Source organism: Episyrphus balteatus, chromosome 4 (assembly GCF_945859705.1).
Source record: "Episyrphus balteatus chromosome 4, idEpiBalt1.1, whole genome shotgun sequence".
NCBI lineage: Eukaryota > Metazoa > Arthropoda > Insecta > Diptera > Syrphidae > Episyrphus > Episyrphus balteatus.
The window spans coordinates 71,209,958-71,282,046 of NC_079137.1; the positions used below are offsets into that span (position 1 = coordinate 71,209,958).

Below are 72,089 nucleotides of genomic sequence, written 5' to 3' on the forward strand. Positions count from 1 at the left end.
CATAGAATCCCGCATGATTATCTAATTTCTTCAACTGTTTCTGTAGTTTAAAGATAGCTCAAAGTAAATTATGTTATCCAAAAAAACTTCTTATTTTCGTATTATTTAATCTTGTGCTATATATTTCTTGGCACCAAAAAAATAACACACGCGTCCTCTTTTAATTTAATTTCTTAAAAGACGCTCGAGCAAAAAAGAAAGATAAGACCAATTCCAAAAATACAATATATTCATATATCCACTATCAAACATGGGGTCCATTTCAATGTCATGGTAAGTGCGTCAGTTGGCTGTCCTCCGTCGTTGTTATCGTTACTTAAGCAATTTTTTTTATATCATTGCTCTCTGTCATTACCATAACATTTGCAAAATCGTATTCTTGACCTAAATTATTATTTCGCATTAATTTATGAAGCATTTTCTATATCAAGTCTACAGGAAATCGCATAATGTGGTTTTCTTGATAGTGAGACGGAGATCGCATGTTTTATTTTTTTTTTTCTCAGAAAAATTAAGAGAATTTTTAAGAGCTGAAATTGAGATTTTATACAGTGAGTCAGTACAAATTCTTAAAGTTTTTCAGTTTAATTATTATCAGATTGCAGTTGAGAGAAGTTGTTTTTATATGGCCTTTACTGTAGAACTCTGATAAATCTTTTACTTCAGAATTCAAACTGAGAATTTTCGTGTATTTCAAGCTTCTTTTTGAGATGATATTATATTAACTTGGTAAATTCTTTATCAGTTATTTAAGAAAGCATATTTTAGAATCGTTAGGTGGGGATAGAAAGATTTTTCTTATAAAAGGAGGTTAACAGAGCTGCGCAAATTTAGTTGCTGCCGACATCCTGAACATTTAAAGTTCCTTTTAAATCGTGTTTCGGGTTGTCAAATGTACTAAAAAAATACAGTTAAAAATCGTGTACTTAAAATCTGGTGTTAAAAAAAACTAAAAAAAAAGCCAATTATGGGCTTAAGTGGAATTATAGTGTTGTTAGCGATATCCTTGCATTTAGTGTTGGGAGGTGGTGAAACATTTTCAAGCAAGGAAGATAAAATGTAAGTTTTCATCATTTTATGGAATACTTTCGATTCTTTTTGGATGAAGGAAAAAATCCTTTTTTTTTTAATAATCCTCAGAAAATAAAAAAAATTGTTTTTTTGTTTGTTGATTTTCATTTCATTATTTATTTCACTTTTTTTAAATACAATGATCAGATAGTAAATCAAACTCAGCAGGATATACGCAATGTCTGATGCATATCGTTGATTTAATTTTAATGCTTTCATTGAAAAAAAAAATATATTTTTAAATGATTTTCAATTTAAAATGTAGGTATGTATAAGAGGCAGGATGTGAATATATTGCGGTGTATTGGTTTGCGTGTGAGTTAATCAAGTGGAGATATATATCTTTTAATCAATGCTTAATAATGTTTAAAATATACTTAAAATATGTGCGTATTTACATATAACAGAAAATGATTAAATTATAAAGCAATTGTGAGAGTTAAGTAAATATTAAATGAAGAATATTTTTTTTTCTGAAGGATTTATACATATTTCTTGGATAATTTATTATTATTTGTTGAGTAAATTTGAGCATAGTATTTTAACTTTTAAATTTTATTGGGTCATATTTTCGGATTTATCTTAGACCGTTGGCATCAAACAAAAAATTTAATAAAGATTGAAATATGATGTTTAAATTCGTTTATACTTTTACATCAATCTATATTTTGAAAAAAAAAAAAAAAAAAAAACTTCTATTATATCGATATGTTTTAGTATGCTATATCCGAAGTATGGATATGTATATTTTTTTTAAGTCACATATTTTCGAAAATGAAATACTACATACCTAAAAAAATGCCAAGGAAAAATTATTCTAAGAAAAAATCGATTTTTTGATAAATTTTAAGTAATATAATAAATAAAAAAATAAATCTTGACATTAAGAACGCCAATGAAGAATGTTTACTGAAATTAGATGACAATAATTATGATTAAATTCTACTGAATTTTTTCTCGATCGTTAAAACATTAAATTTATTACGTAATTATTAATTACGTATTTAGGAATAATACAATAAACACGCGTAAATTCAAATGTATTTCTGAGATTAGAATATTAATAAAGGACTTTCTGTGATACCTACATATATTTTATTTTTATGTATATGAATTTGTGTTTTTTTTTTTATTTCTTGTGTGATTTTGTACTACAGTATTAAAGGGAAAGCTTAAAAAGACGAGATAACTATTACCTAATATTGGGTTATATGCATAAAAAATAGTAGGTAAATGCTGTTACTTAAAAAATTGTAAAGTAGGTATGAACTTTTTTATACCTACACATTTTGTGCATATAAAACCTAGTTTATACTTATTAGTATTCAGTTGCTAGTATTTATTATTTTTTATGCATTGAGAAAAATATTCAAGAAAAAAAATTATACATGTATTAGGTAGGTACATACCTATTTAAAAATATTTTTTTTCTTAATTTTGTTTTTTTTGTTGATCAATATTTTGAAGAAGGAAATATTGGATATTTTGAGTGATACAATTTTTACAATTCAAAAGCGTTTAAAAATAAAAAAAAAGCTTGCTCGTGTACGAGGTCCAAATGTCGTATGTTAAAGGAGGATGTATATTTTTTTTGTTTCTCTTTAAATTAAATTTGTTTTAAATAGTTTTACAAAGTTTTTGCAAGAATAGCTTTTACGTTTATGTATTTCAACTTTTACTATTAGAGAAAGTGTGAGATCCAATATTGCGTAGGTACCTACCTACCATTTCATTATTTGAATTGTAATTTTTATAATTCATTGATTCAGTTGTAAAGACAAAATAATAAATCAAATTCCTTGGTTGACATCACGGTTACATTTTTTGATGTAATGAAAATACAAAATTTGAATACCTTAAAAACTAATTTTCTTGAAGAGTTTTTTGTTTTCTTATGTTAGTTTAAATTGGTTTTAAATGAACTTTCATTTTTGATAAACCTATAATGGAAAAACTTATTTTGTTTATTAGTTACTTCTTTTTAAAATCTATGACATTGGGTTTGGGGCAGTTTCCATATAAAGTACAGTTCAAGCGGTGGCGGCACTAGCAGCAATTCTGGGGGATGAATCATAGCGACTTTGGTATAAATAATTGTGATTGTAAAATTAATGGGTTGGGTTCAGTGGCGGATCCAGGATTTTTTTCTGGGGGGGGCACAAGGGACGGATTGGCAAAATCAGCCAATCGCCTTGTCGCCATGTCGCCATGTCGCCTTCTCGCCATGTCGCCATGTCGCCTTGTCGCCTTGTCGCAATGTCGCCTTGTCGCCATGTCGCCTTGTCGCCATGTCGCCTTGTCGCCTTGTCGCCATGTCGCCTTGTCGCCATGTCGCCTTGTCGCCATGTCGCCTTGTTGCCATGTCGCCTTGTCGCCATGTCGCCTTGTCGCCATGTCGCCTTATCGCCATGTCGCCTTGTCGCCATGTCGCCATGTCGCCTTGTCGCCATGTCGCCATGTCGCCTTGTCGCCATGTCGCCTTGTCGCCATGTCGCCTTGTCGCCATGTCGCCTTGTCGCCATGTCGCCATGTCACCATGTCGCCTTGTCGCCATATCGCCTTGTCGCCATGTCGCCTTGTCGCCATGTCACCTTGTCGCCATGTCACCTTGTCGCCATGTCACCTTGTCGCCATGTCGCCTTGTCGCCATGTCGCCTTGTCGCCATGTCCCCTTGTCGCCATGTCGTATTCAAATCGCAATGCATACTTGTCATAAGAAAACTATTGATACGAATATCTTTTTAACGGTTAAAGCAATTAATTTGCTGCCAGGGAACTTTTTATAGAACGTTTAAGTCCCTACAAGAAAACATCTTGCTAATTTGAAAATATTGAATTGTCAGTGAATTAGAAAATTTTGAAATTGAAAATTGATTTTTTAATTTTTTTCTCGATTTAAATCGTGAATAACTTCTTTAGAACTCAATTTAGGGAAAATTACTATGAGACCTTTTTTGTAGAGAATTAAATTTCCTGTAAGAATCTGTCGTGGTTTTATTTTTCTTTTCACTTATTTGCTCATCACAAAATTCCAAAGTGAAACAGTCAAATTGAAAAAAACACTTCGATTTAAAAAGCTTAATTACTCGAATACGGCTCGTCTGACGAAAATTTTCAATCAGATCTTTTTTGTAGGAAATTTAATTGGTGCCGTGAAATAACGCCGAGCGAAATAACGCCGAATTCCAAAATTCGGCGTTATTTCACTTTACAAAAGCGAAATAACGCCGAATTTCAACATTCGGCCTTATTGCACTTTGTCAAAGTGAAATAACGCCGAGTCCCAACTGAGAAATAAGGCCGAATGTTAGAAAAGTCAGCATAAGAGCAGACGCAAGGTAACCGGTATGTTACCCTTTTTCTTATTTTCAAAGGCATATAAGTCCCAAATTTATTTGGGCACAATGGCTCCCATACCAATTTGGGACTTATGTCCATCCCATCGAGGTATAGGTTCCAAAAAAGTTTTGGCTCTTATTTCTTATATGCCTCTTAATTATTCATTAACCTAGATAAGTTTCAAGATGTGATAAAAATGTGGCGCAGGGACATAAGACCCAAGGACATAACGCCCACTCTTTATTTTTGGGAGTTATGTTCCACTTGAGTGGGACGACATTTAATTTAAGAATTATATCCCACTTGAGTGAGACATTAGCCCAACATATTTTTTATTTAACTGGGACATAAGCCCCACACTTTTCGAAATATAAAACAATAATGTAGAATAACTTTTGTTCTATTTTATTCGCGTTTTGTTTCAGATTCTTTAAATGAAAAAGAAACTTTGAATACAACCAACCTCGCATGATAAGCGCGGGTCATTTTGAAAATTATCTCGCAAATAGGGCGGTCATCACAATACAAAGATAAGAAACGAATAAATCCCACCTGTTTTAATTGGTGGAAGGCAAAGCGGAAAAAAATTTGCTTACATGAGAATATATTTAATTTTCGGAACCCAAACGCGAAGCGGAAAAAAATTTTGCCCACGGGAGAATCAATTTTGAGGTGTGAAAATAAAAATTCGCGCGAATTTTTATTTTCACACCTCAAAATTGATTCTCCCGTGGGCAAAATTTTTTTCCGCTTCGCGTTTGGGTTCCGAAAATTAAATATATTCTCATGTAAGCAAATTTTTTTCCGCTTCGCGTTTGCTAAGTTATAACACAAACAGGACTTAGGCGTATAAATAGTGAAGTATGTTTGTAGGCTGGGGACATGCTGTCCTGCTTTGGATACACTATTGGATAGGCGTATGTGCCAATAGGGTAGGACATAAGTGCAAAATCGAATTTTGTAACTATCCCAAATCCAGTTGGGAAATAATTTTATAATTTGTGAGACATAACGTCCATCTTTTATTTGTGGGTCTTATGTCCAACCTGATTTTGACAATTAATTTGGAACTTATGTCTCACTCAATTGGGACTTAAGTCCACAAATATAAAGTGGCTGTTATGTCCATGGGCCTTATGTCCCTTTGCCAAGAATATGGCATTTCAATATCAAACTGACTACAGGTGGTTACATTGCAATTTTTCCTAAGCTCCACTTAGCAGGATTTGCCTCACCGAAAAAGTGAAATAATGCCGAATCGGCGTTATTTCACTTTGTCATTGTGAAATAAGCCCGAATGTTGAAATTCGGCCTTATTTCGCTTTTGAAAGTGAAATAACGCCGAATTTTGGAATTCGGCGTTATTTCGCTCGGCGTTATTTCACGGCACCAATTTAATTTTTTATAAGAAAAAATGAACAGAAATTTTTTTTACTTTGATCGTCTAGCAGTTCTGTTGTAAAACATCATATCATGTATAAAAATAAAAAAAACCGATGATAGACCTCTTAAAATTTTTTTTAACGGCTCAAATTTTCACCAAATTTTTTTTTTCATCATCCTGAACAAGATTTTCGAAGTAACTTTCAAAAAAAAAATATTTTTTTTTTTTGGCCCAGTCTAATATACAATTATTTTTTTTTTAGAATACCATTCATACCTTGGTTGTTGATGTCCATAGGTATCAAAATTTTTCACCAAAATCACTTTGAAGTAAAAAAAAACACTTAGAAAATTGAAAAAAAATTTCGTGTTTAGTTATTCGTTTTTATTTGTGAGGTGGTAAAGGGATGCAACAAACAATAAAATTCGCATTTCCAGCCAGAAATAGACAAGAGTTTCACTCAAGTACTTTCTGTAATTATTCATATAATTTAACAACTCTATTAATTTGATTTGCTTAAAGTATGAACCAGTTCTGGGGGGGGGCACGTGCCCCCGTGCCCCCCCCCCCCTGGATCCGCCGTTGGTTGGGTTCGATACCCCGCTTTTATATTCCAATTTTTTTTAAATCCCGCTTTTACAACTCCGTTTTTTCATAATCCCGCTTTTTATAATCCCGCTTTTTTATAATCCCGGTTTTATAATCCCGATTTTTATATTTTTATCCCGATTTTGCAATCAAATTTAGCTGTTTTATTTTCAAAAAATCAAGCGATTTCTTAAAATAAAACAACTTGTTTTGATTGCAAAATCAGGAAAGTGGAAAATTAAAACAAATTACAAAATTAGAGATTTTGCTAAACGCATTTAATTATAACCTTTAACGAAAAAATATAATAGGTATATAAAAAAAATTTATGAAAAAGTAAACAATGTAATATTAAAAAGAAATCAATTTACAAACTAATATTTACTTTAAGGTTTCAGAAGAACAATCAAATCGTGATAATCTCATAGGGGAACCCGTCAAAAGTGTGAAAACAAAAAGTATTCACGACTTTTAGTATTAGGAAGGAAAGTATGAACAGATAAAAGTATTCAAGGAAAAAAGTATGCGCGACAAAAGTTCGAAAAATGGAAAACTATTATTTTGACTGGGTTTTGATCTGGCAATAGTTACAAAGAGAAAAGAGAATTTGCGAAAACAAAATTGGGGGTGGACAATTCTGATTGGTCAAGAAGGAAGAAATAGACGAATTTATTGTTAGATAGGGCTGGGGTCTCAGAAAAAAAGAGAGTATACAGAAATATTTATTCCAACCACCCATACGCTGCTATACTTTTTTTATTTTCAAAAATTATTGGCACTTAGTCTCGAGTTTTTTGTTTTTGAGAAAAATATTATCTAATTTATATCCTAGCGGCTTTATAAATTCGAATTAGTCTAGTGGACTAAGCGATTGCCTTTTACTCCACCGGCCTGGGTTCAAATCTGGGTGTAGTTGCGATAGCTTTTTTAAAAAATTTTTTTTAATTGTGTTTTTTTTTTATTATTTTTCACAAGAATATTCGGTTGTGATAAATAATTTATCAATAATAAACCATCATTTTGGTTATTTTACCATCAACAAAGTCACTTTTTATTTAGTGCTATACTCTAAACATGGATTTCCGTGTATTAAATTTTGATGTTTTGCTAACGGCTAAACTGGAGGTTAAATTCATTATTGGTCTGCGGATTTTCTAAAACCTAAAGGTTTTTTTTTAACCTTAGCTCTAATTTTGATTATAAGTAAGGCCCAATATAAATTTCAACTTTACGAAATAAAGTTTAATGCAAGTAAACTGCACACCTTTAAGTTAGTCTGGCAGGCACTTGTGCACATTAAAAAAGTATGGCAATTTTTTTTTTTCAACTTCTCGATGGTTAAACTAAATTCTATAAAAAATTCAACCTTACAATGCCAGCTTTTAAAAAAAATTTTTTTACACTTTCAAGGTCATTACATATATACAGGGTGTCCCACAGTCACCGCCCCAAATGAAAACCATGGATTCCTGAGGTCATTTTAAGTCGAAAAACTCAAGAGGTAATTTTCTCGTTTTCGTCCCGTTTTCGAGTTACCACGGTTGTTATGATTTTTGCTCGCTTGTGCTTTAACTAGCATTATCTTTGCCAAACTACGTTTGATTTGAAAGATTTTTTTTACAACCAATCAAAAATTTATTACAGTTTTAGTTTGTCTCAAAACTTTTTTTTCTGCGGACAACTGTTTCTCCACAATTTTGCATCAAACACAATTTTCTTCGTTTTTTAAGTTGTTTTTTATACTTTCATATCATTTGAGGCAAAAAAACACGTTAATGAGTATTATTTTTTTGTGCTTTTTATTAAAGCCCAGTTTATTTTCATAAAAAAAAAAACAGTTTTATTTCATAAAAAAGGCTACTGCAAGTAATTTAAAAAAATAAACAAACTGAGTGAATTAAAAAAAAATAATTTTTGAATACAAAATTAATTTAAATGAACTAAAACTTTTTCTGAGCTTTACCTATTTGTTCTTTTCTTAAACACAATTGTGGTTGTCCGCAGAAAAAAAGTTTTGAGACAAACTAAAACTGTAATAAATTCTTGATTGGTTGTAAAAAAAATCTTTCAAATCAAACGTAGTTTGGCAAAGATAATGCTAGTTAAAGCACAAGCGAGCAAAAATCATAACAACCGTGGTAACTCGAAAACGGGACGAAAACGAGAAAATTACCTCTTGAGTTTTTCGACTTAAAATGACCTCAGGAATCCTTATTTTCATTTGGGGCGGTGACTGTGGGACACCATGTATATACATATGTAATGACCTTGAAAGTGTAAAAAAATTTTTTTTAAAAGCTGGCAATTTTTTATAGAATTTAGTTTAACCATCGAGAAGTTGAAAAAAAAATTGCCATACTTTTTTAATGTGCACAAGTGCCTGCCAGACTAACTTAAAGGTGTGCAGTTTACTTGCATTAAACTTTATTTCGTAAAGTTGAAATTTATATTGGGCCTTACTAATAATCAAAATTAGAGCTAAGGTTAAAAAAAAACCTTTAGGTTTTAGAAAATCCGCAGACCAATAATGAATTTAACCTCCAGTTTAGCCTTTAGCAAAACATCAAAATTTAATACACGGAAATCCATGTTTAGAGTATAGCACTAAATAAAAAGTGACTTTGTTGATGGTAAAATAACCAAAATGATGGTTTATTATTGATAAATTATTTATCACAACCGAATATTCTTGTGAAAAATAATAAAAAAAACACAATTAAAAAAAATTTTTTTAAAAAGCTATCGCAACTACACCCAGATTTGAACCCAGGCCGGTGGAGTAAAAGGCAATCGCTTAGTCCACTAGACTAATTCGAATTTATAAAGCTGCTAGGATATAAATTAGATAATATTTTTCTCAAAAACAAAAAACTCGAGACTAAGTTATAGACCAGTGCCAATAATTTTTGAAAATAATAAAAGTATAGCAGCATATGGGTGGTTGGAATAAATATTTCTGTATACTCTCTTTTTTTCTGAGACCCCAGCCCTATCTAACAATTAATTCGTCTATTTATTCCTTCTTGACTAATCAGAATTGTCCATTGCTCTTTTTGTTTTCGCAAATTCTCATTTCTCTCTGTAACTTTTGCCAGTCAAAATAATAATTTTCAATTTTCGAACTTTTGTCGCGCATACTTTTTTCCTTGAATACTTTTATCCTGTTCATACTTTCCTACCTAATAAAAGTCGAGAATACTTTTTGTTTTCACACTTTTTTCCTTGCCTCGCTCATCGCAGCTGCGAGACTGAAAATTAAATTTAGACCTCCTATCCTTATGAATAAATGTTTCTGTATACTCTCTTTTTTTCTGAGACCCCAGCCCTATCTAACAATAAATTCGTCTATTTCTTCCTTCTTGACCAATCAGAATTGTCCACCCCCAATTTTGTTTTCGCAAATTCTCTTTTCTCTTTGTAACTATTGCCAGATCAAAACCCAGTCAAAATAATAGTTTTCCATTTTTCGAACTTTTGTCGCGCATACTTTTTTCCTTGAATACATTTATTGTTTCATACTTTCCTACCTAATACTAAAAGTCGTAAATACTTTTTGTTTTCACACTTTTGTTACGGATTCATCTCATAGATTAATAATTACATAAAATGATCACCTTAAATTAAGTATACACACTACACAATCAAAAGAAATTCATTAAATTATATTTCAACTTATATTTGGATGCATTTTAACAGTTTTGATATTTATTTAAATGAAATTTCTTTTACTTGTGAACTCAATTTAAGGTATTAAGCATGTATTTTGTAAAAAAAAAAAAACGGGATTTGCGCAATTTGGCGGGATTTCAAAATGCGGGATTATAATTGATCGGTATTTTAAATAAGAGGGATTTCAGAAGACGGGATTTAAAAAATCGGTATTTTGAGTACACGGGATTTTGAAACTTTTTTTTCGGGATTTTCGAAAAACTGGATTTTAAACAGCGGGATTACGATACGCTCCCAAAATTAATATAAATGTATAGGCTCCAGTGAAAATCACCACATGCCCGCTCTTAGTCAAAATTAAATTTATGATGGTGTCACATCGTTTTAACTGAGTACCTACTTTCAAAATATATTTATCCTTATTACAAACCAACTTTGCTCTTCTATTAGATTTAATAAAATGATCTTTACCTACCTTTGTTAATAAGTTAACTAAATAGGTATATACATTATTCATATCATAATGAACCAACATTTGTTTTTGTGTTTTTATTTAACTCAGACATAATGTGTGAGGTTTGTCTAAATATGTATATAAGTTCTGAAAAATTGCTGCTACACTGCATAGTTTTGTCTAGTCCACTTATTTTAAGAGGACATCACCTTATTTTCAGTCGACTTTTTTTTCTCCGTGTAGATACAAAACCTTAAACAATGAAATATGAAAGACTTTCAAAAACTGTTTTGGGAACCGGTAACAAAGAATGCCAACATTAAGTTTCTGGGTACCTACAAAATTCGGGGAACAAAAAAATAAAAGTTTTAAAGTTGCAAAACTTTTAAGGTTGAGGCAGGCTACAAAATTTCATGTGGTACAAAACCTCTGATAACCAAATGTTTATGGTTTTATCGAGTAAACTTTCTTCGCTGTATGAATTCATAAGATTATCAGTGTCCCAAATGTATAGCCTTTTTTCTTTTGACATTGTTCCGTTTAACTCTCTGCTATAACATAAATATCTACATGATTCCAAATTTCTATTCAATTTTTATTTAAATTGATTTAATTTTTTTTTAGTATTGATAATTTAGCCAAAGAAGAACTTGAAGAGTCTAATCGAGCTGCCAGACATGTCGTCGATGGCTAGTGAGTACAAAAAAAAAACAGTATGTAATCATTACAAAAATTTTAATATTTTGTATGTTTTTTAAATGTATAGTGGAGGCTTTGGTGGTTATGGAAATTATGGCGGATATGGTGGATATAAAAGTGGCTATGGTGCTGTAAAGACAAGTCATTCGCATTATGGTCCTGCAGGTTATAATCCACAACCGCAGCAACCACAATCCAAAGCAGGAATAATGTAAGTTAATCGGTTCAAATTATTGAATTCCAACATTGTTATCAATTTTCAACTCTCTAGGAGCAAAATATCAGGCTGGTTTACTCCAAACAAAGCTTACACACCAAATATCCGACAAATTCCACCAGCTGGTTCTTGTCGTCAGCCATTACCTCTTCCCCAAAACGTACTCTACGAATGTCGTGATACTAGCTGCAAGGTTTCTTGTCCAGCAAACTTCATTTTTCCCGGTGGACCTTCTCAACTGAATGTGGTTTGTGTTTCTGGCAAATGGATTGTTCGAGATTCAACTATTGAGGACCTTATTCCACCTTGTACACGTAAGTTGTTCTTAACATCTCTTGAAGCAATTTTGAACAAGAACAAAATTTAATCTCCATAGCAAATTGCGTTCCACCATGTCAAAATAATGGAATCTGTCTTGAACCCGGTCTTTGTCAATGTCCTGAGAATTTCTACGGAGCACTTTGTCAAAACCGTAATTTACAATGCGCATCGAAACCACCAATTCCAAATGGCTCAAAAGTCTCCTGCAGGAATAAGTAAGTATACACTTTCGACCAATATTTATCCCATTTTGGAGAATTTGTCGTACATTTTTTTGCTGATGATATCCCATCGAGTTTCAATGAGTTGTTCCGGAAACTTACACAAAATGTATTTCTTTTTTTGAATTTATATTCGAAACAGTAATTGCAATGTTGAATGCATGAAGGGCTATCAATTCCCCGATGGAACTGGCATCACAAACCTCGAGTGCTTGGATGGCGAATGGCATCATCCGAAAAGTGGAAATCCAAAAGCTCCCGATTGCCAACGTAAGTTGAGTTACAACGAAAATTCAACAGAATTTTTTGGCAAAAATATTTAATGGATTTTTTTCTGTTATTTTTTCACAGCTATTTGCAATCCTCAGTGTGAAAATGGTGGCAAATGTATATCCATTAATATGTGTCAATGTAAAGCAAACCATAGAGGACCTCAATGTCAATATGGTATAAAATAAAAAAAACTACGTTTTTTTGGGATATTTTTGTTAAAATTTCTTTGTGTTGTTTTCAGATTTACAAGTTTGTAATGTTACAAAATCTGGTTTCAATGGAAATTATAAATGTTCGTTTGGTGTAAATGAAGCTTCGTGTACTTTAACTTGTCCAGGTGGTATTGCTTTGAGTGGACCAAAAGTATCAACTTACAATTGTCAATATAATACTGGAGAGTTTTCACCACCAATACCAAGTTGTTTATATCGTAAGTTGGAAATAGTCTAATATGTATGTATATGAAAATCAATGTCCCAAAAACTCGAAAACGACTCGAACGATAGTTTCTGGTTTCTTTTAAAGTATTCGTACTGAATTGAAAAGTTTGGTACCCCAAAAAAAAAAAAAAAAAAAACAAAAAAAATTGGGAAAACTTCAAGACACTTGAATTGAAAGTGTTTTTCATAACAAGTTAAAACATTTTTTTGATTTTGATATGATACTTGTTCCTTATCTAAATACCAGTAGAGCAAATTCCATAAACTTTTGAATCTTAGGAATCTTTGTCCTAAAAAAAAATTCACCCTTGTATTAGTTCGCAAGTTTTTGTAAGACTTAGATCAAAAACCGAAATTTGAGGAGATTTAATGAACTGAGTCGTATCTACTTGTCTTATGGTAAATAAAAACAACATAATATCTACCTACATTAAAACTTGTAGACCACAGCAAATATTAGGAGTGGAGGTATAACCAAAATATGAGTATGCAGTTTTATAGCCTTATGACTTCTAATGATGTATTCGAAAGTCTTGCAGCATTAAATCACGGCTTTATATGGTTTTCGGGGGGTTAAATAACGCGAGTTTTCCAATTAATGTGAGTAGGCTAAGTAAGCAAAAATTCACATTCTGAATATAAGGAATGATGCTCTGTCATTTCCACTGAGCCTCAATACCTCAATCTCGGTGATACGACAAATAGAAATCAAGATATAAGCCTTTTTAACTAACCATATCAACTCTCTTCTTGGAGAGTTTTGAGTTCAAAATAACAAACAAAAAATTAAACAGAAAAGTCTCCAAAACAAAGCCGCTTTAAAAGCTTATATCTTGAGTTCTATTAATCCCATCGTCAAGATTGATGTCTTCAGGCTTAGGGAAAATGACAGAGCATCAGTTGCTGTATAAATAATATGAAATAGTGTGAATTTGTATGAAAAGGAAAACTCACATTTTTCAACCCCTTGAAAACAATACAAAGCCGCGATTTAAAGCTGCCAGACTTTTGAATTCGTTATAAGAACGCATAAGGCTATAAAACTGCATACTCACATTTTGGTTATCCCTCCACTCCCAAAATTTGCTGTGGGCTCTTAGACTATTGTTATGAAGAAACTTCGTCTAGCTTCTTTCAAGAAAATTGTAAAAAATTAAAAAGTGAAGTAACAAAACTTAAAAAAAATTCGGAATAAGGGTAGAGGTAATGTTTCTTAAAATTTTTGTAAAAACAAAAACCATCTTTTTTCTAAAATTTTACCTAATTTTCTTCATGAACTAATATCTAGATGGTTCAAGGACAAAAATTATATGCATGTGAGGGAAAATTTTCCATCGTTTGAGACCAATTTTCTTTTAAATTGATTTAAACAAAATTTAATTGGTGGCGTTAGAAAATAAAAAAAAATTGTAGCTGCTCGCCCAGTTACGAAATTATGCTTTGGTTATCTTCACTATTAAATTTGTTTTTCAATCGTTTTCAGCTTGAATGAAATTGTAGAAAACAAAATTTTGAAAATCCTTGAATCATTTGTTTTTTAATCACAAGGTTAAAAATTCTGTAGTATTTTATTTTTAATACCTACCTTTTCTGTTACATACAGGTCTACACTAGAAAAAAGTTCTTTACCAATCGTTTTCAAATTTTGACACAACATTCCACTTACAATCCCGTAAGTTTTTTTTATCAGCGAAATTGGTGAATAAAGCAAACCGTGATCGCATCAGGGTTGTACTAAAAATTTACTAGTCAGAAAATTATAACTTTTTTTCTTGAAAAAAAAAAAAAAAAAACAATCTAAAAACTTACAAGAATGTAAATGGTAAGGAATTTTTTGAGATTTGCTATATTAAAAGCAAATGAACTTGAGATTATACCAAAAACGTTGATTTCAACTTCAGATTTCTTGAAGACAAAACTGATATTAAAAAGATTTAAATGGATTTAGAAAGTTCTTTTAAAAAAGCTACAAATTTAATTTAAACCAAACGCTAAGAAACAACCTCGAAAACTTTGTTTTTCTATTGGGAATATATCAAAAACTTGATGTGATAGAATTTTTCTATTTTCGGATTCGAGCTCAGCACACAAAAAACTTTTAGAAAAATATATTTTGGTTTCTGTAACAAAAACCTTGTTGACCAGTGTAATTAATCAACAACCACAACAATCAAAACCACAAGCTAGTTGATTCTCTTGGCAATAATTTTCAATTTTCAAGAGAGATTTATCAAATGAAAAATTTTTCGGTTAAGTAGCTAAAATAAAAGTAAAACAAAAAATCAAATAAAAAAAAAATAAAAAAAAATTTGTTGGAAAGAACGCAAGCTTCTTTAAAGACACTTTTATTAAAATCTGAAGATTATGATAAAGTCAGAAATTGTAAAAATCAATTTCAAATTTATGGAATTATAATACATAATATAAAAAAACAATCATGTGTGTAATTCACACGTGGTTGAAGTGAAACCTTAAAAATAATTTATTCCATCACTTTTTTTATATGACAACCTCAATAAATTTTAAACCATCTGAAAGCTTATTGTTTCAGTTCAAAATATTTAAATCGACCATGTCTATACAACATCTACAAAAAAAAAAAATCCAGAATTTTTTTAACCCAAGTAGTTTTCATAAAAAAAAAAACAAAACAATAAATCTCTTTTCTCTTCTAACGCCATTAAATCCATTTTTTAAAAGACAACCTATAATAAATTTTATATGATTATTATTTCACCTTTTATATGACGCTTCAATCATATTTCTACCATGCCTACAAAAAAAGTAAGAATTTTTTAAAGCCAACCATGTGGAAATTTCAAACTGAGATTACGGTACTTCCTCTACTGCTGGCTGGTCATCGGCAACAAACCTTCACAGGTGTTTTGAGGTATTTTTCAAGTTTTTTCAATTAAAGATTATATAACTTGTAGAGCACGTACCGTTATGTGTGATATATTAAATGAAAGGTAATATTATCAGCATATTAAAGTTAAATAAATTTGTTATGTGCTCTAGATCAAAAGATATAACGTGTATAGAAAAAGAACATCTTTTCACCGTTATCTCAGAATTTTGAATATGAAATGAATTGAAATTTTGCACAATTATAATTTATTTGATTACCTATCTACTGTATAAATTTCATTCATCTATCTATTAAAACAAAAAAGTTATGATCAATTGATTTTTCGAATCGCTTTTTCGTTTCATCATGTTTCAAATCACTACGATACTAAAGAAGTTTTCACTTCAATAATTTGAAATTCCTAAGATTTGGATAATTGTTGACAAATTCATTAATTGTGCACAATTTGTGCACAAGGCTTGGATATGTCCTCCATTTTTAAATATTCTGTCTAAAGACTGGGAACATATTGCAAAGAAAAAATTTCAAATAACAATTATTTCAAATAAGATCAAATATTTTTTCTGACTTTTCTATGAATAATTGCTGAGATAATTATAATTGTTTTTATAGCCAAAGGTTACAAGGTTGTTTCAAGCAAAAAGACTAGCAGCTTACAAGTTGTTCCTGGCAAGGGATACTACAACTACAAGGAAGACCATAACTCAAGCAGTGAGGTGAAAACCAGTCTTGAGTTTGTACCCACATGGAAGGAGCATAAAAAATACAGCGTAAGTTCATAGCTCTGAATATTTCAAAATTCTTTTTTTTTTTTTTTTGTAACATAAAACCTTTTACTCGTTTTAAGGAATTTTTCTCTTCATCTGAAGAATATATTGAAGCACCAAGTATTTACTCATTGTACTTTGAGGAAGATTTGAACATGATTATTGATAGATCTCCAAAGCCAGCTCTATGCGCTACATGGTCTGGAATAAATTTGAAAACTTTTGATGGAACCATTTTTAAGTAAGTCTGCAAATGTTTATTTCAAGATTTTTGAGTCCCTCATTCTTACTGTTTTTATAGAGCTCCTCTATCATGTTCACACACATTGGTCTCGGATAAAATTGATGGCACTTTTGACATCATCCTGAAAGCATGTCCCTACGGATCCGGCTACAACTGTCCACATTCACTAAAAATATATTGGCAATCAGTTGAATATACTTTCGAAAACTCAAGTAAGTCTTAAAATTTTAGAGGTCTGAAAACCGAAACTTATTTTTCTCCCACCAGATGGAACTGTAAAATTGTCAACTCCCCAAAAGAATCTCCCTATCCCAGTTCAAGTGAAAGGAATGAAAGTCTTACCTGTAGCACAACATCTTCGAATTGATTTGGACCCTGTTGGTATGACCTTGTTATGGGATAAGGCTCAGTACATTGCCATGCAAGCTACACCAGGTCTCTGGAATCGTACTGGAGGAATGTGTGGCTCATTCGATGGTGATCATCGCAATGATTTCATCTCAAAGGATGGAGTTCTTCTAAAAACCAGCAAGGCTTTTGCTGATTCATGGAAAGAAAGTGACGATTCGACTTTGTGCATTATGGACAATAGTGGTGAGGTTGATTTCACTAAACAGTGTGACCAGAAAGATCGATTAAAAGCTATCGAAGTTTGCGAACAGTTGCTAGAGAATTCTAAATTGACTGAATGTGTTAAGGTAAGGGTCTTGGATTTTTTGGGAAAAGGAGGGTCCAATAGTGGAGACTTTTTTTTTTAATTTGTAGCCATTTAACATGAACGCCCTGATGAAGTCATGTGTTAATGACTATTGTAACTGTGCCAACAAGGATCATCCTGAAATGTGTAATTGTGACTCTGTAGCCATGTTAGCTAAAGAGTGTGAGTTCCGAGGTATCAAGCTTGAACATGGTTGGAGAGATCTCCAAATTTGTCGTAAGTCTTTAAAAGCTTTCGTATAACTCTGATACTGGTCCTAAAAAGGTTTCATTTCTAGCTATCCAATGCAGTTTCGGTCGTATCTATCAACCTTGTGGTCCCAATCTTGAACCAACTTGCGGTTCCGATGTTATTCCAAACAAAGACAAATGCAATGAGGGTTGTTTCTGTCCAGAAGGCACTGTTCAATACAAGGACTCTTGTATCTCTCCAGAACTTTGTCCTTGCACGATGCGAAATAAGGAATTCAAAGCTGGAAGTACTATCACAAAAGACTGTAACACTTGCTCGTGTGAAAATGGCGTCTGGAAGTGCACCGATGAAAATTGTGGAGCCCGTTGTTCGGCCGTTGGAGACCCCCATTACACCACTTTCGATGGAAAGAAATTCGATTTTATGGGAAAATGCTCCTACTACATGCTCAAGACTGACAATATCACCGTTGAAGCTGAGAATGTTCCATGCGATGGAGCTATTTCTGACAATCCAGCAGCAAATTCATTGGAAACACCATCTTGTACAAAGTCATTGACAATTATCTCAGATATCAATGGAGTTAAGACCACAATAAAACTTGGTCAGAATCTTGTGACTCATGTGAATGACAAAGAGGTCTTGAAATTCCCAAAAATCACTGGAAATGATCAAATACTTATTCGACAAGCAAGTTCGACATTTATCACTGTAGACTTTACTGATGGAATATCAGTTTGGTGGGATGGACAGAATCAAGTTTATATTGATGCTCCACCAAGTTTACGTGAAAAGACATCTGGTCTTTGTGGAACCTTTAACTCAAAAACTCAAGATGATTTCTTGACACCCGAAGGAGATATTGAAACAGCAGTTGAACCATTTGCCAATAAATGGAGAACTAAGGACACTTGTGATGATCAAACTGTAGATGAACCTGGTCCACATCCTTGCACGGCAAATCCTCATATGCGAGAAGTTGCTGAAAAACATTGCGCCTGGTTAACAGATGATATATTCCTTGATTGTCAATGGTCTGTCGAACCGGAGACATATTATGAAAATTGTATTTATGATACGTGTGCTTGTAAGGAGGATCCTTCCAAGTGTTTCTGTCCAATTTTGTCAGCTTATGCTACAGAATGTACTAGACAGGGTATTAAAACTGGTTGGAGATATACTGTGAAGGAGTGTGCTATACAATGTCCAGTTGGACAAGTTTATGAAGAATGTGGTGATAGTTGTACGAGGACTTGTGATGATGTTGCTACGAAAAATACTTGTCAAAAGCATTGCATTGAAGGATGTCGTTGTCCAAAGGGAGAATATCTTAATGAAAAGAATGAATGTGTTCCGGCTAAGGATTGTCCATGTGTATATGATGGAATGACATTTAACACTGGTTATAAGGAAGTTCGTCCTGGAAGACAGTTTTTGGAACTTTGGTAAGAAATAGTTTGCTTTATATTTGATTTAAGATTCAAAAGTGAAAATCTCTACACTTTTTTGGTTATACAAAATTATTTTAGTTCCATGAGATTTTGAGATTTTTTTTTTGAAATGCTAAAACCTTGAAAAAATATCAAACATTTCAAAAAATTAAAACACTCCAACGACCTTTTTAAAAGGTTTGAAGAGAATCAACATAGATATATTTTAATAAGTTTTTTAGGATGAAATGTAGTTCGAGCGAAAAAAAAGCTTAAATAATAAAATCTCTCCAAAATCGTAATTGTACAAAATTTTAGTCTAGAAACTATACACTTCAAATCATTTAAGTCTCCACACTAATTTTTTTAACTGTTTTATTGAAGATTGTACTCCAAATCATTAATAATGGATCAAGTCTCCACTAAATGGTTTGGGTCTTTTTCCAAAATAAATCAATTAAATGCAACAGTTTTTTTGATTTTAAGGTGAATTTGGCCTTACCTTGGAGCCTTGTCTATGTAGTAGTTAAAGTCCTCACTTCAATTTCCAAAACACAACCAGTACTCATTGAATTGTTTATTTAAATTTTAAAAATTAAAATTAAATGCTTTTATGTTAATCTTTCCACTTCATATTTAGGGTCATTTGCGAAGTTTTCCTTAGCCAGGAACATAACCTTTAATGTAATTTAAGTCTCCACTGCATTCATTGGAGTTAAGGTAAAAACTTTCCATATCATTAGACCCAAAATTCAGCTAGTGTTTGGATATTTTGCAGCATATTCAATCTTTAAATCTCTACACCACAGTTTTTGGATCTTTAGTGAATATTTCCTTTCCCTGGCTTCTCTTTTTCAATGCAGCTTGAGTTCTGCTACAAACATTTTTAAGAAAAATGCATTCCATATCAGTAAAGTCTTAAAATGGAACTAGTCTCCACTGAATTAGTTAGATCTTTTGCATGCCACAGATTTAATCTCTCCATGTTAGTCTTTGAATCTTAAATTAAAACATCCTTTATACATTCTGAAACCTATTGTCCACTGTAGTTTGAGTCTCCAATATATGGAACTAAAATGGAACTAGTCTCCACTGAATTGTTTTGATATTTTTCAGTAGTTTCAATATACTCACGTCAGTTTTTGGATCTTTAGCGAATATTTCCTTTCGCTAAAACCTCTTTTTAAACTACAGTCTAAGTCTCCAAAATAAACTTTTATAAGTTTTGGACAGAAAGCCTGCATTCTATTTTTACTAAAGACTTAAAACGGAACAAGTCTCCACTGAATTATTTTGGTATTTTAAACATTTTTTAATCTCTCCATGTAAGAATTTGGATCTTTACTGGATATTTTAAGGTAAAAATGAGTTTCAAAAGCTTTTTAACAGCCTTAAACCTGAAATAAAAGACTCTCCAATCCAGTTTCTTCAAAAACTATGATTATAAAAACCCATATGAATTGTTAACAAGAAAATCTATTGATGTTTGTGCTTTACCTATATACTCTCATAGTTCTGAAAGCTTTAACAAAAAGTTTTTATTTTTTGTAAAGATGCATCCAATCAATCTCTACAATTTTTTAATAGGTCTAAAAAAAATTCTTAAAATTCCACAGAAAGTTGCAAAAATCTAATTCTACGCCTTTGGAGACTTTTTCAAATCTAGAAAGAAATTAAAATTAGTTTGAAGCCGTTCAAATTTAAACACAAGCCAAAATTCTATTCGACTTAATTCTTATAACCACACTATAAAAGCATTTTAGGGTTCCATAGCTTTAGCCCATTTGATATAAAAATATTTCTCCTTCCGTTCATTTAGCACTTGTGAAGGAGGTCTTTGGAACTGTGACATGGCTGAAGCTGGTGATAGCGAAAAATACCCACCTTCCTCCGAACTAAAAAGTCAATGTGCCAACAAGCCCAATGCTGAATTTTCCAAATGTGTACCAACCGAACCAAAAACCTGCAAAAATATGGACACCTACGTTGAAGATTTAGAAGACTGTACACCAGGCTGTGCTTGCATGGAAGGTTTCGTCTATGATACTACAACAAAAGAATGTCTAAAAGCCGATGACTGCCCATGCCATCATGGTGGTAAAAGTTACTCAGGCGGTGATAAAATAACTGAAGATTGTAACATTTGGTAGGAGTTTTTGTATGAATTTCTAAACTCTCCACAATTTCATTTGAAAACCCTTCCTTTTAGTTTGTGTCAATCTGGCAATTGGAAGTGTACAACAAACGAATGTGAACGCACCTGCAGTGTTTGGGGTGATTCACATTTCACCACATTCGATAACCATGAGTTTGATTTTCAAGGAGCCTGTGATTATATCTTGTCAAAGGGTGTTGCTGCTAACGGTGATTCATACTCGATTACAATACAAAATGTCCTCTGTGGCACTTTGGGAGTTACATGCTCGAAATCATTGCAAGTTACTTTAGACGGTAGTATAAATGATTCGATAACATTGTCAGCGGATTCGTCATACTTGGATGATCAAAGTAAATCTTCAATAGACAGTAAGTGCCTTCAAATCTCTCCACTCATTCTTTAAATCATTAAATTCGAAATTAATCTCAGAACTTCGTGAAGAACTTGGCAGCAAAGGACACTCATACAACATCTACAAAGCCGGTCTATTCACTGTTATCGAAATAATTCCACTAAAACTTCAAATCAAATGGGACGAAGGTACTCGCGTCTATGTTAAACTTGGCAAAGATTGGAAGGGTAGAGTTAATGGCCTATGTGGCAATTACAATGACAATGCCAACGATGACATGAAAACACCATCCCAAGGCCTAGAAACAAGTCCATTTCTATTTGGGCATTCATGGAAGATGCAAGAGTTTTGTGTAGCACCAATTCAACAAATCGACGCTTGCAAAGAACATCCGCAAAGAGAGACGTGGGCTCAACTTAAATGTGGTATTCTCAAGTCATCAATGTTTAAGGTATGAACATATACACACTCTGTTCGCTTTGCATGCATATTGACAGAGAATTTTGTGTGGAAAGTGAAAATTCGATTGCAAATTACATTACCTATCATTTTTCGTTGAACCATTTTGAAAACTCCCATCTCTATGTTTCTCTGTCTTTTTGTATGTGTTTTTAGGAATGTCATTCTGAGGTTCCTGTCGAAAAGTATCTGAAACGTTGCATCTTCGATACGTGCGCTTGTGACCAGGGAGGTGATTGTGAATGTTTGTGTACGGCAATCGCTGCATATGCTCATTCGTGTTCGGCCAAGGGGATCAACATTCGTTGGCGTACACAACACTTTTGTCGTAAGTATAAGAATAAGGTGAATTTTACAATGGTTAACATATTTTTGGTTAAACTGTACGAGATGGGGTATTTTTTCTTTAAATTTTATTTTCTTTTTTAAGGGTGTTTTGCATATTGGTGAGATGCTTTTAAATCTCCAAATTCAAATAAAAAAGAATATAAATCATTCTAAGCGCGCACCTTAAAATACATAGGTAGGTACTATTAATTACCAGGATTTTTTTTTTCAATTTGGAGACTTATTCCATGATAAAAGTTTTTGTCTTTAACATGGGGAAAATATTTCATGGAACAGCTGCTTCTTGCAATTAAGGAAAATATGAGATACCAATGCATTTTTTATAATTTGAAGACGTTTTGGAGACTTATTTAATATTTTCTGTTCAATTTGATATGCTTTCAAAGGAGCCTGTCTGGTTACTTGATGTATAAGTCTTATTCCATAATGAAAAATCAGCTGCTTCTTGAAATTATGGAAAATATGATACCAATGCAATTTTTCCGTTTTGGAGACTTATTCATTTTATTTCGATTCGATTTGAAATCGAAGGATCTTGTCTTGTCTGGCTAAGACGGAGATTCTAAACCATTTTTTCCAAATTTAAGGTTTCTGGAAGACTTAAGGCCGTATTCTGCTATTCTATTCACATGAAAGTCTAAAATAAGAAGCGTTTAAATGGGCGTTTGAATTAAACTTAAACAATTTTTTTTTTAAATTTATAAAACAGACGAAAACAACGTTTTGCTTTCGAAATAAAGCGTTGTTGAAATAAAGCCATGTTGACGTGGTAAATGAAGGAAATATGGGCAAATTATTTCACTGACCAGTAGATTCTTGCAACGATGGAGAGATGTCAATATAATTTTTCCAATTTGGGAACTTTTTGGAGACTTATTCCATTCTTCTCAATTTATTGTCGTCAAAGTAGCTTGTGTAGCGACTGAATTTATATCAGTGAAATGCTAAGTGGTAGATGCTAAACCAGTTTTCTAGTGTTGAGATTTTTTTTGGAGACTTCTTCGTATTGTTTCAATTTGACTTGTTTGGCGACTGAATATAGCAGTATTAAGCTATGTGAGAGATTTTTTGGAGACTTATTCGATAGTGAAAGGTTTTTTCTTTAAATGGACAAAATAGCTATTTCAAGAATCAGCTACTACTTCTAGGGAGTAAAATTAAATAGATGCTAATAGGGTTTTCCCAACTTAAATTCTTTTTGGAGAGTAATTCTTTTAGTTTAAATTTGACTTGCTTTCAATGGATCTTTTTTGTACAAGTACAAAACTGAGTAGGAGAGACATTTTTTTCCAATTTTAAAATATTTTTGGAGACCTATTTCATAGAGAAAGTTTTTTTTTTTAAATGTAGCTAAATGTTGTACAGTCATTTTCGTGTTCATTCCTTTGTGAAATAGTAGTTCTGGAAGTCTAAGTTTGAAATCATATGCAAATAATTTTTTTCTTTCAAGAATATATTTTCTGTCGAAAAGAAGTGGCAAAGTCTCCACTTGAATCTCTTATAATAAGAAGGTGCATATCGTCTTTTCCGTTCGCGTTTGGGCAAAAAGTATAGGTCCCCCAATGGGCATTACATCTCTTTCGGGAGATAGGCCTCCCATTGCTTTTTCATTTATAACTTGTTCGGAAGAAAAGGGGTCCCATACCCCATCACTATTCCATGTGAAAATATTTATTGTCATGAGTTTGGTATTTTTCTTGCAAAATTGGGAAGGTCTCCAAAAAACTCTCAAGTCATGTACCTAAAGCACCTTTCATCTCGAGAATCATGCGAAAGTGCAATTTCATATTTCAGATTCGGTTTCGGAAAAAAGCGTAGGTCCTCCAATGCTGTTCCATGAAAATCCCAATTTATGAGATCCCTTTTCGGTTCGGAAGAATGTGAAGCTCCACTTTTGAAGAACCATTAAGGTCTCAAAGTCATTGGAAGAAGATTTCCATTTAAGCTCGTAGGATTCTCCTAAGGAATTAGGTGCCATTCTTCTTCAACAGGAAAGTTGAACATGATAGATCACTAGGCCCTTCCATGAACTTACTTGGACTGATTTTGACAAAATGTTATATCCATTAACCTATTGATTTTCTTAAGACATTTAGATAAGTTCCAATACTTTCAGGTGTAATTTGTTCAAAAAGGTCTTATTAAAAAATCTTCTTCTTTGTGAAATTCTCCTTTAAAAACACTTTAACCATCTTTTACCATTCGACTATATGACCATTTTCAGATGATTTCTAGTTTTCTAATTTCAATTTCTCTATATTTTCTATTACCACCATAACTACCACTACCAACCAACTCTACCAACAGCAATGCAATGTGACCCCCACTGTTCCGAATACAAACCATGTACACCCGCCTGTGCTGTGGAAACTTGTGACAATTTTCTAGATCAAGGCATCACCGACCGCATGTGTTTGAATGAGAATTGCATCGAAGGCTGTCAAATTAAGCCTTGCGATGAGGGTATGATATATTTGAATGACTCTTTTACCAAATGTGTACCAAAGTCAGAATGCAAACCGGTTTGTATGTTGAAGGATGGCAAGACATTTTATGAAGGTGATGTAACATTTGTCGATGATTGTCAAACTTGTCGTTGTACAAAAAAGAAAGAAGTATGCAGTGGAGTACCGTGTGCTAAACAATTGACTACTACTCAATCATCATTGATTGAAATTGCTAGTTCAACTGTGATTCCACAACAAACGCAGGAAGAGTCGAAATGTATTTCTGGATGGACAAGATGGATCAATAATGATGAAAATTCGAATAATAATGAAAGAAATTTGAAGCTGAATGATGAAGAAAAGTTACCAAAATATGATCGTTTTGAAATTATTTATGGAACTTGTGAGAAGAAATTTATGAAAAAAATCGAGTGTAGAGTTGTGGATTCACATGAAAAAGCTGAACTTATGGATGAAAATGTTTATTGTACTTTGGAAGATGGTCTAGTTTGCAATGGAAATTGTCATGATTATGAAATTAGGGTCTTCTGTCGATGTGGATCGGAAGAAATCGAAGAAGTTCTTACCGAACCACAAACACCGGCAAAACTTATCGACCTTGGAAAAGCTTGCAATGCAACTATTGAAGAATACAAGGAGTATCCAGGAGATTGCTTCAAGTTCTTGCAATGTCTACCCAAATTTGATGGAACATGGGATTATGTTGAGAAGACTTGTGGACCTTCGATGATGTTCAATCCGGTCTTTCATGTTTGTGATCATATTGCAAGTGTTCAAGCTATTAAACCGATGTGTGGAGAAAAAGTTGAAACAACTGAACCAACCACTGTGGCCGTCTGCCCTCCTGGAAAAGTCTGGTCGGAGTGTTCTAATCATTGCGAACACACTTGTCACTATTTCGGTCATGTAAGTTAAACATTTGATAACTTTGCTAAAGGAGTTTCAACCAAATTTTTCCTTTAGAAACTTTCAAAACGTGGTCTTTGCAACCCTGGAGACCTATGCAAACCTGGCTGTGTCGATGAAACAGAGCCTAATTGTCCAGGTCTCAACAAAATGTGGAGAGATAAGGATACTTGTGTAGAGATTGATGAATGTCCATGCATGAGTAGCGATGAAAAATATGTCAAGGTAAGAAAAAGCCTTAAAAACCTTTATCAAAACCTTTTCTTTAACAAAGTAACGGTTTTCAGCCACACTCGGTTTACCAACAAAATGTATCAGGTAGTGTAGAAACCTGCCAGTGTATTGATAACACCTACTTCTGCAAAGGCATTGTAGAACCCATTGAAATAACAACAAAGCTTCCTGGTAAAAAATCAACCAATACTTGGTCTTGTAGAAATGTCACTTCTAACAGTACTTATTTTTCAGAAATCGTAAACCTTCATAGTGAACCATCTACCGAAGAACCGTTATTTATCATTCCAACAAGTTCCACACCTCCACTTAGATGTGATCCAGAGCTGTAAGGCTTGAAAGTGCTAAGTCAACTTTTTTTCATTTTTTTTTTATTTTTTTCTGATAGACTTATTCCAATGATAAATGGTGCTGAACCATTACCTGATTCAGTATTCGCTGCTAGCAGTACATTAAGTGACTCATATCTGCCACATTTCGGTCGATTGCATACACAACCATCAACTACCTCCAAAGGCAGTTGGTCACCACTCATCAGTGACCAAATGCAATACTTGCAAGTTTCATTTGATGAACCACAGCCCCTATTTGGTGTTATTATGCAGGGTAGTCCAGTATCAGATCAACATGTGACCTTATTCAAAGTATAGAGTATATCCTGGGATTTATATTTTTTTTTTAACCAAACAGTATTTTATATCCTAGATACTATATAGCAATGATGGTGAAGCATTCCATTACCTGGTCGATGAGACAGATAAACCACAAATGTTCAATGGGCCAATTGATTCGCGTACACCCGTCGAATCACTTTTTAAAATACCAATTGAAGCGAAAACGGTGCGTATATACCCATTGAAATGGCATGGAGCGAAGATTGCAATGAGGGTTGAATTATTGGGTTGTGGAAAAGAGGCTGAAAAGTCTTCAACTATGGAAAGACTTGTTGTAAGGAGTTATTTAGTTTATTTGACTTTTCATCATTGGAGACTTTTGATATTTTTAGGCTACAACCGAAGCTCCTGAAATATTCACAACGACCGTTCAGACTATAGCTTGTCAAGATTGTAGGGATCCAATGGGTGTTGATAGTGGGGCTATGCATCGTAGTCAAGTAAAAGCCAGCAGTATTTGGCCGCGTCCATTGAAGGCTAAGAAGGTTCATTTGATTGATATGTTGAAGTTATCGGCGAAGGCAAGTTGGAGACCGGCTTTGAATACTCCTAGTGAATACCTTGAAGTGAGTTTTTTTGAGATGTTTGGTCGCCCCGGAAACCTTTTTTTATCCTTTTTTGATCTTTCTTTTAACCTTATTTAACCTTTTTTTAACCTTTTTTAAAAACTTTTTTAACCTTTTTTTAACCTTTAACCTTTGTTCAACCTTTTTTGACCTTTTTTTTAACCTTTTCTTTCAACCTTTTTTAAACTTTTTTTAAACCTTGTTTAACCTTTTTTAACCTTTTTTTTAACCTTTTTTAAACATTTTTAATCTTTTTTTTAACGTTTTTTTAACCTTTTTTAAACCTTTTTAACCTTTTTTTTTAACCTTTTTTAACATTTTTTAACCTTTTTTAACCTTTTTTTTTACCTTTTTAAACATTTTTTAACCTTTTTTTCTCAAAGTTCGACTTCTTGGAGCCAAGAAACATTTCCGGTCTGATAACCAAGGGTGGTCCAGAAGGTTGGGTCTCTGGTTTTAAGGCCATGTACTCACAAAACGGTTTCGTTTGGAATAATGTTCTGACAGCTGATGGTCGTCCAAGAATTTTCATCGCTAACCATGACCGAGATACTCCACAGACGAATTTCTTCAGATTCCCAATTCAAACGCAGATGCTAAAGGTTGTTCCATTGAAATGGAAGAAGAATATAAATATGCGAGTTGAACCTTTGGGATGCTTTTCACCATATCGTAAGTTTTTTTTTTTTTCTCAAAAACCCCGACCCTAAAACCCTAAACCTTTTATTTCAGCCGAAGTTAAAGAATCAATTGAAATCGTCGAATCTAAACCGGTAAAATGTCCAATTTGTGATAATATAATTGTCAGCCCAGATGATAGCGAATGTAAATGTAAAGAACCATTAATGTGGGATGGTAATGATTGTGTTGATCAAAATATGTGTCCGTGTGTTGAAAACTATCTAAGCTATCCGATTGGATCGAAGTTTGAAAATAAAAATTGTCAAGAATGTGTTTGTTTGTTGGGTGGTGTTAAGCAATGTAAGAGGAAGAAGTGTCCACCATGTGAAACGGGCTTGAGACTAATGCAGACTTCGACTTGTATTTGTAAATGCGAACCATGTCCGGAAATGCAGAAGTTATGTCCATCAAGTGGTGATTGTATACCTGAAGCTTTATGGTGTAATGGTGTTAAGGATTGTGAAGATGATGAACCAGCGGAATGTACGAAGATAATTGAAGATATTGGAATACCTACTATGGAAACTAATACAAGTAAGTTCAAAGAAAATTTTTCGGCATTTTGGTATTGAATAAGTTTTACAGGAGCTTAGATTCCCAATGTATGTTTTTTCTACTGTGTGATTCGCACTTTTTTCGTAAAGTTTTCGAGCCATACATACAAAAAACTTACTTACATGCCTATGGTTGATTTTTGCGTCGATGAGCTCATGACAGATTTCGAAAGCTCATAAGGAATAAAACAAAAATTGTGAAAACCTAGGGGATCAAATATGGAATACCTATTACCCTTTCCAGTGGGTTTTCCAAAACTACCCTCACCCCTCTCAATCACCACAAATTTTGCAAATAATTTATATCAATTTATATTAATAACAAGGAAGAATTTGTGAGCTAAAAAAAATTTTCATCAAATTCTTAAAAAATATTTTCCTAAAATTTTGCCTTCTTAAAAACCACAAGTCAGCAAAGTTGTAAATTTTGAAAAAAAAAAATTGCATGACTGGATCGCACGTACCTACTTGCCCATATTTTAAAAGTTGCATGTAATAATTATTAAAAAAAATAAAAAGAATATAAAATTGGGTTTAAATGGTTTTGAACTGCAAAGTATGTTATTTAATTTTTTGTATGACAAAGAACATTAAAAAAAATTGAAAATCGTTAGGGCCGTTTTTTGTTTAAATATTTTTTCAAAAAGAAATTTGAACTTTTTTTTAAATTCCAAAAATTATTTTTTTGAAATTTTTTTTTGATTTTATTATAAAAGTTACTAAAACTGCAACTGCCGCATGCTGATTAATAACGTGATTAAGTTTTGGATTTTTACTTGTGTATTTTTATATTTTTACCACATATGTTTAGGTACTTAAGGGCAATTCAAGAGCAAGAACTAGAAAAGTTGAGATAACATTTTTCCATGATATTACGATGGTAGAGAATGCCAAAAAAGTGTGCCCCGGAAGTCCGTCTGTCTGTCTGTCTGTATGTAAAAGGAGCTACAGCCTAAACGGATGGACCGATTGAATTCAAATTTGGTATGTAACATTTTTTGGAGAAACTCCAGAGGGGTTTTCGGAATTAATTTTGTTGGACCAAAAATAACGGTATACTTGTCATATACCGATTTTAGTAAAGTTGTAACTGCTCAAAAACGGTTCCAACGATTTTAAAAAATTCAACTGTAAGTTTTAAGACAAGGTCTATCTTTAAACGAAAAAAAAATTTTGAAAATCATTATTAACGGTACCTGCCATAGAACCGTTTTTTTTCTAAATCCGATATTATCCGATACGGCTTATTAGATTTCAACGAAACTTTTTGCGGAGAAGCACTTATATAACTCAAATACAAGCCAAAAGTAAAATTTCGAAAAAAATAATTTTTGGATTTCTAAAAAATGTTGAAATTTTTTTTTGAAAAACTAAAATTTCGAAAACGGGACATAAAATTTTGTTTTTAGTTGTTGATTAGTGATTTCTACAAAATGACATACCAATTTTATTCTAAAACTTTTTTTACAAAAAATTATTTATAAAAAATCAGTTTTTTGAAAAACGATTTTGAAATTTTTTTTCTAAGAATGCACCTTAATACATCAATCAAAACTGCATTGTTGTTTTGGAGGGCAATTTGATTTCAGATTTTGTTTTATTTAAAAAAAAAAACGAATTTAATGTTTTTTTTTTGCACTACATAGGACCTATGTACATTTCCCAAATTTCAATATAAAATGTCTTAAAAATTTAAGCAACTTAAACTCTAAGAGCAAGTTCGTGCGACCCAGTCGTGAATTTTATTTGAAAATGGGCCAGTGAATTTTATGAAACTTTCATGTCAATAAAAAATATTTTTTTTATGCCAAACAAATTAAAAAAAAAAATTTTTTTTTGTTAACCAATTTTAATTTTTTTTTTATTTTAAATTCTTTTGTTATACAAGAAATGAAATTGCATTTTTTTGAAGTTCAAAAAATTTTAAAGGATTTTTTTTGTTAGGTATTTTAAAAATGTTATCACTTTGCTACATGATAACAATAATATTTTTTTTGCGGCCGGTTGTAAAAAAGTGAATCGGTACAAATCTTAAGAAAAAACTATAGTTTTCTAAAACTTAAATAAATCAAATTTTTATTTTAATTTAATTTTATAAAAATTGTAAAATTATAAAATTTTTAAAACTACTAAACACCTTTTGAACATGTTTTTTAAGAAAAATTTGAATTAATTTTTTTTAAATCCGTTGCGTTGAATTTTTTTTTTTTTTTTGGATAATTTTTTGAACATAAAAACAAAAAAAAGTTAGTTTTAGAAAAAATTTCAAATTATCTGTACATTAAAATCAAAATTTTAACAAAATTCGCCATATTTTCGTAGAAATCGAGACGCTCAAAAGCTAGAAAATAAATTACTAAACCTCATTAAATAACACTAAACGTACATTTTTTTTGTTTCAATTTTAGAGGCGAAATATCTTCTAAACGTTTTTTTTATGATCAAAAGTTTTTTTTTAAATAACATTACTCCCAAATTTTTTGTTGCAAAACTTTCTAATAATTTTTATCGTTTGAGTTATGCACAAAAAACCGATATATTTTGTTACTCATTCTTAACAATGAATTAAACTTTGTATACAAATTTTTTCAGCAACTGTCAAACACTGTCCAGAACCAGAGTGTCCCGAAGGCATGAAAATGAAAATCATCGAACAATCTGCTACCAGGGAAATGTCTGAAATATTTAAGACAACATCGTAAGATATTCTTAACCAACTTCTTACCTTTCTTAATTCAAACATTTTTTTTGTTGTTAATTTTCTCAGAGTTACCAAAAAATTCACCACCTCCCATGAAGGTAACAAATTTATCCGCACCAAATCTATCAACGTAGTCGAAGAATACTTTGAAAAACCTGAATTCGAATCTGGTTACAATTCTGTCGAAGAATGTGCTGAATTTGTATGCACTCCCGAACCAACTACTTCCACTGTTAAAAATGTATCCTTCTCTTGCACTATGCCCAAATGTCCTGATGATTATGAAGTTGAAATTGACAATTCAAAAATGAAACCTGGCGATTGTCTCAAATACACTTGCATTTTGCGTCCACAAAAAGATCGTGTCTGTGAGTTAAGTGGCAAGTCCTTTATAACTTTCGACGGAACTGATTTCAAGTATGATACTTGTAGTCATATTTTAGCTAGGGATCTAGTCAATTCATCGTGGTATATTTCAGGTAAGTGGTTCAGACTCAAATAAGTATAAAAGTTCTTCTATTTTATTTTATTTTTTTAATTCACTTTAGTTCAATTAAATTGCACTGAAAATAGAAAGATCTGCCGCAAAATCCTCGTCATTAAGGACATCTCCTCCGATGCCACTCTCACCATTATGCCAAATCAAAAACTCAAGTTCAATGACTTTGTCTACACAACCCGACAGTTGGCAAAATCACCCAAAGCCAGGTCGATATTTACCATCTCCCAGCCAGGTAATACAATCTTGGTGGTATCACATTTGCATGGCTTTTGGGCGCAATACGACGAAATAGGCGGCATCAAAATCGGTGTCTCGGAGAAGTTCATTAAGACCGTGGACGGTTTGTGTGGCTACTTTAATGGCAATCCAGCCGACGATAAGCGTTTCCCCAATGGTACTGTAACGAGTAGTACGAATAAATTCGGAGACAGTTGGTTTGACAAGGACATACCCAAGGACGAGTGCTATCCGCAAGTGTGTCCAAAGGATATGCAAATGAAAGCTCTTACTCTGTGCAATTCAATCAAGTAAGTGTGCATAGTGAAGATGGCTAGGTCCTTAGTCCTTGAATATTTAAAAAAAAAAAAAAAATATCCTTTTCAGACATATTTCGTTCCTAAAGTGCAATAAGGCTGTTAATTACAAACAATTCGTCTCAAAATGCATTGAAACCACTTGTGAGTGCCTAAAGGCCAATAAGGACGACACACATTCCTGCAAATGTTCAATTCTACAAGGATTCGTTAAGCAGTGTTTGGCAGAGAATCCTCAGATTCAATTGGATACATGGAGAGCGGTGCATCAGTGCGGTGAGTTTGGAGTTTTTTTTTTTTTGTTTTACTCGCGCGAAATCACATTTGTGAGAATGATTGGAATGCAGCTAGATTCCTAGATCCTTTTCATTTTTCTGTTCTATTTGTTTTGTTTCCTTTTATACCGAGTGTGTACTCGTATTTTGACTGTGCATTTTATGTTTGCCAACATGGAATTTTTTTTGTTTTGTGTAGAGATATCCTGTCCACCACCATTGGTACACTCAGATTGCTATAAGCGACGTTGCGAGCCATCGTGCGATAATGCGAATGGAGATGATTGTCCTGTTCTACCGGATGCCTGTTTCTGTGGATGCTATTGTCCGGAAGGTACATTGCGCCAGGGTGATACGTGCATACCAATTAACGAGTGCAAGGATTGTATTTGCGATGCGTTCGGACCATCAAAATATCTTACATACGATAGAAAGAATTTCACTTTTAATGGCAATTGTACGTATTTGTTGTCTAGGGATATTGTTTTGCCCGGTGTGCATACGTTCCAGGTGAGTTTTCATACCGTTTTGATTTTTTTTTTTTGTAGGTATTTGTATTTTTTCTTGTTTGATTTTGATTTGGATTTATGTTTTCAATTTTGGGGCTTTGTACAGACCATCAAGAAAATTGATATCAAGATTTAAAACTAAAAGCAAGATTGAAAATTTTTTAAATAGGAAACAAAGTAGATAGCTTAGTGTTATTTCTAGAGAGGGTGTTGATATTAGTGATGGGAACTATATCGAATGATTTGAACTATCGATAGTTAGTAACTAAATGATTTGAACTATCGAATAGTTCATTCATTCATTTATTAATTCGAAAAAAAACTTTCGAATAAACTATCGAATAAAAACTATCGCATAAAAAAACTATTGAAATGAAAAAAAACTATCGTTTAAGAAAACTATTTGAATGAAAAAACTATCGAATAAGAAAACTATTCAAATGAAAAAACTATCGAATAAGAATAATGTTCAAAAGAAAATACTATCAAATAAAAAAAACTATTTTAATGACAAAACTATCCTAAAAAAAACTATTCAAATGCAAATAGTAACTAAATGAATGAATGAATGGATGATTTAAAACTATCGAATGAATGAATATTTTACAACTATCGATAGTTTGATAGTTTTTATTCGATAGTTCCCATCACAAGTTGATATAATTATAATAATAAGGGAATATACGTCAGAACTCAGAAGCAAACAAAAACTTTGCGCAACAACACAAAATAGATATTTTTATGTATTATTTTAACTAATTGTTGAGAAATATGCTGGTTTGATTTAAAGGCGCAGAAATAAATCAACTCCTTCGATGTTGATAGCAATAAGTGTCTCTTTGTGCACTTTCAACGAAAAAAAACTATTTTTTTTTTCCAAAATTTACTTATATAGCCTTCTTAATGTTGTCCTTATTTTCCAAAGACTATACCAATTTCAATGAATATTTGCCAAAAAAAAACCTTGACAGAAAACAGATATTAGGTTTTTCAAATATATTTGTGCCCTTAATTATGAAAGTGGACTAAGTCACTCCTAAAAATGGCATCAAATTAAGCCTAAAAATTATTGTTATTTAAGAGGTAAAGTTTATTTGAAAGCGAAATTGCAGTAAATAAACTTCTTTATTGCTCCTCTAGTGATTTCATAAAAGAAATATAATTAAATCGTTATAAGAAAATTATTATGCAAGTTTTTCTTCAAACAATGCAAAAAGTGACTTAGTCCACTTTCATAATCATGGGCACATTTGAGGTATTTATTAAACCAAATTACTCGAAGAAAATATGAATTTTTCTGAAATTTTGTTTTTTTAATGTTGAGTAATGATTATTGTTAAATAATGACAAACATGCCATTCATTTTAATTTTTCTTTTAATTTGTTTAAAAAAAAAATATTTCTTAAAAGGAGAAAAATATTTTTTTCATTTTTTGTTTTCTGAAAATGCATTAAGAAAAGTTGTTTTCTTGTCTGCTACTACAAGATTTGTTTATATAAAATTTCTCTATGACCAATAAATTATAAATGCAATTGTGCATTTGATTTTTGTTTTTATTATTTTTGCGGGATAAATAAAAAAATAGAATTTGACAAATACAGTACCTTGCCATATTATTAGGCCCAAGCGAAAAAAATACAATGTTTTGTCGTAATATCTTGAATTTTTTGTTGTCTCATTTACTTACTCTTATCATGTAGATACGGATTGACTTAAAAAAATTTAAAGAATTCAAAAATTTTGATAAAAAATAACGTGCAAAAGGTAATAAGCTCCAAAAGAGGTTTTCTATAGAATTCATGACCGGAATATTTCCAGACCCGTCCAATACTTAAAGGAGATGGGGCGTTTTTGGGCCATGAGCGTACATTAATGAGACTAGTCTCGAATTGAAGCTGGAGCTTAGTATATTCAATATGTGAAGTTTTTTTTTAAATCGAAAGTCAGGGTCCTGAGATATGAGGCTCCAAAGTTCGTTCTGATAACCATTTTCTGCCCCTTTTATATGCAAATATCATTAGAACTATAAGAGCTATATGTATGTTTTTGATGTCAAATGAAAGGCTGTTTTTGTGCCTTTTTAACAATATATAACACATATTACACATAAAAAAGAAACGGCGAAAAAATAAAGAAAAAGTAAAATATTAATGAAAAAGAGAGTAATCCTGAACAAGTTTAAGGTTGACCTGAAAAAACGACAAAAACCAAGGATGAGGCTTTGTTCCTGAAAGCCTCTGCAATAATAATCCGCTTTTACCAAAATCGGATTAGATATTTTTTCGAGATATCCCCGTAAAAGGGTTTTTTTATGTGAAAAATTCATACCAAAGCAAGGCACGAGTACGATAACTTAGGCGCCGAGAATTGACAACGGCTATTTGTAGAGGTCTTCAATACAAATATTTTTTATTACGGGAGAGGGGGGTCAATGTCCCTCCCTTTAGGCGGGAGGGGCAATTTTCAAAAGAAATACTTGAAATCATAAAAAAATTATTAAAAAACAACGGCAACACTTACAGCTATCAATGATACTTTTTTCAAAAGCTAGAGCTATACACTCGATTTTAATTTTTAAATCAAGACATTTCAATCAATCGTTTTTGAAATAATCGATTTCAAAATCAATATTTGGGAAAAATAAGATTAAAAAAATACATTGGATACTATTTTTGTCAAGTTTTTCAATGAGAAATTGATTGATGAGTAAATTGTCTCAATAATTTCCTAATCAAACACTGAAAACCATATCTTCTTATGCCTTGCTTCTAGTTTTTGAGAAAAATGAAAAATAGAAAAACTGAATCAGATTTTTATTTTCTTGTCTGTTTACCATTATCAAAAATCAGAAAAGATCGATATTCATACATAGAGTCAGTAAAGAGCTTTGTTCTTCTTAAAAAAAAAAAACTAGATTCCCATTGTACGCTCACCGCAGGAGAGCCCTGATGGTGCAGAGAATAGTCCCCAAAAACTTAATCCACTGAAGGATTTGAAAAAAAGTTTTCTTATTTTACAATTTTCTCAAAAACTAGAAAGCATAAGAAGATATGGTTTTCAGTGTTTGATTAGGAAATTATTGAGACAATTTACTCATCAATCAATTTCTCATTGAAAAACTTGACAAAAATAGTATCCAATGTATTTTTTTAATCTTATTTTTCCCAAATATTGATTTTGAAATCGATTATTTCAAAAACGATTGATTGAAATGTCTTGATTTAAAAATTAAAATCGAGTGTATAGCTCTAGCTTTTGAAAAAAGTATCATTGATAGCTGTAAGTGTTGCCGTTGTTTTTTAATAATTTTTTTATGATTTCAAGTATTTCTTTTGAAAATTGCCCCTCCCGCCTAAAGGGAGGGACATTGACCCCCCTCTCCCGTAATAAAAAATATTTGTATTGAAGACCTCTACAAATAGCCGTTGTCAATTCTCGGCGCCTAAGTTATCGTACTCGTGCCTTGCTTTGGTATGAATTTTTCACATAAAAAAACCCTTTTACGGGGATATCTCGAAAAAATATCTAATCCGATTTTGGTAAAAGCGGATTATTATTGCAGAGGCTTTCAGGAACAAAGCCTCATCCTTGGTTTTTGTCGTTTTTTCAGGTCAACCTTAAACTTGTTCAGGATTACTCTCTTTTTCATTAATATTTTACTTTTTCTTTATTTTTTCGCCGTTTCTTTTTTATGTGTAATATGTGTTATATATTGTTAAAAAGGCACAAAAACAGCCTTTCATTTGACATCAAAAACATACATATAGCTCTTATAGTTCTAATGATATTTGCATATAAAAGGGGCAGAAAATGGTTATCAGAACGAACTTTGGAGCCTCATATCTCAGGACCCTGACTTTCGATTTAAAAAAAAACTTCACATATTGAATATACTAAGCTCCAGCTTCAATTCGAGACTAATCTCATTAATGTACGCTCATGGCCCAAGTCCCATATAATTTTGCCCCATCTCCTTTTTGTATCGAGGAATTACGTGACATTCTTAACTTTATGACAAAAGCTCCATCTTGCATAAATAGTTAAGCTCTGATCGTCTGGTTATTACGTAAGGTTCTTAAAATTTTGGCAGTTTTTTCTTTCGCAGAAGACCAGACGAACAGACCTTCACAGTATGTTATTTCAACTTTTTTTTAAGTCAATCCGTATCTACATGATAAGTGTAAGTAAATGAGACAAAAAAAAATTAAGATATTTCGACAAAAACTTTAAAAACTGATCAACATGAAAATTTGTAGTTTTTTTGCTTGGACCTAATAATATGGCAAGGTACTGTAGTACAGGAAAGATAGACTTTTTTGTGGAACAAAATACAGGACAGCTGATTTTTTTCAAATCTGAGGGAAAAGTATTAGAAAAGCTTAAGTTGTGGTTTTCGGGACGCCATCGCCAACCCCCTGGCGAAATCCGCCATTTTTTAAAATAAGAAAAAAAAAGTTTTAAACATCAAAAATACTAAATCAAATAGGATGCTTGTGACAAAAGGGTATTTTATTTAAAAAACGAAATTGGAAACTTGAGTTAATTTTAAGTACCTACCTGAATTCATGACATATCAGCAAGTTCGTTACAAGATTAACAAAATGCCTTCGGATTCTATAAAATCAAATTGTGTTGTACCCTAAAGAGGACTGACATAAATAATAATAAAATGCATGACTTGGTCGCACATATTTATGTATACTTGTGTAAATCGTAATTTAAAGTTAAACGTAATTTTAATAAGAGCAGTTTGCTGAATAGAAACTTAAGCAATTAAGTTCAACATAAGAGTTATTTTTCATTTTAGCATTAGAGTTTTTATACAAAAAATATCGTTGAAATCGGTTCCGGCGAAAAAAGAAATAAGTTCTATGTCAGGTTTCGTTAAAATTGGCCCAAATAATATTTTACTAATACCAAAAGTAGGATTTTATTTGCAACAGTACCTACAAATATTTTTTGAAGTGAAAACTTCTTTAGTATCGTAGTGATTTGAAACAAGATGAAACGAAAACGCGACACGACTTCAACTTGTTATAAATTTGTTTTGATAGATAGATGAATGAAATTTGTACTGTAGATAGGTAATTAAATAAATTATAATTGTACAAAATTTCAATTAATTTCATATACAAAATTCGGAGATAACGGTAAAAAGATGTTCTTTTCTAACACACGTTATATCTTTTGATCTAGTGCACATACAAATTTGATTTAACTTTAATACGCATGCTGATAACATAACCTTTTATTTGATATATCACACATTACGTCACGTGCTCTACAAGTTACACAATCTTAAATTGAAAAAATTGAAAAATACCTCAAAACACCTGTGGAGATCTGTTGGCGATGACCAGCTACCAGTGTAGGAAGTACCTTAATCTTAGTCTGGAAATTCGACATGGTTGACTTTAAAAAATTCTAACTTCTCTTGTAGACATCTTTGAAATAAGATTTACACGTCATTATACAAGGTGAAACAATAAGCTTTCACATGGTATAAAATTTGTTATAGGTTGTCAAACAAAAAAATTGATTTAATAGCATGAGAACATGAAAATAAATGTTTGCTTTTTGGATATTTTTAGCTAAGGCAATAAGCTTTCAGATGGTGTAAAAATTTTTTATAGGTTGTTAGGTAAAAAATGCATTTAATAGCGTGAGAAGATAAAAATACGTGTTTTATCGCTTTTTTTTATGGAAATTGATCGAGTTCAAAAAATTCTAGCTCTTTTTGTAGATGTCTCATAGACCTGATCGATTTATAAATTTTGAGCTAAGACAACAAGCTATCAGATGATATAAAATTTATATAGGTTGTCATATAAAAAACATGGATTTGAAGGTGATAGAATAAAAATAGGTAGATATTTTCTATTTTATTTTTTTTTTGCAAGAAAAATGATTTTTTAAGGTTTCACTTCTACCACGTGTTAAATGCACACAAGATTTTTTTTATCAAAATCGTAAGAGCCGTTTTTGAGAAAAAAAAACTTTGCGTTTTTGGTCCAATGATAAGTAGTATTTTTTAATTTCTTCTCAAGGGAATCACTAAAAGCTTTAAACTTCGAAGTTTGAAGTTTATAGGTTCAGCTTCAGTTAAATAGTTCAGTTAAAAAAGAAAAATAAAAACACAAAAAACGTAGGTATGCATAGTTTAATTTCTTTTGTTAAGATTCATTAAAAAATAAACAGAAGTTTTTGAGCAGTTTAAAAAAAGCTAATTTAATACAAATTATTTTTGAAAATATCATTTGTAAAATAGTTTTTTTCAAAATTATACTAATGTATAAATTCGATTAACAAATGTTGGTAATTATAGGTAATTATACTATAAATAGTTATTTAATATTTTTAAACAAAATTGTTTTTGAAAAAAAAAAATTAAACTTTTCCAAAATTGGAACAAGTAAGTTCGGTTATTTTAATTAAAAAGAAAAAAATAATACCTAAGTTTTGAAAAACTGTTGCGGAGCTCTCGACTTTTGGTCATTTTTGTGCTAAACACAGTTTTTATCAACATTGATCCAAAAAATGCATTTAAAGACAAAAATTAAGACTGTGAGGTAGGTATTTAGCAATAAATTTTCTCATATGAATAACTTCATAATAAAAAGGCTCAAAATTCAAAACTCCCACAACTAATTTCGGAACTGATGCAGTAACTTTCAATAAAAATATATTTTCCTTAAATTCTTATCATTTAACCCAGAAGTACCAATAACTTAATATTTGTTGTAGATACAATCTCAGTTAAAAACTTTAAGAACGAAACAAAATGAGATAAAAAAGGACATTTTTTTTTTTAGGATATTACATTTTAATGGAATAAATTTTGATATCTTCCGGCAATTTGTATTTCATGACTATATTTTAAAGTTTTTAAGAAAACTTGCCAAGAAAACAATCAATATCGAATCGATTCAAATTAAATCGTGCGAAATTAAATAGTGAAAGTTTAATAGTTTTAATATTTTTTACAAGTCATAAAATACATTTTTAAGTTTTTGAAAGTTAAAATGTACGAAAACATATCGAAACCAGTTTTGTAAAAAAATATTTGAGTTTAGGTTTTAAAGGTCAATATTTTTTCATTTTATCAACAAAAAAAATCCACATACATATGTATATGAAACTAGCTTAGGTATTAAAAATCAAAATCAAAACTATTTTAAATTATTTCTTTACTCTACGTCATACTCATATAACACCTGCCCTAAAGGAATACACCAGGCAAACCTTCACTCTCATGTATCCCATCTAATCCCCCAGCCAAACATATTTCATATAACATACATTGATTCAACTTGCAATAAATCTATCTTTAAAAATTTTTCTCAACCCTTTCTATACCCATCACCTCCATTACAGGTCTATGTTACAATGGATGATTGCAAAAAATTGGGACGCCCATCAATGGGCCCTAACTCAAGCTGTGCCAAATCACTTCATATTCTACACGGTGAGCATATAATTCATATTCAACGTGCTGCATCGAATAAATCGGTTCAGGTGCTAATCGATGGCATGGAAGTGAAGAAGCTGCCATTCAAGGATACCTGGTTGGGTATTACGCAGACCGATGGCAATGAATTGAAACTAACATTACCTGAGTCGCATGTTGAAGTGACTAGCTCCTTTGATGATATGGCATATTCGGTAAGTCTCCTTCTTAAATATAAATTGGTTAGGTGAAGTTCTCCAAGCCAATAACTTCTGAAAAATTCTAAGAAATCTTTGATTTTCACCAATTCAGCAAATTTAAAAGTTTTGCTGAATTCACCTTATAAAGCTATAGAACTTTCCTAACATGACTCAATCACTTGTTTGTACAGTATTTTCTAAAAAATTTCTAAGAAATCTATGATTTTCACCAATTCAGCAAAGTTAAAAGTTTTGCTGAATTCACCTTATAAGCCGATAGAACTTTTCTAACATAATTCAATCACTTTTTTGTACTGTATTTTCTACAAAGTTTCTAAAAAATCTATAAATTCATCAATTCAGCAAAGAAAATATGTTTGCTGAATTCACCTTATAAGCCGATAGAACTTTTCTAATATGACTCAATCACTTTTTTGTACTGTATTTTTAAAAAGCTTCTAAGAAATTTATGAATTTTATCAATTCAGCAAATGAAAATATGTTGCTGAATTCACCTTATAAGCCCATAGAACTTTTCTAACATAACTCAATCACTTTTTTGTACTGTATTTTCTACAAAGTTTCTAACAAAATCTATAAATTTCATCAATTCAGCAAAGAAAATACGTTTGCTGAATTCACCTTATAAGCCCATAGAACTTTCCTAACATGACTCAATCACTTTTTGTACTGTATTTTCTAAAAATTTTCTAAGAAATCTATGAATTTTATCAATTCAGCAAAGAAAATATGTTTGCTGAATTCACCTTATAAGCCGATAGAACTTTTCTAACATGACTCAATCGCTTTTTTGTACTGTATTTTCTAAAAAGTTTCTAAGAAATCTATAAATGTCATCAATTCAGCAAGGAAAATAACGTTGCTGAATTCACCTTATAAACCCATAGAACCTTTCTAACATGACTCAATCACTTTTTTTTTACATCCAGGTACGTGTGCCAAGCATAAAATATGGCAGCAAAATGGAAGGTCTTTGTGGCGACTGCAATGGAGATCCCGACAATGATCTCCGTATGAATCCAGCTAAACGAAGGCCTTGGAAATCTACCCCATCGGCTGTAGAAGTCTGTGACATTGTTGAAAGCTGGAAGGCAGATGAACCTAAATTGGGATTGGGTGAAGATGAGTGTTTAAGTGAAGATGTCGCTGTAAATGAGTGCATACCCCCTCCACCCGAAAAAGACCCATGTTTCAAATTCTTCGATGCTGAACTGTTTGGCGAATGCAATACCATTGTTGAACCTTTAATTTATGTCTCAGCTTGTCAGCAAGATATGTGCAAGCCGGGAAATGACCAAAAAGGTGCTTGTAATTCTTTAGCAGCTTATGCTAGAGAATGTTCTAGAAATGGAGTCTGTTTGAATTGGAGAAGTCCCGACTTGTGTCCCTATGATTGTGTTAGCGATATGATGTATGAACCTTGTGGATGTCTCAAGACCTGTGATTCTATTAAAGCCACTGATATCTTTGAGGTTGAAAATATCAGAACCAAAACTGTAATGAATCCGAAGGATGATCTTGAGTGTTCAGCTGGAAAAAGTGAAGGCTGTTTCTGTCCACCGGGTAAGGTTATGGACAATGATAAGTGTATTCCTGAGGAACAATGTATCAAGTGTGATGATGGTATTCATGCTGTTGGAGAGTCTTGGAAGAAAGACAAATGTACTGAGTGCACTTGTCATAGCAATGGAAAGACTGAGTGTGCTGTTCAGCAGTGTCCCGTTACGGAAAGTATTTGCTCGGAAGGTTTCATGCCATCAAAGATCAGTTCTTCAGAAGAGTGTTGCCCAAAATACATTTGTGGTAAGCTTTTAAAGAGGCTTTCCATTAATATTTTCTAAAACGTTCAATTTTTCATTCAAGTTCCTGAGCCTAAGGTCCCAACTCCAGTTACCTGCCCTGATGCTCCTTTCCCGAAATGCGGTGCTGGTCAATTTAAGAAACAAAAAATTGGATCAGATGGTTGTCCTCAGTTCATTTGTGGTATGAAAGGTCTTCCCATTCTCAAGCTTTTTTAAAACCTTTCTTTTCCTAGAATGTAAGCCTGTTTCTGAATGTGAACCATTCGCAGAGTCTGTGCCTCTTAAGACTGGTGAAAAACTAGTTTCTGACTTCTCTGGCTGTTGTCCCACACAGACTATTATTTGTGATACAAATACATGCCCTGAAATGGTAACCTCGTGCTCAAAGAAGTTCTATGAAGCCAAGATTGTGACACATCTTGGAGACTGTTGTCCATCTTTAGTTTGCTGTAGGTCTTAAATTATACTCTCAAGCCCTCTTTTTTAACCAACTTTTTTATTCAGCTCCTCCCAAAGACAACTGTATTGTCGAAATCGATGGAATTGAAACTCTCAAGTCCCTGGGTGACACATGGAAGGCTCCTGAAGACCCTTGTATTAAGAATCAATGTGTCTATGGTCCTAATGACACAACTCAAGTTACCAAAATCACTGAAAAATGTGACACGAAATGTAAGAAAGGTTACGAATACCAACGTTTGGATCTTACGGAGTGTTGTGGAAGTTGTGTTCAGACCCAGTGTATTTTTGATGAGAAGCTTTATCCAGTTGGTGAACAATGGTTTAGCGATGATAATTGTACCACATTCACTTGTGAAAATAATGATGGTCAACTATTGGTTAGTTCGTCGAAGGAAGTTTGTGCTGATGTTAGTAAATGTCCACCAGAACAGTTAGAAGATGTTGGTTGTTGCAAGATCTGTAAACCAGTTTCGGAGAGTCAAAGTAAGGAAAAGCTTTTTTTGAGTCGAGTCTTCATTAGAAAATTTATTTTCCACAGAGAACTGTTTGCCTGCATCACTTGCTGAAAGTCAAACTGTTGGACTTGTTCGAATTAACAAATTTGGAAGCGGAATGTGTGTGAATAAGGAACCAATTCAAGGATTCACAGAGTGTTATGGGTCGTGTGAATCAGGCTCAAAATATAACGTTGGTAAGTATCTCCTAATTCATCTCATTTTCAAGGACTTTTTTTTCACTAAAATGCTTTACATTTTTTTTAGAATCCTTTGGACAAGATAAAATGTGTTTCTGTTGTTCAATCGAAGCTTATAAGACTATTTTAGTTACATTAATTTGTGACGATGGTTATAAGGTTGTCAAGGATGTGAGTTTTTAAAACTTTTTTTCTAATATTTTTCTGAGTTTTACTGAATTAATATTTTCTTTTAGATTCAAATTCCGTCCTCATGTGGTTGTAGTGCTTGCTCAGACTCTCAAGTACCAGATTACAATTCAATGATTGATATTCGAATGTCAGGTACTGACAAAGGCAAAGCTCCGATAAAACGGTTAATAATGAATTAAGGACACTTTGTTAAAAAATAAATTGTTGTAAATATTAGCTTTTAATAAATTTGCATTTGAAAAATAAAAAAATAAAAAATAAAATAGTTTTTAGATGAAGAAACTTTTTTGATTGTCAGAAAAAAAAAACTAGATTTGGTGGGAATTTAAAAAAAATAAGAAACAGCGCCAAATTTCACTTATCAAATTTATCCGGGTAAAATGGCACACTGTCCAAGAATACGTGATTTTAAATGAAAAATCTAGTCAAAGGGCTCCTTTTTCGATTTTCTTGGAACAAGTGGTGCTTAATCCCCCCAGATCTTTCTACGAGTCATTTACCTGTTCATGTTGCTTGCTCGTCTGCTTAATGTAGTTTTTGCAACTTTGAAAGTTTTGGATGCTTTTTTCCAGATTTTGGGCGGAATCAAAGACTTTCCTCAGTCCAGGACTTCCTCTCTGCAGATCTTTTATATTAAGCAACCATTTTCAGTATATAAAAATGAAGATGTGAAAGTAAGTATAAAATGGCATGTGAGAGTAGGTATGCCGTTTTACCCGAGTACTAAGTAGGCCATTTTGTCCATTTTGGGCTTTTTGAATTTAAACCTTATACCGAAAAATCTAAAATCGTTTAAAGCCAACTTATTTCAATACATTAATAAGAAATACTTCATGCATACATATAAATAAACTTCTTTTTCCAAAATACAATGTTTTTTATACTTTTTTTTGCAAAAAAAATTCACACAATTTTAACGAGTGTACTTTTTTAGGTGGTTTGAGACAGTTTGACCTGTCAAATTTCAAATAATGACTTGAAGTTGCTAAAATTTCGTATATGTCGATTTCATAAGATAAACTAAAGAATTGCGTTCATACAACTTTTTAATTATGTTCGATTCTACGATTTCTTGCAAGGGGGCCATTTTACCTTGGGGTGCCATTTTATTCCACTTTCCAATACTAATATGTTTTTGCATAAGATATGAAAAAAAGGTTAAATCGTGTACGTAATGTAAAAACAAGAAACATATGATATTGTGGGCACACAGCCAAAACCACGAATCTTGAAAATTGTAGTTTTGAGAAACTTTTTTCAAAGTTTTGGAAACTCAAGCAATTTTATGGAATTTCGTGCAAAGGAAATTGATAGTTTAGACTTCTAGGAAACAGATGGAGGACTCTGATCAATAAAGGGAATAGAGGGATCGATAACAAGTAAAATTACGCAATAAAAGGAAAATGTCAAATAATGCAGATTCGCGGTTTTGGCGTTGTGCCGACGATATAAGAGGGAGTTATTAAGGTGGATAATGGTAAAACTTAGGATATTGTGGTACACATAGGTATTTTGTTTTAAGTCAAACATCCAACTTTTATTACCTATACTAAAACATTATGTTTCTATCATAGAGACTGACAAAAATTAAAAACCCGACAAAATAAAACAACATAACCTCAAAAGTGTGTTCCTCGCTGAAAAACAGTGAATGCACAAAAAAAGATATTTATATTGCCTACAACTTTGGTTCAGTAACTTATTCGGTCAAGTCAATAATGTAGCAGATATAAACCAATTAACGTTTTTCAAAATGGCGGATTTCGCCAGGTGGGTGGCGTCCCGAGAACCACGACTTAAGCTTTTCGAATACCTTTATTTCAGATTTTAAAAAATCAGCCTCCCTACACAGAGAAAAATATGAACCGCTAAAAACTAACAGATTGCCATATTGTTTTACCGTCCATACATTTCATAAGGAAATCTTATTAAAGTCAACGATTAATAAGGTTTTTTTAAGGAGATTTCTTATTATTTTTATAGAGAAAATCTTATTAAAATTTGACTGAAAAGTTGATTTTTTTTGCAACTTAGCACTAGAACAAAAATCGCGATCAATAATTTCATGGCAGGTTGGTTCAGGTGGTAAGGTGGGCAACTAATGATTTGAAGTCTCCAGTTCGATTCCCAGCCTGGTCATCGTTTTTTTTATTTGTTTGCAGATTTTAAAACAATAAGGAAAACCCGATTGTTTTAATAAGGTTTCCTTCTTGGATGAAAACCATAGAGAAATCTTATTGTTTTTGTTCTATTTTATGTGGTCTATTTTTCTCTGTGTATACTTCGTTTCACAAAATGCCTGTTTTATTTGCTAACTTTCCTGTACTTAGACTATAGTTTTCAGATCAATAACTTTCATGCATCGCAGGACCAAATTATTACCGGGAATGATAAAATCTTAAAAAAACCAAAAAAAAAAAATAAATTAAAACAACATAACCTCAAAACTATTGCCCGCTCAGAATAATAATGTATGAAAAAGAAAAAGATAATTAAATATCCAAGAACTTTGGTCTGATAACCATTTCTCTAGGACAAATTGTTTTGAAGATATAGAGCGATTCGAGTTTTCCAAAATGGCGGATTACCGAAAACCATCACTTAAGCTTTTCTAATACCCCTCTTTCAGATTTGAAAAATTTCATGAAAAAGTCTATTTTTCCTGTACTATAGGAGTAAATAATTGTGGGAGGATTTTGCTATAAAAGGGGCAACATAACCATCACGGTTGCCGGAGTGGGTAGGATCCTACCAAACTGGGTAGGTTTTTTTACCTTGGGTAGGTTGGTAGGTTTGAAGTCAATTTGGTAGGTTTTTCCAAGTTCTTTCTCTAAAATAATTGTATTTTTAATAATTGACAAAAAAAAATGTAATTATGTCAAATCTACCCAAAATATTTGTGCCAAACAAATGTGCCCATCTAAACCGAGAGTAATAATATTAAGTAGTGTATGTAAACGCAGTATCCTCATTGTTGGTGTCTGAACTCATCCATTTTCATGTTTTGTGTTGACACTAACTTCACATTCTTGATTAGTGATTTCTAAAAAATGGCATTACAATTTTATTTTAAAAGTTTTTTCCAAAAAATTATTTATAAAAAATTGTTTTTTTAAAAAACGGCTCTAACGATTTTGAAATTTTTTTTTTCTAAAAATGCACGTTTATATATCAATCAAAACTGCATACTTGTTTTGGAGGGCAATTCAATTTCAGATATAATTTTATTTTTTTAAACGAATTTTATTTTTTTTTCCAAATTTCTATATAAAAAGTCTTAAAAATTTAAGCAACTATAACTCCAAGAGCAAGTTCGTGCGACCCAGTCGTGCATTTTATTTTTTTAAACAAGAATTTATTCTCTTAAAATCGAAAATTTTCGTTGGGTAAGTTTTTCTTTGAATTGGTAGGTTTTTTTGGAAACTTTGGTAGGAAATGTTTTATGCGAGTGGCAACCGTGATAACCATCACACCAATATTATTCAGTTTGTCTGTAAACATCGTCAACACGCTCTTCAAAATGTTAAGTGACCTCATGTGTCATTGGACACGTCTGGGACATGTCTGGGACACGCCCGGAACACGTTCGGGGACATGTCCGAGACACGTCCGGGACATGTCCGAGACATGTCCGGGACACGTCCGGGACATGTCCGGGACACGTCCGGGACATGTCCGGGACACGTCCGGGACATGTCCGGGACACGTCCGTTATATGTCCGGGACACGTCCGGGACATGTCCGGGACACGTCCGAGACATGTCCGAGACATGTCCGGGACACGTCCGCGACATGTCCGGGACACGTCCGCGACATGTCCGGGACACGTCCGGGACAAGACCGGGACATGTCCGGGACATATGCTGGACACGTCCGAGACATGTCCGGGACATGTCCGGGACACATCTTCATTCATTCTCTAGCAATCCGAATCAAGTTAGCTTTTCTATAAAAAGCACGTCTTTTATATCAATATCAAATGTCCGGGACATGTCCGGTACACGTCCGGGACATGTCCGGTACACGTCCGGGACATGTCCGGGACATGTCCGGGACACGTCCGAGACACGTCCGGGACATGTCCGGGACACGTCCGGGACATGTCCGGGACACGTCCGGGACACGTCCGGGACATGTCCGGGACACGTCCGGGACATGTCCGGGACACGTCCGGGACATGTCCGGGACACGTCCGGGACATGTCCGGGACACGTCCGGGACATGTCCGGGACATGTCCGGGACACGTCCGGGACATGTCCGGGACACGTCCGGGACATGTCCGGGACATGTCCGGGACATGTCCGGGACATATGCGGGACACGTCCGAGACATGTCCGGGACACGTCCGGGACATGTCCGGGACACGTCCGGGACATGTCCGGGACACGTCCGGGACATGTCCGGGACACGTCCGGGACAAGACCGGGACATGTCCGGGACATGTGCTGGACACGTCCGAGACATGTCCGGGACATGTGCTGGACACGTCCGAGACATGTCCGGGACATGTCCGGGACACTTCTTCATTCATTCTCTAGCAATCCGAATCAAGTTAGCTTTTCTATGAAAAGCACGTCTTTTAATATCAATATCAAATGTCCGGGACATGTCCGGGACACGTCCGGGACATGTCCGGGACATGCCTGGGACACGTCCGGGACATGTCCGGGACACGTCCGGGACATGTCCGGGACACGTCCGGGACATGTCCGGGACACGTCTGGGACATGTCCGCGACATGTCCGGGACACTTCTTCATTCATTCTCTAGCAATCCGAATCAAGTTAGCTTTTCTATGAAAAGCACGTCTTGTAATATCAATATCAAATGTCCGGGACATGTCCGGGACACGTCCGGGACATGTCCGGGACATGCCCGGGACACGTCCGGGACATGTCCGGGACACTTCTTCATTCATTCTCTAGCAATCCGAATCAAGTTAGCTTTTCTATGAAAAGCACGTCTTTTAATATCAATATCAAATGTCCGGGACATGTCCGGGACACGTCCGGGACATGTCCGGGACATGCCCGGGACACGTCCGGGACATGTCCGGGACATGTGCGGGACACGTCCGAGACATGTCCGGGACACGTCCGGGACATGTCCGGGACACGTCCGGGACAAGACCGGGACATGTCCGGGACATGTGCTGGACACGTCCGAGACATGTCCGGGACATTTCCGGGACACATCTTCATTCATTCTCTAGCAATCCGAATCAAGTTAGCTTTTCTATGAAAAGCACGTCTTTTAATATCAATATCAAATGTCCGGGACATGTCCGGTACACGTCCGGGACATGTCCGGGACATGTCCGGGACATGTCCGGGACATGTCCGGGACATGTCCGGGACACGTCCGAGACACGTCCGGGACATGTCCGGGACACGTCCGGGACATGTCCGGGACACGTCCGGGACACGTCCGGGACATGTCCGGGACACGTCCGGGACACATCCGGGACATGTCCGGGACACGTCCGGGACATGTCCGGGACACGTCCGGGACATGTCCGGGACACGTCCGGGACATGTCCGGGACACGTCCGGGACATGTCCGGGACACGTCTAGGACATGTCCGGGACACGTCCGGGACATGTCCGGGACATGTCCGGGACACGTCCGGGACATGTCCGGGACATGTCCGGGACATGTGCGGGACACGTCCGAGACATGTCAGCGACACGTCCGGGACATGTCCGGGACACGTCCGGGACAAGACCGGGACATGTCCGGGACATGTGCTGGACACGTCCGAGTTATGTCCGGGACATGTGCTGGACACGTCCGAGACATGTCCGGGACATGTCCGGGACACTTCTTCATTCATTCTCTAGCAATCCGAATCAAGTTAGCTTTTCTCTGAAAAGCACGTCTTTTAATATCAATATCAAATGTCCGGGACATGTCCGGGACACGTCCGGGACAAGACCGGGACATGTCCGGGACATGTGCTGGACACGTCCGAGACATGTCCGGGACATGTCCGAGACATGTCCGAGACATGTCCGGGACACGTCCGCGACATGTCCGGGACACGTCCGGGACAAGATCGGGACATGTCCGGGACATGTGCTGGACACGTCCGAGACATGTCCGGGACATGTCCGGGACACATCTTCATTCATTCTCTAGCAATCCGAATCAAGTTAGCTTTTCTATGAAAAGCACGTCTTTTAATATCAATATCAAATGTCCGGGACATGTCCGGGACATGTCCGGGACTCGTTCGGGTCATGTCCGTGACATGTCCGGGACATGTCCGTGACATGTCCGGGACACGTCCGAGACATGTCCGGTACATGTCTAGGACATGTCCAAGACATGTCCGGGACATGTCCGGCACACGTCCGAGACATGTCCGGGACACGTCCGGGACATGTCCGGGACAAGTCCGGGACATGTCCAGGACACGTCCGGGACATGTCCAGGACACGTCCGGGACAAGTCCGGGACATGTCCGGGACACGTCCGGGACATGTCCTGGACAATTCCGAGATATGTCCGGGACACTTCTTCATTCGTTCTCTAGCCATCCGAATCAAGTTAGCTTTTCTATGAAAAGCACGTCTTTTAATATCAATTTTCAAAAATATCCACAAAATTAGTTTTTACTCCAAATATCGGTTATAAATCTCCCTCTAGGTAATTCTTACCAAAGGCTGACAAGAGAATACAAAAGAAAAAATATATAAAAATCCAATAAATCGTAGCAAAACATAAAATGTGTCTTACTCGCGCACCATATTCCAATATTCATTGATTTGTATTGAATCGTTCCCAAAAGAAGCAGCATCGCAAAAAAAATATAATAGAACACATTTCGATTTCTTATTCAGACAAAGGACTCTGCCTCTGCAACCAGAAAACACTTCACTTGCCTATTTTGGAGTCATCGTAAATCTCTGCTAGCCCTCAAAAAAGGCTCTGTCACTCGAACACAACTTTCAAAGATGCATGATTGAAAGAGAGGAGCACACACGTCCTTGGGGAATATATATAAGTTTAGGTAAAACCGAATAACCGAACCCATAATAATATAACACTGAGCGAAGGATATTCTTTTCGAATTCACAAAACATATCTAATTCTTCCTCTTCCATCGAAATTCAATGAATTTATGTGTCTATCTGAAATATGGAAGATGGCGGGGGTGTTTCTAAGATCTTCTCACTCATCTTCTGGGACATGACGTAATTTTAGTTTCTTTTTCTTGAAGGTAGGTATGATTTTCTATATGAAACCTAGTTTCTAGTTTTGTGTATTGGTAAACAAAAGGATACACAAAAAAAAGGTCGGGAATATAGAATCGGAGAAGGCCTCAATTTATTCACTAGATGTCACCTACTAAAGAATTCTGAGAGTGCACATAAATTGTTGAATGCATGATGATGCTGCTGCTGGCTGTGGTATACACAAAAACACCAAAAGGATGCATTCATGAATCCTGAGCGGAGTATAAAATGTAGGAGAACAGAACAGAACACACGATCTGAGCCCATAAATATATCATTCAAAGAGTTTCACAGCAAACATGTAGCAGCATTTGGATGAGTTTTCGAGTTCGTTCCACATATATAAATCTACTTATAACATAGAAAAGAGACATAGGTAGGTGGAGTGAGAGAGAAAGAGTGTATTTTCAATGTTTAACATTATCTATATCCTCCACAAGTAAAGGACATTTACTATTTTGGGGTTTTTGTGGAATATCAATGGTTGAGAGAGTATACTTCTGTTTTTGGTTATTTATGAAAAGTCTCGAAGAAAATGCACATCTTGAGAGTTTGGTAGGTTGTATATTATATTTTTGGATGGAATTTGTTCATCTATTTTATAGGCAGAGAGTACTTTGTTTCTGTTTGTAAATGAGGTTTTTTTATATTGTACATCATTTGGATCGATTATGAGATATAGATACATAATCCTTTGTCTTTTTTTTAGGTAAAGGAGCAGCTGTGGGTCTGGAGAGCGAGGTTATATTGAGATGTGCCAATAATATCCACTTTTGTCGTTATGTTAGTTAGCCTGAACTAAAGGGTTGAGGCTAGACACATAACTGCAGTTTAACGTCTCTTCCACTCATCCTCTTTTAAATGGACCCAGAGTGATTGAATTCATAGCTATAGTGCAGGGACTTAAGTGGGTCAGGGACATAAAGCCTACTTTTTATTTGAGGGGCTTTTTTCCCACTTGAGATTAATATAAGTCACAATTTAAATGTGGTTTTTATTTCCCACTCAAGTGGGACACAAACCCTGCAAAAAAAATGGTTGTTATGTTCCACTAACAAAGAATTCACAATTTATGGTGTGGGTGTAACATAACTGCATAATTCCATTTTGGACTTATGTCCCACCTTATAGGGACAAAAGTCTATCAAAAAATGTTATGGAGTTATGCCCCACCTGTTATTTTTGGTTTCAAAGGTATTCTACCAAAGGTTTCTTTAAATCTAGATTGCTCAAATGCAAAACCAACCTCCTATAATTAGTCAAGGAGAAGGGTTGCATTGTGCCTTATGTCCGACTCAAGTGGGCAATATATTGAGTGTAGGGGCAATCAGATCAACTTATATCAACTCAAAACACTACCTAAATGAAGCTTAAAAATAAAAAGAACGCACGAGGAGAAAACTCTTCATCAACAATTTGATAATACCTTAACAACCAGTGTGGTTTTGGACCAGGTTAATTTTTTTTAAATTTATATTATTTAAGCTTCATTTTGAAGTGCAAATAAATTTAAAAAATGTAACCTATTCAAATAAATGTACGTTATTTTTGCTATGTTTACCTAAATTCAAATAATTGGTAAAAATTGTAAGTTCAATCACTTTGTTTCACCATATTTGTTCCACTTTTTATAATTGTTCAATTTATATATTTTCTAAATAAAAGATCCCCTGAAGAGGATGGCAATCACCATCGAAACGTCGTGAAACTAATGAAATTGTTGTTTCATTAAAACACCTTTAAAAATTGGAATTTTCTCAAACATCTTTAATAAACAATTAACTAAACAATATAACGAAAAAATAAATAAATCAGTAAAATCATTTTCTAAAAAGAAGAACAAAAAAACAAAAATTACACTAAAAAATCTGTCCATTTAAATATAAATTTAAATTAATGTATAAATATTATCGATTCCTCAAAATCAAAGTAAAACTGTGTCTCATTGCCAAAGTCAAAAATGCCTCGAGGGAGCTTCATGAGTGTTTTTGTTTTTTTTTTTTTTTTTTTTTTCAATAACCAATAGGTACTATTTTTTCACAAAGCCAAATTTAATTTACTTAACTTTAAGCAAAGTGCTATCAAAGTATTGATTCACCATAAAAAACTTTTTCATTAGGTTCAGAAATCGCTTCCATACCGGTGGTCAAAAATTAGATCAGAAATACAGAAAACAATGGTACTCCGTGAAGAGTTGAAGAAAGACTGCGAAATTTCATAACGTTACTTTTAATCAAACTAGTCAAATGTGCCCCGGTGTCAAATGCACCCCAGCTTACCCTACATGTTTTTGGGCTTGTGTATTCATTACTTCACTACTTACAAAATTCTTATCATAATTTGGCAAACGAGGTATTGTTAGAAACTTCATATTACACTCCTGGTTTTTGGCTTTTGTTTTCATTGTACATCGCATCTCAAGTTGACTCGCTTTTAAAGAACTCTATACAATTGGATACACCTACACAATCCTGTTTACATTATTTGTAAATTATAAAGTTTCACTATTTTTAGCTTCTGATCTTTGTGGATAGTTGTTGTTGGTTAGTTAACTTCCACAAAGTATCAACTTCTATAATAAGAAAGTGATGCAATTCATTTCAATCAAATTCCGCACTCCTTGTGTACCTACTTGACTATAATTTATGAAAAAATTATGTTTGTGTTTAATTGTTTTGCGACATTTCTCATCCTTTTTTTTTCTGTTTTCATACAAAAACACACACACTTTGCAAATGAAATACACTTTTATCTGGTTTTTGCAAACGCATTTACAGATCGCACGACGACGACGACTGCGATGAGAACAAGGACGATGATGACGATGGTGGTGGTGGTATATATAATTTTGTAACCACAAAATGCACCATCACCATATAAGAGTACAGGCGACCCCCGCAGTAAAATAAAAAGAGCCAGCACTAGCACTAACTTACTCAACTCACTCACACACACACACACACTCAAAAACACACTCATTTGCATATGCATTCTAATTAATTTATGCATAGCATTTCGCTCGACTTTCTTACTATAATTTAATTTATTCAGTTGAAATTGTATGCCGCCGCGTTGCTTCGCGTCCCACCGCTTGCCAACTTTGTCATATATACAAAAATCTGCCATAAAGCCGCAGTCAACAAAAACAGAAACCCCCCCCTCCCCCCCTCAGTCAGCCGCCGTCTGTACAACTAACACACTCTGTGTGTTGCAGGCAGTCAACATCAGCAGCCCAATAGCAAACATAGAAACAACAATGTGAGAATATTATATCGCCCTTTTCAAAACTACCCCTTCCCCCATTCCCCCTCCCACAACAACAAAGTGAGGCAAAAATTATAACTCGGTTGTGTAACGCGGGATGAATGATTCTATGCATAAATAGTCCCTACAGAAAAGAGTGTGGGTGATATGGAAGGGGCGGTGGATAGGTCGAGGTCCTGGCAAGGAAACCCCCTCCCACACACACAACTAGTGCTAAAGAGAGTAGCTCGCAAAAGATAACACACATTCATAAATTATAATAAAATATGAATTAATGCACTCAGATAGCACTCAGATAGCAAACGCGGCCACGAGTCAGACGAGAGAAACGTACAAACTTAACCGGGGGGGGGGGGGGGTTTTATACCCCTTCCTCTAACTCTATCATCTTACCCCATTGTGCACTATTTGTTTTGTGTTGTGTGGTGTTATCCTTGACTGTTTTTCAACTATTCCAGCAGGTTCCTCCAGAGATATAGTAGTTTAACTTAAAGGACACCAAAAAATGACGACAGCCACAAGAACAAGCTAACGAACAAAAAAAAAAAACCTCCCTGCAAATGAATTGAGCTAAAATGCTTTTAGTTCATGATTCGCACTTAACCCTTTCTTTCTTGTATTATTTGACGATGACAACGACACAAGGCAAACAGGTAGGATAAGCTAAAGCTGTTTAAAAAAAAAAAAAATAGTCAGTCCATTGACCCATTGGGAAATTGTTTAGTAATAGCATTTCCTTTTTGTGTGAAAAAGGGGCGGCCAATTGGATGACTCCCCTCTTAGCCATCATCGTTTCATTAATTATTATTACCCTTTCTCTGTTTTAATGCACTTGGGGTTAGGGTAGGGTATATGTATGCATGGTAATTGCGATTGGGATTTTGTGATATGGTAAAGCATTTACGGGTATAGCTAGCTACTACTTGTGTCCTTTTGTTTTAAGGACGTTAACAGCTCATAGTTTTATTCGAAAGATTGATTGGAAAGATTGTTGTCAACGTGTGTCGTGTGGCTGAAGGTAAACAGTGGGGTGTTTGACTTTTTTTTTAAACTTTTTTTTTAACATTTTGCATACTAATAGTGCAGTAAAATTAGATAGAAACAAATTTGGAACTACATCTAAAAAAAAATTGTTGAAAAAATTGGATTTTATTGTTCCTTGAAGGTACAATTTGGGGTATTCCTTCAACTACATTAGAGGGCGGCAAAGTTCCCCAAATTAATTTTTTTATATTTTTTACCATGCAATCAAACCATCAAGATCCCTAATATCCAGAATTACAGAACCGACTTCGTGATGAATGAATAAATTCCAAAATCAGACAAAAATCCCCAATGTCAAAATCTCCAAATGCGTTATTAAAAAAAAAACACCGACTGTGGATTTTGTCCAAGGGGTCTTAAATTCCGTTTGATACTACATATTTTGTTTTGATGATAGGGTATCACTCCCCCAGAAAACCCCTTTTCGGTAATTTGTATTTTTTGAAGTTTTGGATATAATTACGAGATTTTGGATTTTAGAGATTATGGATTTTCGAGATTTTGGATTTTCAGAATTTTGGGAATGTATCCGTTCAACGGCGGATCCAGGAGGGGGGGGGGGGGCACGTGCCCCCCCCCCCCCCCCCAGAACTTAAAGTTCATACTTAAAGGAAATCAAACTATAAGAGTTTTTAAAATATATGAATAATAACAGAAAGAACTTGAGTGAAACTTTTGTCTATTTCTGGCTGAAAACGCGAATTTTATTGTTTGTTGCATCCCTTTCCCATGAAAAATTCCACCTCACAAATAAATAAACGGCTATTTGTTGGGTACACACGAATTTTTTTTTCGATTTAAAAAAAAGTGAATTTTCAAAGTGATTTTGGTGAAAAATTTTGATATGGACATCGAATGACATTGAATGATATTCTAAAAAAAAAATTATTGTATATGCAACTCTATTTTTTCATACGGAGGGGTTAAAAAATTTGCACTTTTCTCGTTGTTTTTTTTTTAACATTAGTGTTTTTAAAATAGCGGAACACGCCACAACATTGCATAAACTTAATATTATAGAACTGCTGGATATGTAGAACAAACTTACATTTCAGAAGTTTGCCCAAGCTTGCTACCCGAAAATAAAGACCCCTTGAAAAAAAATCCTCAAAAGCGACCCTTACTTATAGATTTTTATAAATATTATTTTGTTGAGAAAATTTCTCCAGGGATACCTTTAAAAATATGTAAAAAAAATAGTGTTCCAAATTTCAAAAGAATCGGTGCAGAAGTTTTGAAGTTATGAGGAGCACCAGCGTTGAAAACATTAGTTGTGGGGATAACGATTTAAAGTTTTGAACTCTGGACTAAAAGACTAAAACGTTCGTAAGCGAAGTATTAAAATACTCATAACTTGGTCAATTTGGCTCCAAGAGACCTACAATTTGAACACAATATTCTTGAGATATAAAACAATTTAACCCCTTGTAGCCGCATGTGACATTTCTGTAACAAACCGAAAAAGATTGCATAAAAGCTCTACAAACTATTTTTTTTCTTTTGAAGCTTCTAATATAATCTTGAAGTATTGCTTCATCGAAATAGTACTTCAAATTTCTAATAAATAGCACCAATAGTTTTTAATTGACAGTTAATGTTGAAAGTTGGGCTTTTTTGAAAATAAGCTAATTTGTGTGAAAACTACGAAATTCAGAAAAAAAAATAGTTTTTATTAGTAAACCCACGGGGTTTTATTTTTGGATTTTAGGAAATTGCCTAAAAATTAATATTATATAGTTTTTTGCTTGAATTTTTGCATTTTTATATAAAAATAAATTATTTAAACTTTTTTTTTACTCCCTAAATATCGAAATAACTAAGCAAATAATGAATTTATTGAATTTTTAAAAAATATACGTGTTTTATTAAAGATAAAGGCCAATCGATTGACTTATTAATTTTTAAATTTACGACCTTGGGTTACAGAAGGTTAATGCAAATAAAAAAAAAAAAAACAAAACTGGGTTTCCCGGCAAAAAAGTATGATTCAGTTTTTTTGTTATTCTTAGGAACTTTAATATTTATTAGAATGAAGCACTTAAGTGGCTTTTACTGTAACAAGAAAATGAAAATTTTTCCTTCCGAATAACTTTTTGGTCATTTGGTACCTATTTGATGTGGGAAATGTGCCTAAATATTTTTGGCCAGGTTTTAGACCACTGTGGGTCGTTAAAATTTTCTGCTTGTTAGTCAGTCGTATGATACTTCACTTTATTTCTAACTGTTATTGCTGTTTTTTTTTGCCAATCCGTAGCTTGTGCCCCCCCCCCCCAGAAAAAAATCCTGGATCCGCCCCTGTATCCGTTTACCGTATAATAATAGCAGTAGGTTCCACTCTATTACACATTTTACCCCTTTTTACCCATCTTAAAAGGGTTCCAATTTTTTGTTGGTCGAAGAGTGACTTATAGTAACTTACGAGTTAACGACTCGACTGATTTGAACGAAAGTTTGAATATCGCAACATTTTGCAAAATTTTCAAAAACTTTAGTTTTTGATAAAAAAAATATGTATTTTTTTTTTTAATTTTTTATTGAATAATTTTTTTTTGTAAAAAGTTTTAAATGCTTGCGGTGCATTTGTGAGATTTGGACAAATTCTTAACAAAAAAGTACCAGAAATTTTTTCTCAATGCCCCATAGTTAATATTCCACGAGTAAAGGGCAACCTCTATCTACTCGTTCATACTTTGCTAATAAATGCATTGTGTTTGTAATTTTATTGAATTTTTAATTGTGCATTCATCGGGTTATGAGTAATGTGAGGTTTAATGAAATGGCAAGAGGATTTTTGTTTTTAAAATTGCGTGAAGCCTATTTTACTAACTATAAATGGGAGACCCACCTCCTACCCTATACTCAACCCTCTGGGTTGACTTTGAAAAATGGGATGTTTCTGTTTTATGCGTTGATTGATATCATAGTTTTAAAATATACCGAGTTTATATTGGTTAGTAGAAAGTTTGCATGTCTGCGGTATAATGTGGTTAAATGCGAATAAAGAGAAGTGCGTGATATCATGTTATACAAAGAACATTTGATTGCAATTTAAGTATGAGAAGTACGTAGGTAATAAAAAAATATATATTTTTTATCACTATTTTAAGTAGTATTTTCTTCTTAATTTTAAATTCATGTAAGAATTCCCGACACGCAGTGGAAATCAAACTCTCTCCTATAGAAAAATGGAAACCCTTTTTTTTATAATGACTTGATTACATTTGATTAACTGGATTGTGCGTTATTATTGACGTTACTGCGTTTTTTCTTAAGCACGCAAAATTTTTATTTTATATGCGTCGAGATGATTATCGCATATTTTTAAGATTTTTAATGGAGTTTCTTGCGTGCAATTCTTAAGAATTCTTAAAATGCAGTTGAAATAATAATAAAACACAACTTAAATGGGTAAGTGTAATTCTTTCCATATCTTATAGGAAGCCACAATAAAATCACGATAAAAAGAAATACTATAAATTAAAAATTCAAACAAAAACTTGGAATTTTAAAAATTTGTAAATGAGGGTTGGAAACAATTAGATGTTAATGTGACAAACGGTAACTTGATGGTGATGAAAGAAAAACTTTAAGGAATAAGAGCATTTAAATAAATTCCCTCCAATTTCGTCAAGTGCGAAACATCAAAATTAAGTTTCTTTTTTAGTAGTATGTTCATGTTTAGTGTTTAGTTCAGGATTGAAAGCCAAATTTTCTTTGATGTCTGTCTGCTGATTTACTTGCAGCATAAGAATAATTTAGAAATTATATCAGTTCAAACTCGCATAATTATATGTTTTTCTTGATATTTTTATATTTGTTATTTAATTATTTTAATCAAATTATATGGGATAGTTTGAGATGTTGTTATGTCTAAACGGTAAGTGATACAAAAAAAAACTTTATATGACATTTTTTTTGTAAAATAACCTCAGCTACAATTCAATAAAACATAATTTGTGTCTTAAATCTACCGTTTTAAAATAAATAAAATGCACGACTGGGGTCGCACGTACTTGCTCTTGCAGTTCAAAGCACTTTTATGTTAGTCTACTTGTAGATTTTAAAAGCTGGATCTAAATTTTAAAAAAATTGATATTGGGGAAGAGCCGACATTTACCTAGGGCAAAATTTTGTTAAATGAAAACATTTTTTTGTTATTTGACTTTTTTGAGAAAAATAAAAATGCAGTTTTATTGCCACTTCTTTAAATATTACGTATACAAAGTTTAATCAAAATCGTTACAGCCGTTTTCGAGAAATTCGTAATATCGTATTTTTTTGTATGGGAGGTATACGTTCTAAACGAGATATATAAAAACAAAAAAAAAACCAATGCAGATTCGAGCTCAACGCACAAAAAACCATTAGAAGAATATACTTTGATTTCTATAAAAAACAACTTTTTGACTAGTGAAATCGAACAAGGCTTCGATTTTTTCTGCCTAGTTCCATTTCACTAGTCAAAAAGTTTTTTTTATAGAAATAAAAGTATATTTTTCTAATGGTTTTTTGTGCGCTGAGCTCGAATCTGAAGTCAGAAAAATTCTATAACATCACGTTTTTGACATACTACCATGCCAAAAATCAGATAAAAAGTGTTTGGGACGTTCAAAATTTAATATCTCAAAAACTTTGCACGTTAGAGCTATTCTAGTACTTGATTTAAATTAAAAAGGTTAATGACCATTAGAAAAGTATAATTTGGTTTCTATGGAAAATTATTTCAATTCAATTCAATTTTTTATCTTAAAAATCGTTTTTTTGTTTTTTTTTTTTTCAATTTTTCTCAATATTTTCTAAAACAAAAGTATAGTTTTTCCACACAATCTTTAAAAAACGTTTTCAAGCTAAATAGTTGCATTCCAAACTTTTCAAAAATTAAAAATTTTTTCGGTAACTTTTTTGATTGAAAAATAAGCTATTTTTTCAAATTAAATTCGTCAAAAATCCAAAAATTAACTTTTTGCTCAATGAACATTTTTAGTAGATAGAAAACATAAGAAAGTAATTTTTAACCAAGTTTTGTTAAAATCCAACTATTTTTGTAAAAGATGAAAATAAAAAATCAACAAATCGTATTTTTGCATTTTTTCAATATTTTTGAGGTTATAGAAAAAAATTGTTTGAGTAAAAGTTGTAGACATTTATACTACCTACAACTTTTGCATTTGACTTTTTTCGATAGGACGTCTAATTTTGACAGAAATTGTAAAAAAACATGATTTTGTGACACCCACCCCACTTTTTCGCCCACCCACCCCCTTTCCCCCAATTTTGTTGTGGGCAATTTATTTTCCCCTTTCATATACCATTTATCCTACATTTTCCCACCACCCTTACACTGCTAATAACTTGTTCAACTTTTGCCTTCTGAAAACCGGATTGGCACTGGTCTAATTCAACTGAATGAAAATTTCTTTGGAAATGCGTTTGAGTAATCGTAAAATTAAAAATTAAAAAAAAAACTTTAAAAACACATTTTTGCATAAAAAAAAAAAATTTTCAGTTTTAGTTAGAAAATAACAAAAGAAAAGAAAAGGATTAGTCATATAAAAATATGACTGGAATTTGTTTTTTTTCTTATAACTTAACTCTTCCAATATTTCCTTTAAAATAGTTTTTGCGGAAAATTTGTTGCCGTTGTTGCCTACCCTTACAAGTTATATGTAGCATCAATGAATTACACGAAGTAGTTTCACATGAATATGTTTTTTTGCTTTCGTCTGTCATTCTGTCAGGATGTGTGTCGGTTTCTATAAGGAGCTAAAGCCTACTAAACGTATGGGCAGATCCACATCAAAGTCAGTATATGTAGCAGTTTTTGGAGACTCTCCAAATGGGTTTCTGGAATAAATTTGTTTGGACCAAAAATAACGGTACGTGTCAAATACCAACTTTACAAAAGTTTAATTTTCTCAACAATGGCTTCTACAAATTTGATTAAGAAATTTAAGTAATAGTTGTTTTTAGATAAGTTTTTGATGAAAAAGGTTTTATTTTTCCAAAAATCCTTATTAACGGTACTTCCCATAGAACGTTTTTTTTTTTTTTTTTAATTTCTATCTTCCAAATAAATGATTCAATGTCAACTAATTTTTATTTTATTTTGCCTTAAAATTAATCAATATCAAAATTTTCAAAAATAACATTTTTGGATTTTAAAATAATTTTGAGTTTTTTTGATAAATCAAATTTTTGAAAATGGGGAATTGATTTGTTTCAAAATTTTAATTTTGTTTGTTCACTAACAACAAATCCAATTTGGAATACCAACTTTATTAATTTAAATTTTTTTTTTTTCAAAAATTAAAAAATAAACAAATATTTTTCAAAAAAACCTCTCTAACAATTTTTTTATTTTTAATGCAACCTAATATAGGAAATAAGATGAAGTTTTTGCCAAATTTTAGGATAAGAAGTTCAAAATTTCATGCAACTTGAACTCTATTATCAAGAGTTCGTTTGACCCAGTCAGTCGTGTATTTCATTTTTAAAGACTTTTGTGTTCATACCTCCAGAGTAGCGAGATGTTTTCAACGACACCTCACTTGCTAACATTATAATAATTAGAAATTTAAAAGTTGTGATGGAAGAAAGAAGCATACATAAATATACAGTTTAAACACTAAAGCATAAAGTTTTGCTGGCGTAGGGTAAAAATAACCAGACTATTTTAAAATCGAAAAAGTATATTTTTAGTTATGTGCAATAACTTTATTAGTCTATTAATTAAGGCCCAAAAAATTACTGGTCTAACTTTGATCATAACTATGCGTACGAAAAATCGTAAAATTAGAACTTTACCTTTTGTTTCTCAAAATAAACTATAACCTTTACTAAAAACCTCATGAAACATTGAATTTATATTCCTACTTTACACATTATTCATAAAACACTATAAAAACAACAAAAATAAACTTTCCATTTCCACACGCAAGTCTGAGATTTCCCAACCTAATGCAGTTTGAATTTTATTGGGCAACAGGTGCTAGTGTCCTTTTAAGCTTTAAACGTTGTGCACTTTGTTAGCACATGCACATGCTCTTGCTCATGTGCATGTCTCAAAGGAATTGAACTACCTCTTATTTCTTTTTTTTTCTTATTTTGTTCTATGTCTTCGCTTGCTTCTTTTGTTCATGGGTCTTCTTTTGAAGTTTATTATAAAAGTTGAGAAAGAGAAAGACTACGAAAGACTAAGCTAAAGCTATTAAGTAGCTACCTTAAAGAACACACCTGAGTTCTGCTCGTATTGTCGCATATAATGCAAGTAGATTTCCACCTGATTCTACTGGTTTGTTTCAAACTTAAAACGAGTTGACTAACCCCATCTAAAATGTGTCCAAACCTACATACAAACTTCTATAAAAGTGTATAGAGTAGGACTCCATGACTATGCATCGTAATTCAAATTGAATATTTTTTGTTTTGTTTTATTTTACTTAGAACAAGTTGTAATAAAGACAAAAAAATTAGAACAAAATTATCAAAGAATAAAAGCTTCGTCGGCCCTGATATGAAGATCCAAAAAAAAACAAGGAAAATTCAGTGGATTGAGCTCTCTCCTTAATCTGGTAAACTTAAGGATGAATAAACAGCCTTCGTGCCAAAAAACCATAACATGGTCATCCTCTATCAAATACTTTGCTTTTTTTTCTGCTGTTTGCAATGTTAAACAATGTAAAGAGGTTAAAGAGTAAAGAAATGGAGAGAGAACTTAAGGTGAGTTTGTAAATTTACTCGCATATGTCTTGTTGAAGGCGTTGGGTTAAAGGAAATGCTAAAGTTATTTTATATCTTTATTGCATGCAAGGATTCAGTTTAAAATAAATGTTGCACATTCAGCGTAATTTTCAAGTTATTATACTCACGTTCTGTCTGGGATTTGTGTACCTACACGAGTGTCAAGAAATTCAAATCCAATTTGTGAGATAAAAATGTCTTGATTATTATTATTATGGAATTATAGTAGAGTTCAATTTGAGAAGGTGTTGGATTTTAAGGCATAGAAGCTTAAGGTTTTGAATTTAATTGTATCTACTATAAAGAAATGTAGGTAAACAATAATTTTACTTGCACTCCGAAGAAGTGCCATAAAATTGAAATTTTGACAATTTGTACAAAACCAACTATTAAGTACCAAGGCCTTGGACTTGAAGAACAAATTTGAATGAAATTATGTTAAAGATATTGATATCTTCAGGTCAGAAACTTATGTCGAAGGTTTGTCTAACATAGCTATTTTTGATGTGATTACGTCTTTTAAATCTGTGAACATTGGCATCATCCACGAAAAAAACAAAATTTCAAAAAAGTGGCTATTTTCTAAAAGCGACGTCGTTGTAGAAAAATGAATTTTGAAGTGAAAACTTCTTTAGTATCGTAGTGATTTGAAACAAGAAAATGCGACACGTACATTCAACTTGTTACAACTTTTTTGTTTTAATAGATAGATGAATGAAATTTGTACTGTAGACAGGTAATTAAATAAATTATAATTGTACAAAATTTCAACTAATTTTATATTCAAAATTCGGAGATAACGGTAAAAAGATGTTCTTTACCAACACACATTATATCTTTTGATCTAGTGCACATACAAATTTGATTTAACTTTTATACGCATGCTGATAACATAACCTTTTATTTGATATATCACACATAACGTTACGTGAAAAAAAATTAAAAATACCTCAAAACACCTGTGGAGATCTGTTGGCGATGACCAGCTACCAGTGTAGGAAGTACCGTAATCTGAGTCTGGAAATTCGACATGGTTGACTTTAAAAAATTCTAACTTCTCTTGTAGACATCTTTGAAGTAAGATTAATGAATCATTATACAAGGTGAAACAATAAGCTTTCACATAGTATAAAATTTTTTATAGGTTGTCAAACAAAAAAAATGATTGAATAGCATGAGAACATAAAAATAAATGTTTTTTTTTTTGCTTTTTGGATGAAATTTCATCGAGTTTAAAAAATTCTAGCTCTTTTTGTAGATGTCTCATAGACTTGATCGATATAATATATTTTGAGCTAAGACAACAAGCTTTCAGATGATATAAAATTTATATAGGTTGTCATATAAAAAACATGGATTTGAAAGTGATAGAATAAAAATAGGTAGATTTTTTCTATTTTATTTTTTTTTTGCAAGAAAAATGATTTTTTAAGGTTTCACTTCTACCACGTGTTAATTGCACACATGATTGTTTTTTTATTCGATAGATGAATTTATTGACAAAGGTTTTGAAAAAATTTTAGAAAATTTCAAAATCAAATTATAAATGGTTTGAAAAAACGAAAACATGTGGTAGACCTTTGACAAAGTAGTGATTTTAGGTAAGAGAATCATTTTTTGACAATTTGAAACTTACCATTCAAAAGATAATGAAAAAAAGTACCGTAATATCAGTTATGAACTAATTGTTGGCTTTAAAAAAATCTCACTTTTATTGTAGGCATCGTACAGATATGATTGGAGCATCATATTAAAGCTGAAATAATAAGCTTTCAGTTGCTATAAAATATTTATAGGTTATCATATAAAAGAATGGACTTTAGGGTAACGGAAAAAAAATAAGGTTGGTTTTCTTGCTTTTTTGATGAAAATTGATTGGGTTCAAAAAGTTCTAGCTCTTTTTGTAGATATCGTACAGACATGGTTGGTGTGTATTTGGAGCTGTAATAATAGAATTCAGATAAAATTTGGGTAATTCAAGTGATTTTTTTTTTTTTCATAAAAAATGAATGTTTTCAATAATATTGTTTTTATACCTTTTGCGCATTTGTAAAAATGTAAGTATGATTTTATTCTTTAAAAGAAATATTTAGCTTTTTAATGGTTTAATTTGTTTGTTAGATTTTCATGTAAGGAAATATTGATGTAATGAGAAGAGAAAAAAAGGTAATTTTTTTAGCTTGTCATGTATATGTATATTATGATTGGATTCAAAAAGTTATTCCGTTTTTCTACATAAAGTCTTAATTTTAAGCTTAAGTTCCTTACTATAAGATTTATTATCTTATAAACTTTTAAACAAGAAAGTTGACAAAAAAATAATTTTTAAATAATTTTTAAATAATTTTTTTTTAACAAAATCTCACAACCAGTTTTCTTATGACTTATGACAACCTCTTTTTTATTGCAATTTTTTAAAACAATAAATTACCTCATTTTCCTTTTTAATGCTTCTTTGGGTTCAAGGTTCGAGGATTTAAATTTTTAAATTTTTTGGCTGAGTGCGTTTTTAATTTGAAGTGGAAAAGAAAATTTGACTTCTATGCTGTCCATAACCTCGTAAAGGACCTAACTACAAAATTTTTTTGCATATTTATTCTGATTTATTTTTTTAGCCTAGGTCTTTAAATAAGTTAGAAAATTCCAAATATTTAATTTTTTTTTTCATTTTTATATGCAAATTGGATTATGTGTTTCCCTCTTTAACTCAGAAGTATGCAAAATGTAGTTAAGGCCTTAACGAGATTATGGGCAGCATGAACTTGTTTTCCAAACGATTAATCATAGGGATAAAGCATACAATACGCCCCAGTTTACAAAACGCCCCACCAGTCTCGTACGCACACAGGTGTTGTTAAGCAGGCAAAACGAAAACTGTTCAAACTAATTTAAGTGTGCACACAGAGAAATTTCTGTAGTAAAATTCACTAAACCGTGCGGTGATTTTTACTAAACTGAAAAATAGTAAAATTAACTACAAAAACCACGAAAGTGTAATACTTGTAGTAAATTTCACTACAGATAAAAAAAAAATATGTAATGAAAATCATTGCACCTGTAGTGAATTTCACTACCGCTGTAGTGGATTTTACTACCGCTGTAGTGCATTTCACTACAATTGCAGTAAATTTCACTGCAATGTGTAATACATTTTACTACTGATGCAGTGAATTACACTACATCGGCAGTAGATTTTACAACCATATTTAAAAAATCTGTAGTGAATTTCACTACATTGGCAATAGATTTCACTAATTTCGTGTAATGAAATTTACTACATCTGTAGTCAATTATACTATCAATTAAAATACTACAGGTGTAATAAATTTAACTACAGCGTTAGTAAGCTGAAAAATCACTACATTTTTAGTGAAATTCACTAGCTTTTTTAGTTAATTTCACTACAAAATTTCTCTGTGCGTGCCCTGAAAAGAAAAAAACTGCAAAACAAAAATTTGGCACCAAAACATATTGCGGAGAGCGCAGACAAAATTTCATTTTTTCAGAAAATATAAAGACCATATCAAATTGGTATATATGTATATTAAGAAAGTTTAAAAAATGTGCTTCTTAGTTCTTTTTTGGTAATTCCTTGAGATGAGTTTGGGTTGCTATATTTTTGCATGCACGTATTGCACTTCGAAATTTACAAAACGCCCCAGTACAGTGAGTGTAATACGCCCCAGGTAATTTATGAAGTAAAATACTCATCAACATTTTTTTTTATTTGCTATATGCTTAAGAATTGCATTAAATTACAAAAGGACGACACTGGGGCCATTATGGTCAAAAACGAAAATTATTACAGGAAGTTTAGTATTCAGCGCATATATTGCCATATGGCGTTGCACGAGTTTTTTTACCATGTATGCATACCAGATTGCAACATTTGCGGCCGCAAAGCATCGCAAAATTCTATATTCCAAAATCAAATAATTTAATTTTTCTAATTTAATACATTTGTACCAACTTTTTCCTTAGGGGCGTTTTGTCACTGGTGTGGGGAGTTTTACCCAGCAAACGCCCCACTTGAACTTTTTTTAAACGATTTATATAAAATATATGCTAACATATTTTAATACATATGAATATGCCAAAAGTAAGAAAAAGGACTATACTTTTTATATTTACCAAAAAAACTATTATTTTCCTTTATTTTTTTTTTGTTTTATTGAAGATTCAAAAAAAGTGGGGCGTATTATATAATTTTACCCTAAACAAAAGCATTAATAAAGCTTTAATTTTAATCAAAAGATAAATTTAGAAAAAAAAAATGGATTTTTAATAAAATTTTGATTTTTTTTTTTTGAAAAAATAAAATTTTTAAAGCCTGAAAAAATGCTACAAATTGTCAAAACAACTTTATTAAATACTATTTTTTTTATAAAACACAACAAGCACCAAAATTTAAGACAATCAAAATATCCGAGTTAGTCTTTAATATCCATTTAATCTTCTTCAGTCTTTACAGACATTACTTTCAGGTGATTCTTCTAAGTCCAAGCTTCCTACCCAATAAATCTCTTTCTTTGACTTTTTCATCTTCTAAACTACCCAATTTAGATTTTATTCTAGATATCTTAATACTTTATCTCAAGGCGAGTAAATATCCATTCAATTTAACTAAAAGCTGCCTCTAACGTCTCCAATAAGTACTTCAGATCGATTCTTTATTATATTTCGTTCTAGCAATAAAGATTCAAATCGAACATAGTCAAGCGGAAAAAGAGAGAGAATATCGATAAAAAAAAAAAATACTAAAAGTCTGGATTCAAATATACTCCAAATATCAATATAGCCAGTCGATTACCATCCAAAATAGCCTAAACGGAACGGGTCAATATCGTATACACAGACACACAGCATATACGAATGTAAACGAAATAAAATAAACTCTTACCTGACTAAATGCTGGCATACATTTTCCATTTCAATTACATACAAAAAAAATATATCCAAAGTAAACAGAAAAGACAAAAAAAAAAACGTAAAGGACGAATATCCTTAAAAATGCTCACATGCAATCCACACTGGCTTCAATATTCGAATCCCAGATAACAGCAATCTAATGCATCAGCAGCTGCAGAGAAAACAGCCGAAATTCATTCACTCTCCCATACTCCACTTTATACTCTCCACTCGCTATATGGCACTCCGTTACGCTTACGATAAGCGAGGGATATTTTTTTATTTTTTTTTTAACTGATATCCTTTTTTGGCTGTTTTAGTAGTAAGTGCATGCACATAGAGGATATCTGTTTCAGCTCTCACTCTATGTTGAAAATAATATCGAAAATAAGCCCTTTACAACATAACACACACTCACAGCCAGCATACTCATTGATCTGAAGAAAAACATTTGAAATAAAAAAATATAAAACAGAAGCACAAACATAGAAAAAGGACACCCGCATGCGAGAGACAATAAAAAAACAAAAAAATCCTAAAAAAAAAAGAAACTTCCCAAATCGAGAAGATAAAGTCAACAAACAGAGATCCATTCCTTTTTGGCTTATTGGGTATTTGGTTCCGAAGCACATAAGTACACATGTACAATTTAAATTGAAACGTGAATGCAATACGAAAAACGTTGATGCCTGCAGAAATCCGATTGGATTCAGGATATACCAGAAGGCTCTGACTCAAACTCAAACTCAGACCTATTATAGACGACCGCCCCAAAACCTGGCGAGGCTGGGCACACGGATTGAAATGATATTAAAGAAGCTCAGCCAAAATGCAGTTTGGCCGATTGAACCGGAGTAACTGGGCCGAAAAGTCGTGAGGTGATATGGTGGTTATGATGTTGTATACGAGTATCTTCTGTGTACCTAACTCGTTTTTTTTTTTTTGTCTATATACGAAATGAAAAAATAAACAAATTTTAAAAGAACCGAAGGCTCTTTTAGACGATTCTACTAAAATTGAAGTTTGAAAACGAGGTTTATGAACATAAAGGATATACGAGCCATGTACGACTTAATAGAGACGTGGTCTGGGAAAGCAAATGAAATGAAAAAAAAAAAAAAATGCAACTTTTGGAATTCAAGTTCAAAATGTTTAATAGAATTTTCTGAGAACTGATAAGCTGTACAGAAACGAAGGACACCGGACTTTGCACAAGAAAAAAACTGATTTGAGCCAGATTTGTTGAAATCTTATTACCTATGTTAGTCTCTTTAGGCTCAGTACTTAACTCCAACGTAAGAGAGTGTGCATTACATATTTCTCGAATTTCGAATGTACGGCCAAATAGTCAAAATAGTAAGAAATACGATGAATATTAAAAAAAAAAATAATATTAACACGTGATAGAAGTGAAACTTTAAAAAATCATTTTTCTTGCAAAAAAAAAAAAAAACTGAAAAAATCTCCTTTTTTTTATTCCATTACCTTTAAATCCATTTTTTTATACGACAATCTATAGTAAATTTTATATCATCTGAAAGCTTATTATTTCACCTTCTATATGACGCTTCAATCACATTTCTACCATGACTACAAAAAAAGTAAGAATTTTTTAAGCCAACCATGTCGAAATTTTAAATTGAAGTTATGGTGCTTCCTAGACTGGTTGCAGGTCATCGGCAACAGATTTCCACAGTTGTTTTGAGGTACTTTCCTTGTTTTTTAATTTGAGATTGTGTAACTTGTAGAGTTCGTACTATTATGTGTGATATATCCATTATCCAATGAAATAATATTATCAGCATTCGTCAAGTTTCAATTTTTTATGTGATCTCGATCAAAAGATAACTTGTTTGGAAAAAGAACATCTTTTAAACGTTATCTCAGGATTTTGAATATGAAATTAATTGAAATTACGATACTTTAAAAGTTTTCACTTCAAAAAAATGTAATGCACACATTGCAGAAATTTTTTATTTGAAATAATTTTTTTTTAATGCAAAATACATAGGTACTTTTATTTGCCATACAAAAATTTTCACTTGTAACAATTTTTTTTTTTTTTTTAATTTCAAATGAATTGTTTTTGAATTGATATTTTACAACTCTGCTCTAGAGTGGACTTCAACGCTTTCCTGGTTAAACGAGTATTGCGAAGAAATTTTTCAGCAGAGGAGTGCGATTCGCTCCTTCAAGGGAACATTGATGGTAAAAAAAAAAAAAAAAAACGGTGGAAAAGATAAACGCATGAAACATTTTCTTGGTCACCGAGAGTGTCAATTGTTTCACAAATATAAGAATTTTTTATAATTCTTTGTTTTGAATCTAATCGATTAGCAGCATTTTTAAGCAATTTCAAGTTTGTGATCATTCCAAGACAATTGTTTGAAAAAACACATAACAAGAACTGAAAACCTTTCGGTTTCCACTCGGTTAATAATCCTCTATTGAACAAATAAGAAGTCGCTGTACTTCCACATCCGTGGAATAGGAGGATAAATCAGGAATAATGATAAACTTAGATTGCTGTCACCTGAAAAAAAAAAAATGAAGAGGATTAGAGGTTGTTTCTTAAAGGTCATTGATGAAAACAAGAGAAAAGGTGGGTGATAGGATAGAACCTTGTGGAAAACCATCATTATTTCCGTGGATAACACCTCTAATTCAACTTGAGAGTATTGAGAGGTTCGAAAGATATATTGATCAGAAAATCGTATGCTCTATCAAATGAAACACAACAATTTTACTTTATTAACAGATAAACCATTAAAAACCCAGTGGAAACCATTAAATACCTACGAAACCCGTACGGACGGTAGTTTAAAATGTTTTGTTTTTCAAAATATTTCATAATCTGACCATTTACCAAAGTTTCCATGACCTTGGAAAGTATGAAGATTTTTTTTTTGAGATTTTGCCTTTCGGATCACAATATGACAACAGTTCCTTTGTTGGTATTCAAGGTGGTTAGCATCGGACTTATAAGGTTTGAAACCACGATAACTTAGACCTTTTTTCGATTTGATTATATTCTCCATATAACTGTTTCGATTTATCGCATCGTGAATTGTGTTGGCGGGTTCGCGACGCACGACGAGTTTATAGACACTTTTGTTTGCCTAAGGTATAGATCGCAACTCTTGTTTTATATTAAACCAAAATAATTTTACTGTCCTTTAATTACGACTAAAAATTACAACTTTCCAAATCCCTTCTCCAATTCAGCATAAAATGACAGGCATTTATTGATTTATTATTTCAAAATATTGATAGAACTCCACCATTAGGAGATTAAATTAAGGCTCTGACTTAAAAAAAAAAAATACGTATACGCCCGAGTAACCCTACATCTTTTTAATTATCCAATAATATTATATGCTATTAGTTATTCAAATGTATTAATTAAAGGTACAAACTTACATGAGGTATTGAGAGCACAGCATTAAAATGGTAAAAAAGTTCTTTCAACGCACGATTTTGTATGGCTTTTGTATAGCCTATTTAAATCAATTTTCTTTTTTTTTCCAGAATATCCTAATCAAACCTTTCTAATTTATTTGCATACACAATTGTTACCCCTTTAAATAATAACCTAGATCTTCGACATCAATTCTACTCCCATTTGAATTTACTAAACAAGGACTTCGTTAATTAATCCTTAATCCCTCTCAAGTGATAAGAATCACATCTCTTGGAATAATATCATTAAAATTCAATTCAACACATTTTTACGCAAACATACTCAATTCCTATACACAGAAAGCAAAGCAAAAAAAAACTTGAAAATTGGCAAACAAAGTCATTCACGTCCAGAACATTAATGGGACGTTTTTCGTCAGTAAAAAAAAAAAAAAAAAGAAATATCCTCCCAGATGAAATAAGAAAAATCTACAATTCCCTAGCATGCACCTGATGAAGGTACCTCTCCACTTTCTACTATTATATTCAGACTAAGGACTTATAAATGTGAATCCTTTTTAAATTTCACACCAACAAAACATTTCCCAGCCGCCCAGTTGAACACCATCGTTAAGCAAACACCAAATTATTTATGCTTCTTTGCCAAGGATGTAGAATCATCATCAGCAAAAAAAAAAAAATAAAAGGACGATATACTAGAGTACACACAGGTTAATCTCTCTGATGGTACAAATATACAAAAAAAATACAGAAATTCTTCCTCTGTGTTCTGTGTCACAAGAACCCAGGACTAAATGTACACATGAGAGATCAGCAGGGGAGATTCCAAAAAAAAAAAA

The 72,089-nt window shown here is 32.8% G+C and overlaps 1 protein-coding gene across 1 annotated transcript; it reads left to right on the top strand.

Annotated features, from left to right (window-relative positions):
• Positions 1–851: 851 nt before the first annotated feature.
• On the top strand, positions 852–43,882 carry LOC129917946 (hemocytin). Its single transcript, XM_055998196.1, has 40 exons — positions 852–1,059; positions 11,130–11,198; positions 11,272–11,415; positions 11,476–11,735; positions 11,798–11,957; positions 12,106–12,233; positions 12,315–12,410; positions 12,478–12,666; positions 16,158–16,315; positions 16,393–16,553; positions 16,614–16,768; positions 16,824–17,254; positions 17,322–17,490; positions 17,552–18,911; positions 20,716–21,042; positions 21,106–21,422; positions 21,484–21,857; positions 22,022–22,193; positions 24,521–25,587; positions 25,645–25,812; positions 25,875–25,992; positions 26,056–26,149; positions 26,210–26,465; positions 26,527–26,769; positions 26,828–27,061; positions 27,445–27,733; positions 27,794–28,276; positions 30,889–30,994; positions 31,064–31,476; positions 31,546–32,026; positions 32,103–32,308; positions 32,507–32,817; positions 40,192–40,479; positions 41,415–42,288; positions 42,349–42,468; positions 42,521–42,736; positions 42,792–43,232; positions 43,288–43,440; positions 43,511–43,614; positions 43,680–43,882. The coding sequence occupies exons 1-40, from the start codon at positions 968–970 to the stop codon at positions 43,812–43,814; spliced, it is 11,562 nt and encodes a 3,853-aa protein (XP_055854171.1). The 5' UTR covers positions 852–967; the 3' UTR covers positions 43,815–43,882.
• Positions 43,883–72,089: the final 28,207 nt, after the last annotated feature.

What these genes read in the sequence shown, in the direction of transcription:
- LOC129917946 (XM_055998196.1), top strand. Translation starts at nt 968, where the DNA reads ATGGGCTTAAGTGGAATTATAGTGTTGTTAGCGATATCCTTGCATTTA. An exon ending in AGGACCTCAATGTCAATATG is followed by an intron (nt 12,411 to 12,477) that starts GTATAAAATAAA and finishes TGTTGTTTTCAG; the next exon opens with ATTTACAAGTTTGTAATGTT. An exon ending in TTGTCCATCTTTAGTTTGCT is followed by an intron (nt 42,737 to 42,791) that starts GTAGGTCTTAAA and finishes TTTTTTATTCAG; the next exon opens with CTCCTCCCAAAGACAACTGT.